The following is a 72,089-nucleotide window of genomic DNA, read 5'->3' as shown; positions in this document are numbered from 1 at the left end:
TTTATTTTTTAACAGTTATATAAAAATAGACAAATCTTCAATATACTAACAAATAAAATTCGTATATATTCTAATCATTAACAATTTCATGTATAATTTTTTTATATCTATGAGTTTTAACATTTGTTGTACATTTATAATTATTTATTAAACGCAGGTTCCAGAGTGATAGTTCTCGTAAAAGCATTCAAAACAATAAATTTTTTCACATTTCGCGCAATTAATAAAAAATGCCTTGTTACATGAACAACGATTTTTTAAAAGATCCGTTGGAAAACAAACCTGATGAACATTTAAAAATATTTCTCTTTCATTTGGTTTTAATAAGGCATGAACTTATTATTATATCAACATGAAATTGTTAATGATTAGAATATATACGAATGTTATTTGTTAGTGTATTGAAGATTTATCTATTTTTATATATCTGTTAAAAAATAAAATGTTAACTGTAATTCAAGTAATCAATTTTCCTTTATTATTTGCGCAAGATTTTAAAAAATTTATTATTTCTAATTTTTTTTGTAATAAATAATTTCCTCTTTCCTGTATATATATAAAAATTAATAAATATGAAAAAAAAATTAGAAAACAGAAAGAAAAAAAATTAATAAAAAAAACTTTCCCCACGAAGGATCGAACACTGACTAACAGCGCGAGAAGCGAGAACGCTATTACTAACGCTATCGCGTCACTTGATACACAGTCGAAATTAAAATAATTTAAACATATATACAACAAAAGTCAAAACTAAAACCTTTTTTCTCAAAAACGACTGCGCATTTTGAAAAAACCCTTTACCACGATAACACCCTAAAAGTATACTACTAATATACTGTGGGATGCGAGCACCTCCAAGCCAAACACTTAAATAGGCATTCGTGAGGAGATTGGACGGTGGGCCCTGGATAGCTCAATGGTTAAGAGCAGTCATCCGGAAAGCGGAAGATCCGGGTTCGAGTCCCGGTCCAGTCGGTCCAACGGCCCAATTTTTTCTCGAATCCTACAATACCAAAGCTCGTTAAGATCTGTGGGGGTCCCAGTGTAAGGTCCCCTTGTAAGTTTAATTGCAAAAATAGTAACTTAATTCAATGAGCAAAATTCGAATTTATTCTTTTGACTGGATTCGGAAGACTGAGTACTACTAACTAACTAATACAATACAATACTACATAATACAACATAATACTAAAAATGATCTCTTTATTCTGATGCTTTTCTTATATATATATATTTATATATCCGCTTATTCTTACGTTGCTAGTCACACGTATACACGCATTCTCGCATACTCTTACATACAAAAACATATCCTAGCGAACAGAGTAATACGTTTCTATTGGAAATACAAATTTACTAGCTTCTAAATATTTCTTTTATTTTTAGAAGAATGTTACGTCTCATTCGAAATCCTTATTTCGCAATATCGCTGCTAGCTACAGATCACGTGATCGACGTGTTCTCATTTATTTTCTTACATTATTTTTTTATTCTCACATGTAATGACAATAGTTAGATTGAAGATGAGAATGCGTACTTTTCGAATTAAGTCGTCGTTAAGACGTAACACCTCCCCTCTTTAAGAGAAGCACCTAGAAATTTATTTTCTAGTGCTTCGTTATAAATATATCTTATGATAGCTTATTATAAGAGAACGTGTACATTTACTTATTTATTTAACTATATTAAAAAGAATTTCTATAATTTCCATGTTAAGCAAATTTTAATTTTTCCCGATTGACGACCCTGCATCTATTTTTAGTACTAATAATTTGTTTCAAATATTCGATTAAGATAATATGCGAACGTTCGAGCGATCTATTGGATTGCGGATGAAATGTCGTGGTTTTTATTTGCTTACAACGGTATCCTTTTGAAATTGCCCTTAGTAAGGAGCCTGTGAAATTTGTTCTTTGATCAGTCAGAATAGAATGTGGCACACCAAATATGTTACAAAAATTATGATCCATGCCTTCTGCAATATCAACTTTTCCAGTTTTTTATTTATATAAACAATAAGAATTCTAAACGGCAATATCTAGTAAATGAAAAAAGTACTTCTTGTACCCTTTTATGGATTTTCTGATGGATTTAATGGAACTAATAACCATATTGCATTTGTCGATGGCGCCCATTGACGAATTATAATCGACTAAACATTTGGGCCTACATATAATTTCTTGCGTCCTATAATTTCTCTTTCCTGTAGATGTAAATTCGCTAGTATGGATAGTGGATAACATAAGTACGTCCCGTTTCTCAAGCAATTTAAGGGCCAGCAAATTACTTGATGTCCAAAATTAACCGTGCCGAACGCACGTGGGGCGACCAGCTTGGTTATACAAGCTAAGGTTTAACCTATTAGCCCATACGCAGAGCAACTCACCCCTAAGGTTGCTTCTGCCTTCCGGATCCCATCTAGAGGACCGGGCATTAAAATCGCCAGTCACCAGTGATGAGAGGGCAGGGAACATTCCTAAGAGCTCCTCAAGCTCATCAAAGAGTCTACAAAACATACTTATGTGTTCAAGTTTATTTGTAAACAAATATCTTCCATTATCACTATGTGTTCTATTCTTGTTCAGCCTCGGCCCCATCGCCCTGTATTATCCAGGACAATGAGACCGATGGCCCTGGTTCACCTAACTTGTCACTATTGACGACGATGGAGGAGCAGGACTCCAACTGTTCCACCTCCATGTTGTCAGCTACGCTAGGGTCTACATCCCGCACAACCCGAATATGTTCAAGAATTTTCTTTTCTACTATAGTATTGTAGGATGTTTAAATTATATATGGATATGGTAAAAAATAGTGAGGAGTGTGATTGTAATCAGAAGTAACAATTTATTAAGTCGACAAAAATATAACACTAACACTTGACTATACCGTAGCTGGACTTACACTGAACCCGGTCCGAACTGAAACGCTTCTCTTTTATACTCTCTTATCGTTCTAGAAACTTCTTGGTCCCTCTCGAATATTCATATTCAACAAAAACTAGAACTGCGTATATACTTAGCAACTGTCGTTCTTGAATATTCGAATCTTAAAGCTTCTTATTTATATTTTTTCAATCCCACAGTATCTTCAGATATTGTATTATCTGGGATTATTCCCGGAGCGTCCTGCGACGGAGCGGGGACCGAGCTGGATAATTTTCTAGGTGTCCGAAATGCCCCGTCCTTACCTCTGATAGGAGGCACGATTGGGCACTCCCATGACCCCACTCTATGTCCCGTTTGAGAGAGTCTTGCCTCTACGCACACCGGGCATGTGGGTCTGCCCTCGCAGGCCCTTACGATATGCCCCGGTTCACCGCAAATAAAGCACACTCCGGTCCTGGCGATCGACGCAGGGCAAGATGCAACGACGTGGCCTCTTGTCAAGCATCTGTGGCATCTAAGGGGCCTTAATCTTAAGCTAAAACCTTGACTGACGTCCAGCCGACCGTAATTCTGCCTCTCTCGATTGCGGCTTGACTCAAGGCCGTCGGGGCCACAACTGTGACCATTCCACCCCTGCCCGCCTTAATGTTCCCCATCTTTATTAGATTGGGGTCAGCCCCTGGTCTTATCTCCTGTAATGCACACCTAATAGCAGTGAGGCTCGCACTAGGCAATATTCAAACTACCCTGGTTGGATTTGTCCTCTGAGGCCTGGCTATTCTAGCCTCAGGAAGAGCACTTCTTAGTGCTTGAGCTACTTTGTCTGCTTTTTGGTCTGCATCCTTCCCCCGTACCTGCCAGATGAAGGAACCCGTCAGACCACGTCTGCACGGCAATCCCTTCAGGCCTATCTCCTCATGGTTCACGCAATTTTGAATCTTTTGAAGGGCCTCGCTGTAAGATCCTTCCTCTTTACACGTCAGGGAGATCGCTGCGGCATCTCTATTTCTCCCTTGCTGATTCTTCTGGTTCTTTCTTTTAGAACTGCGTGCAGGGTTCTGCCTGACCCTGTAAGGATGAATAATGGGATGATTAACCGTACCTACCTGGTTAGCCCATACTGGCACTGTTGTTCTTCCAGTGGGCGTAATATTTTTTCGTCTTTTGCGACTCGTTACCTCTACGAACCCATCATTTGGACGGTCCATGTCCGATGCGGCGGTTTCCAGCAAAGGAGTAACAACTTGCATCCTAGCTGTGACTTGGGCGTACGATTTTTGCCCATACATAATATTATTAAGATCCTGCTGCATCTTGTTATGGGATCTTGTCAACTCTCTGAGCATCATTACGATTGTCTTTAAATCTAGACCCTCTTCGTCTCTAGCTGCTGCTAACCTCTCTTCTCCCAGGGAACGCATCTGGCTAGCTCTAGTCTATTCCTGGAAGCGCGCAATGTTTCGCTGGCTTGAAGAGGTGGCTTTCTTGACTGTGACTATTCGCACCAACCCGTCCGGGGCAAGGTGCACCTCAGTGATCCTGCCCAAGGGCCATTTGATGGAGGGTACCGATCATCCCTTATCAACACAAGCTGACCTACTTTGAAATTCTCGCAACGATCCCTCCATTTTTTTCGACCTTGCAAATGCGACAAATACTCGAACGACCAACGCTTCCAGAAATTATTGCGGATGCGCTGAAGAAGCTGTAACATATTTAATCGTTTCTCTGGAAATTTTGATAAATCGGCGTCCTGAATCAAAGCAGAGACTCCCTCATTGAGGAAATGAGAAGAAGTAAGCGCCTTTACATCGTCTGGATCCGAACTCGGCGGGATCAACGGAAGAGAATTGAGGAAAGCTTAGATTTCCACGAGGACTGTGGATAGATCCTCAAAAGTAAGCGTATGCTCGCCTACATTTCTTTTCAAGTGATGCTTCACCGATATTACACCTGCTTCCCACAACCCACCATATTGTGGAGCAATGGGGAAAATGAAAGTTCAGTTTGTTCGATCATTGGCAAGAAGAGATGCCACCCTATGATACAACTTTGTAGCACGGTTGAACGTAGTCCTGAGCTCATTATTTTCTCCCTGAAAATTAGTACCATTGTTGCTGTAGAGGTTCTGGCAAATGTCCCGTCTTCCTACAAACCGACGAAACGCATAAATGAAGGATTCAAAGGTTAGGTTGCTAACGAGCTCGAGATGGGTAGCTTGAGTAGCAAAGGAAATGAACAAGAGAATGTAGCCCTTATCGGTGCGATTTCCGCGACCCTTTGACATACGCATCTTTACATCCGCATATTTGAGAACGGAATTCGTGAAAGCCCTACTCCCTACCATTCGATCCACAGGAAGGGAGCTCGCTCATAAGTTGGTGAGGCAATTGAGGCTTAGCCTTTTGGCAAGGCATACAAGCTTGAATAGTCGATTTGATTAACCGATTTCTGCCTAGTATTCATACTTGCGACATCAGATAACTCAAGGTCAGACTTGGACCTCCATGGAGACACTGGTAGTGTGCATGTCGCACAAACAATTGACTGAGATGTGAATGCTGGGGCAAAATTGGTGGGTGTTTCCGAACGAAGGATAGGTAAGAGCTAGCCAACCGACCTTCTACTTGTAGGAGGCACTACCCGAGTCTTTCTAAATCTCTCAACGATATCCGCCATGAAAGCGACACCAGTACCTGCGTCAATGGAGTAAAATTAGTGAGAGATCACTTTGCAACGGGGAACCTGTTAGTAGAAAAGAAATTAAGAAATGAACGTCTTTCGTTCGTCTAGAAGCGTCAAATACCACCTTTAGTTTTCACCTTGAATTATTCTGCTGCACCACTGCACGATGAAGTAAATACTAGACCTCCTGACGCGGGATCTCTGACCTCAAACCTCGCGACCTAAGATTCAACTCCTCGTACGACTCCATGAATTAACCATAAGCCTGAGCCAATTTCGAGTCCCGTGCAAACCTACAATGTTAATGCAAGAGAAACGAAGAGCAATTCGCTTCGTCACTGCTGCGACTGGACGAAGATCCTGCCTCAGCTATAGCTGTAGCACGCATCGACCTCTTTGATCCCTCTGATGCGTCTTTTGGAAGGTTCTCTCGCATCTCTCATCTTCTGACGTTAACCGCTTAGGTGCGGCTGATACGCCTTTTAGCTCCAAAAATCGCTGCAACGTTCGTTCACCTCCTTTTGAAGAGAGGCGGGCAGCACATGCAATGGAAAATTAGTCGCACTTCTCTCCGCCCGCCGTGCAGCTCCTTCATCTACTAATACGGAGATGAACCGTTCCAACGCCGTGTCCTGAGCGGCAAGCTGCGATGACGAGAAGTTCCTCAAACCTGGTTGAAGTAATTGGCCGTAGACATCGTCTCTAAATTAAATCGATCCGCTTCGAGATGGCGAATTCTGAATCGGCTACCACAAAGTACCTAAATAACTCTCCTGCTGAACTGAAAGCGAAACGTTGCTCGAATGACTCGTTTGTCCACCTGTAACGCACAAATCCGCGCCCTGCTTTCGAGGAATTCAACCAAATCTGCAACATGGGCATGAAACGAGATACAGGGACCCTTCTCGTTACTGAATCTAATTCCCAAGTTCTGTACAACCTCTCCCTCGAGGTGTGTTCAGCATTCTACACATTACCTGTGTCCATCTCTAGCCCAGTGCCCAGCGGGAATAACAGCACACTATCCTTTTTCTACCGGCCGGCCTGCATTCTTCAATGATCTAAAATACACTGCATCTTGTTAAGAAGTGACCGTAATTTGACAATGTACTTCTCCTTTAGACGCAGGAGATTTAACAACATTTGGAGTTTCTTAAACAGGAGAAGCCTCGGAATATAATACCGTGTCTGCAACACCTTAAGTACCGAAGCAAACGCGTCAGTTCCTGGCTGGATCATGTCAACATCAAGGGACGCAAGCATCCCTAAAGCATTCCGTGAAGTACTCCGCCAGACCGGTCCCACAGTGTGCATGCAGCTACAACCCTTGAATGGTTGTATGATATTTTTTAAAACATGGTGTTACACACAGGCCAACATTACAAATTTGGCACTGGAATCGCGATCTCTTTCTCTTGTCATTTCTTGAAAAGACTACGCATATTCGCAGCTGATTCTTCCGTTTTGGATTTTCATTTGTATATAGCGACGGGAAGTGTCTTTCAGTGAGGCGAAGTGGATTCGTTTGTCCTGATTTATTCGCAATAGTTTTCTTATTGTCATATTGATAATAACCTAAAAGTTGACGAATTAACTCTAGGTGAAAGCTTGCCATTGATATTTGTTTTCTCGTTTTTAACTTATATAAGCTATAAGAGTTCCAAACGTATATGTCAATTAAATGGAGAAAATATTTTTTGTACTATTTCAACGCTTTGCGTTGTGAGTGAATGGTGCTGATAACCATATATGTTTTTTCCATAGTCCCCATTAATTTATTATAATCAACAACACACTTTGGTCTCATAATCACTTCTCGAGACCGGTAATGACGTTTCGTTTCAACAAATTCTTCGCTATGGAAAGAAGATAGCATGTGTATTTCTCTTTTATTACACCATCCCATCGCATATAAATTCTTCGAGGAGTGAAAACTCACTTCACAAGTTTTCAATTTATTTTTGATAACTAGCATGCCTTTTCGTCTTTTATTTACCCTACCACAAGCGTTAGTTAGATTATTATGCAAAAGAATAAAAAGTGTGGGGCTTGTTTACCAATCGACTACGTATAACGTATGGCCTTTGCCTAAATAAGGTTTTAGTAATTCTGTTACTATGTTTCCTGACTTCCCAATATATTTATTTACACAGTTTTAGTAATTAATGAGCCATTATAAATAATGAAATCTTGCATAAATCCAGATTGGGTATCTCATAAAACAAATGATTACATTCCAAATCTGTTTCACTTAGAGGGTACGTATTGCTTAAACGATAACCTTCCTTTATGCAGGAGTAAGCTTTCGTCAATACATAGATTTCGAAAAGGATAAAATGCCTTCTGAAAACGTAGTCATAGCTTATCACAAATTTCTCTTATTTTATATAATTTATCAACATCTGCAGGCACAATGTTCGTATTAAAATGTAATATTTTTAATAAATATATAAGACAAATATTTTTAAAATTTATATTGACGGTTTTTGTTATGTTTTCCTTAGGAAAATAACTCAAACGGTTTCTCCTGTTAAATAAGAGTTTATTTTTTAATTACTAGTACTATTTACAATTCATAAAACTATATTTTACCTGTTAAATAAAAGAAACGACAATTGAAGTTATTTCTCAACCGCTATCCGGAGGTCACCCGTATGGTTACTAACTATTCTTAATGCTTCTCTTCGTATAACGAACTTTTATGAACTCAGTACGTTGATGATTTCCTTTGTCTTATATATTATATATTGTATATTATATATTGGCACGCGGATCATACTCACCGAGCCAAGTTTAAAGAGAATATATTCTCTTTACAAATATAAAAACTGATCCCTACTCATGACCTCTCCAAAAATGCTGCTCCTCAAAAGTTTATCGTTAGACTAGTATTCAGAATATGTTAGTTTTTATTTACGTCATTGTGTCAGAAGAGATGTAGGTACACCCGGAAGCATCCGTATCCTGAGAATACCTGCGTCAAGTATTATTTCACGTCTCCATTTTTGGCGGTTTATTTAAGCTTTTATGTGGGGAATGAGACGGTATGTCCATCAAAGACGACAAGACCGACGACGAAGGATTTTCTCCGTATTTTCTGATAATGTTCGAGTGGTATAATTCGCAAATTATTTTAAAGGATGCTCCTTGCGGCCAGCAGATGTTGTGCAGGAAGAATCTGCCATTAATAACAAAGGTCATGTTGCGGATCGAAGTTTTGTCTTGTAAAACATACAGCTTAAATATTTTGCATAATTCGGACTTTGATGTTTTCCTCATTAAACCAAACTCGTCAAATAGAGGTGACTGATAAAGTGTAAGTTCGTACTCGAATGCTTTTCGTTTTTGTGCCTCGTCACCATGAAACAGAATCGAAATGCGCTTAAAGAGTACAGAAGAGTCGACCATACACGTATCGTCATTAACGTGAGTCTGCACTTGGGCCGCTGTCAGAATTCTTACTTTGCTTGTTACTGCTGACAATGAAACATTGTCAGCACTTTTTCCCATAATAGATTTCATACTTTTGTTATTTTTCTCGAATGCTAGATGACCATACTGAAAATCCCCGTCGACAATGAATACAAGACAGATCGAGGTTCAAAATAACGTTGTTCGTCAAACCAAAATATGAATTTTTTTATGTTATCATAATTTCGTTCATTCGATGGTGTTTCCTTCTGGCAATTACCCCCAGCTCTCAGCAGACCCGTGGTACGGGTCCCTCCGAGTCCCTAATCGCCGCGTACGTCTCCGCTAGATTCGGTTCCAAATAATCAAGGGAAATAATCCCCGCGGTCATCATCACTGCATGGAATGAGGCCGTCTTATAGGCAAAACACATCCGGACGCAATAAGCACGTCCGCATCTTCTTCTGCATTTTTTACGTTGAGACATTTCATACTTAAATAGTCCGATAGCATCTGCACCAGTCCCATTTTGTTCTTTATATTGGAAAGAAACCTTCTTTGATTTAAAGGTATTATAGTGCTCTCTTTTAACTCGACTCGGATTTTCTCTGTATTTTCGGATAAGATTCGAGTGGTATAATTCACAAATTATTTTAAAGGATACTTTATATGCTTCCAGCAGATGTTGTGCAGGAAGAATCTGCCATTAATAGCAAAGGTCATGTTGCGGATCGAAGTTTTTTCTTGTAAAACATACATCTTAAATATTTTGTATAATTCTGATTTTGATGTTTTTCTCATTAAACCAAATGTTGAACGACCGACGCCTTGTATCGGTACTCCGGTGGTTTTCTTTTCGTTGAAAATGCATTTATAGATGGATGAGGAATGAGGGTAGGTGAAAATAAATTAAAGTATATTTTTTGAGCCCAGTCAGTACTAATAAGTACGATTTATTTGGCTCGTTGCAGGGAAAAGCCTTTCGGCATAAAAACCCTGGTTGAAAATACAGTTGTTGTTGATATGTCGCTGGCTTGCCTATCGGCAGCTATCGCTGATGATGTTAATCCAAAGCAGAATATAATTCTGACCACGTGGCCTTCTTCTCTTGTTCCTTTGTTCCGCTGATGTAATAGTAGCGATGGTGTTTCCTTCTGGCAATTACCCCTAGCTCTCAGCAGACCCGTGGTACGGGTCCCTCCGAGTCCCTAATCGCCGCGTACGTCTCCGCTAGATTCGGTTCCAAATAATCAAGGGAAATAATCCCCGCGGTCATCATCACTGCATGGAATGAGGCCGTCTTATAGGCAAAACACATCCGGACGCAATAAGCACGTCCGCATCTTCTTCTGCATTTTTTACGTTGAGACATTTCATACTTAAATAGTCCGATAGCATCTGCACCAGTCCCATTTTGTTCTTTATATTGGAAAGAAACCTTCTTTGATTTAAAGGTATTATAGTGCTCTCTTTTAACTCGACTCGGATTTTCTCTGTATTTTCGGATAAGATTCGAGTGGTATAATTCACAAATTATTTTAAAGGATACTTTATATGCTTCCAGCAGATGTTGTGCAGGAAGAATCTGCCATTAATAGCAAAGGTCATGTTGCGGATCGAAGTTTTTTCTTGTAAAACATACATCTTAAATATTTTGTATAATTCTGATTTTGATGTTTTTCTCATTAAACCAAATGTTGAACGACCGACGCCTTGTATCGGTACTCCGGTGGTTTTCTTTTCGTTGAAAATGCATTTATAGATGGATGAGGAATGAGGGTAGGTGAAAATAAATTAAAGTATATTTTTTGAGCCCAGTCAGTACTAATAAGTACGATTTATTTGGCTCGTTGCAGGGAAAAGCCTTTCGGCATAAAAACCCTGGTTGAAAATACAGTTGTTGTTGATATGTCGCTGGCTTGCCTATCGGCAGCTATCGCTGATGATGTTAATCCAAAGCAGAATATAATTCTGACCACGTGGCCTTCTTCTCTTGTTCCTTTGTTCCGCTGATGTAATAGTAGCGATGGTGTTTCCTTCTGGCAATTACCCCTAGCTCTCAGCAGACCCGTGGTACGGGTCCCTCCGAGTCCCTAATCGCCGCGTACGTCTCCATTAGATGGGGTGCCAAATAATCGAGGGAAATAATCCCCGCTGTCATCATCACTGCATGGAATGAGGCCGTCTTATAGGCAAAACACATCCGGACCGCCACCTTCCACGGACAGCCCGCTTGAACCACACAGTTGTGCGCCATCACACTGGGCCACAACCTGCAGGTTCCTCGCCACTGCGAAGGCTGCGTCCCATACCGGGGCGACGTACAGTAGTACCAAGTGCATTACTCTCATTAGCAGACGTCTCTTGTTGTATCCCGCTCCTCCCATGCTTGGTATCAACCGCGAAAGCGTCCTCGAGTCGCCAATGTCTTATCCGCCGTCTTTTGGATATGTTCCCCGAAGTTAAGCCTTTCGTCCACCATTATGCCATGGTAGCGTATACTTTTCCGGACCTCTATGTTCACGCAACGTGTTCGGTTGATCGGCGCCTGTAGCGTTCGCTGGCGGGTAAGGAGCACCGTCTCACTATTGGCGCCCGCGACTTCTAGACTCATGCCGTCCAACTGGTGCAACACGGTGATAACTCCCTCGGCCAGGGTTAGGTCGAGTAATTCCGCCGTCCTTACAATGGCTACAACCGCCGCATCGTCCGGAAAGACCACTAACGAGACTCCTTCGGGTACTTTCAGGCGCAGTAGACCTTTGTACATTACACTCCACAGAGTCGGTCATAGCACCGAGCCCAGTGGAACTCTGGCGGTTAAGCGCCGACTTTTCTGGTCCTCGTTGGTCTCGTGTAAGATGTGCCAGTTGCTGAGGTAGCTCTGCACCATATTAATAGGTCCTTATTATTCAGGACAGATCCTTATTATGGGGCTTAATAGTAAAAACTAAAGGACTGAAATCAGATAAGCCTATTAATAAGACCAGCAGGTCGGTGTCAGTACCAACAACTGCAATTTCGCGGCCCGTACTATGCTTCATCTCTGTCGCTGTCCTTACAATTAGCACTTTTGCATCTTCTTCTGCATTTTTTACGTTAAGACCTTTCATACTTAAATAGTCCGACAGCATTTGCACCAGTCCCATTTTGTTCTTTATATTGGAAAGAAACCTTCTTCGATTTAAAGTTATTATAGTGCTCTCTTTCAACTCGACATCCGGTGCCATGTTCCGTTGTCGTCGGCGGTATCTTTCGTATGATTTTATTCCTACATATTCCTCGGTGTATCCTTCAAAGGCGACCGAAGGATTTTCTCTGTATTTTCGGATAAGATTGGAGTGGTATAATTCACAAATTATTTTAAAGGATACTTTATATGCTTCCAGCAGATGTTGTGCAGGAAGAATCTGCCATTAATAACAAAGGTCATGTTGCGGATCGAAGTTTTGTCTTGTAAAAAATACAGCCTAAATATTTCGTATAATTCGAACTTTGTTGTTTTCCTCATTAAACCAAACTCGTTAAATAGAGATGAGGGATACAGTGTAAGTTCGTACTCGAACGCTTTTCTTGTCTGTGCCTCGTCACCATAAAATAGAATCGCAATACGTTTAAAGAGTACAGCAGAGTCGACCAAAAATGTATCGTCGTTAACTTGAGTCTGCACTTGGGCATAACTTTTTCCCATAACTTCCCCACCTTATCTAGTAAGCATATGGGCCTTTAAGATCGAGGAAGGTCCGGTTGTACATGATGTCTCCTTTTAATAAAAACTAGCTTAGCTTTTTTCCAAGTTGATAAAAAGATACTGGTTTTTAGTCACTTCTTATAACACTCAGCCAGTCCCTAACTGAAGTGTACAGCCGCTATCTGGTCAACCACACCTAGTACCCCGTCTAGTCCTGGAACCTTCCTGCGAGAGATCTTCTTAACTGCTCTCATCACCTTTTTCTCCCGAAGGGGCTCGAGGAATATCTGCGGATCGTTAGAGCAGGTTGGTCACTGAGGTAGTACTCGCCGAGAAGCTTCAGCGTCGTCCCGTAAATGAGCTCTGCTGCTGTTGCTCAAAGGTCTTCCTTGAAGCTGGTGCGTAGGCCTAGCATGACGACGGGAAGAACGTTGACCCAGTCTTGCATACTGTAGCACATGATTGCAGCTTTAAGTGTACGGTTCCATCGCTCTATCATCATATTGGAGACAGGATAATACGCGGATGTCCGAGTACGTTGGCAACCTAAAAGTTTTTTCAAAGCTTGAAAGAAAGTAGATTCGAATTGCGAACCTCGGTCTGTGGTCACGACGATAGGTGCTCCGAAGCGAGCGACCCAACCGCTGAAGAATGACTTCGTGACGCTATCAGCGGACATATCGGCGATGGGTATGGTTTCCGACCACCTGGTGAAACGATCGATCATCGTAAGGCAGTAGCGGTAACCTTTTGATAACAGCAGTGGTCAAACGATATTTATATAAACATGATGGAAACGTTTGTCTGGTATTAGAATTCGTTTCGGAGCGTTCTTCGTATGTCGTTGAATTTTGCTGCGTTGGCACGGCAGACAGGTGCGTACCCAACGGGTAAAATCGCTTTTCATGCCGGGCCAGTCGAATCGTTGCGCTATTAACCTCTTAGTGGAGCGTGCGCTGGGATGTGCCAGGTTGTTCGAAGTATCGAAGATGTGTTTGCGAAGCGTTTGCGGAATATACGGTCGTACTTCCGTTCCAGAGACGTCGCAGTAAATGACTGTCTCGGAGTTATCGACGTGTAACTTTCGTAGTTCGAGCGACGTTGTTGCTCCAGGATCGATCAGGGCAGCGAGTTCTTCGTCTCTCGCTTGATGTTCTGCCAGGTCCTGTGTGCTGACAACGACAGGCATGCTGATTTCCTATACCCTGGAGAGCGCGTCCGCGACTGTGTTCTCGTCGCCTGCGACATGAATTAAATTGGTAGTGAACTGCCTAATATAGTCCAGTTGTCGTGGTGACGCCTTGCTCGCCTTCTGTTAAAATGCGAAAGTTAATAGTTTGTGATCAGTTTTGACTATAAGATGTCGCCCTTCGACCAAGAATCGGAAGAATTTGAGGCTGCTATAAATTGCTTGTAGCTCTCTGTCATAAGTCGAGTATCTTGTCTACGTTTGCGAGAGCTTTTTTGAGAATAAGCCTAAAGGTTGAAATTGGTCCCCATTCCATTGCTGCAAGACTGCCCCTATATCGTTGTCGGAGGCGTCCGTCTGCAGGACCAGCGGTGCATCTGCAATTGGATGTGCAAGAAGCGATGCTTCAGCGAGTTGTCGTTATAGGCAACCTCGACGAAACCCTTTTTTTTTTTTTTTTTTTTTCGTCAGGGGGAAAAACCTTCAAAAGCCCCTTGGGCCCGGTACCCAAGGGAGTGTCGGATTTTTACCGACTAAAAAACCCCCTGGTGCAAACTCATTCATTCGTTGGATGGGAGAGGCGGAACCGTGATATGTACACATAACTCACCTACTCCCATCCTAATGAGCCTGGCCGGTGTTTTGCCAGGCTCTCTTCATTCACACAAGATCACACATACCTTATATCGAACTATTGCGCCTCACGGTGAGGCGCAACCTAAAACTACTATTTATATATGTAAGTTTGGGGATAAATCCAAACTGTAATGCGACCACCACTACCAAAACAAAGAAATTTACTTATATATATATATACAAACCCGGCCTTCCATCCCATGATGCAATTGTCGGGTTCACACAACCCATGCATCCGCATGCTCGTTCGTCTCAACAGGGGGAAGCGACGCACTAGACCGAGCCAGGCGCCGCCAAAGCTGCCCGGAGCCTCGCCCGGGGGGGCCGCCTAGGAGCTATTCTCCTATGCGGCCTAGCAATCATCCTTCTTCTTTCACGCAGTACTCTCTCTCTCTCGCTCTTTCGGCATCTTCCTTGGCCCTCATAACTAGTCCTGAAAAGGACTGGAATGCAGCCCACGCCCCCGGGGTATCCAGGGATCGCCCGACTATCCCGGGGAGAGTGAGCTGCACCCTCCCAACTCCCTGACCAAGGAAGCCCTTGCATCCGCCCACGCAGGGCACTCAATCAGGGTTTGTTCAGCATCATCATTTTCCGCGCCGCAGTGGAAACACTGCGGGGAATCTGCTCTTCTAATACCATATAGGTACGCTGGAAAGCAGCCATGGCCAGTCATCAGCTGAGTAGTGTGGAAGGTCGTTTCCAAGGAAAACGGCCTTCCAACCCACTCCTCTAACCTGGAAGCGATGGCTGCCCTCACGCGCACCCCCGTTGCTCCGACAGTACCAACGAGGTTGAGTTCTTCCTCCTTCCATGCAACAATTGCCCTCCTCTTGGCAATGGCACCCAGCACGGCCCTTGTGCTAGGGGAAACGGGATCCTCCGCTTCCCGGACCGCTGCGTAAGCATCCGCCAGCTGCGGTGCCAGATGGTCGAGGGGAATGATCCCCGCGACCATCATTGCCGCATGGAAGGATACCGTCCTATAGGCGCAACACACCCTGATTGCTACCCTTCTCTGCAAGGCCCGAACAGCCCGCCTGATCCTCTGGTCTTCCACAACAGCGCGCCACCACACCGGAGCACCATAAAGGAGCACGGAGTGGATCACGCTGCTATAGAGGCGTCGCTTCTTTTCCCTCGGCCCGTGGAGGTTCGGAAGGATCCTCCCAATGGACCGAAGGATCCCCTGCACTTTCGGAATTAAGGCCTCGAAGTGGGGCCTGAAAGTCAATCCTGAATCTAAAACTATGCTCAGGTATTTGACACTGGGCTTCACCGCAATACAAACCCCCCTGAGTCTGATCACAGGGGGGGAGCAATCCTGCGTCTGCGGAAGGCAGAGGTAGGGAAGGCCATCGCCTCCGTTTTGTGCGGCGCCACTTTAAGGCCCAAACTCTCGATCTCATTCACAAGGACCTCGAGGTCCTTTTCACACGCTAACATCGCACTAGCCGGGTCCCGCCCCGCTGAAAGGAGGGCCGTGTCGTCTGCGTAGCAAACCACACGAGACCCTTCCGGCAGCGGGACTCGGAGGACCCGATCGTAGGCGATGTTCCAAAGTGTGGGGCCCAGGACGGAGCCCTGTGGGACCCCACACGTCACTCTTATATTATAAACGTTGCCCTGACTTTCGATGAAGGACAGGAGTCGGTCTCTAAAATAGTCTTTGATTATATTTACCAGGTAGGTGGGGAAGCCGCTACCCTCCATTGCTGCTATCACTGTTCTCCAGGGGAGCGAGTTGAAAGCGTTCGCGACGTCTAACAACACAAGAACGCCCACCCGTCCATCACTCGCGCACTCCTGTATATATTGTTTTACCTCCCCTATAGCTCCAATGGTGGAATGACCCACTCTAAAGCCATATTGGCAAGGAGAGAGCATCCCTCTTTGGTCCAAGAACCCGCTCACCATGGAGACAATCACCCTTTCGAACAGCTTCCCCACCTCATCCAGTAGGCATATAGGCCTATAAGAGCTGGGCATGTCATCATCGTGGTCGCTTCCCTTTTTGATGAGGACGAGTTTCGCCCTCTTCCATGGTCGCGGGAAGACTCCTCTTCTTAGCAGCATAGTAAAACATCTGGCCAGGCCCCTACCACAATGGATGGCTGCTCTCTTGACCACCAGGCCAGGGATCCCATCGGGTCCCGGTGCTCTCCCAAGACCGATCCTTAGAGCGGCCCCACGCACTTCCTCTATAGTGACGATAATTTCGTCTAAGTCCGCCAAGTTGATATTAGGGGCTATTAATTGGTCACCACCCGGGAACAAGGTCGTCACTATTCTCATGAGGAAAGAAGGGTTCAGTGCCTCAGTAAGGGGGGGGGAGACCACGAGCCCTAAGCCTGTTCATGACAAGCTTATAGGGCCTCCCCCAGGGATCTTCCTCGATGGTAGTGAGGAAGTCCCTCCAGGCCGAAGCCTTGGCCCTTCTGATGGCACGGACCAGGCTCCTCCTTGTTTCTCTCCTGTTCTCTAAACAAGTTCTGATCCTGGCCTGATCTCCACTGCGCCTTGCCCTTAGATAATGTCTTCTTGCTGCCATAGCTGCCCTTCTCAACGCCGCAATCTCCGGCAACCACCACGGCACCGACCGACTCCAGTTCGCAGAAGTTTTTAATTTCGGCATTGAAATCCCACACGCACTCACAAGTGTGTCATTCAACCACTTGATAGAAACCTCCACACTGGCACCATTGTCTCGTGTCCATTCCCCAGATACGAGGGCTGCGGCGAGTCTATCCTCGTCCTCGCATCCCACCTAGGGAAGATTCTATCCCTGAAGCGAAGGCTTCGGACGCCTGCAGCCTCGTGCCTATACTTAAATATAATATACAAATGGTCCGAAAGGGACTCAGCCTCATCCACTCTCCAATCCGATAAGCGGACGCTAGCTGTCGGAGATCCCCACGTAAGGTCTACAACGCTCGACCCTTGCGGCCGAACGCACGTGGGGTGGCCAACCTGGTTACCCAGGCTTAGGTTCAACCTATTGGCCCATATACAGAGCAACTCACCCCTTAGGTTGCTTCTGCCTTCCGGATCCCATTTAGGGAACCGGGCGTTGAAGTCCCCGGCAACCAGAGCTGGAAGAGCGGGAAATGTGCCTAAGAGCTCTTCGAGCTCATCAAGGAGTCTACAAAATTTACTAATATCCTCGCTGGGGGGAAAGTAGACTGAGACTACCAGCGAGTCCCCCCATTTAGCGGCCACAAAAAACAAACCCCTGCGCACTAGGCTACAGGTTCCTCCACCTTTGCTCACGAGAATCGCAGCGAGGGGCGACCCCCCCAGGGATGAGAGCCATTTCTCATCCCCAGGGGGAACCCACCACGGCTCCGATACTATGGCGATGTCCGCCTTAACCTCCCTCATTCGCTGGCCCAGCAAATCCTGGGCCCTACGCGCATGGTTGAGGTTAATTTGGACCACCGCCATATTAGTTCAACACCATGTTGAGGTTGCATGGAGGGGGAGGAGCCGCCTGCTCCACCTCCATTGCGTTGTTCACTGGACCCATGTTAGGTCCCACACTCGGTCCCGCACTTTTGTCGGCCGGCAAATCACTAACACGCACTGGCGCGACGTTTTTGTTCGCAACCACCAGTATTTGCTCCCTACGTCTGATGGGAGGCACCAGCGGGCACTCCCAGGAACCCGCCCTGTGCGAGGTCTGGGAGCGACCCGCCTCCGCACAGACCGGACACCTGGGACCGTCCCCACACTCGCGAGCGACGTGCCCCGGCTCACCGCACCGGAAACACACATTTGTTCTCGCACAGGGTGCCGGGCAAGAGGCCGCAACATGGCCTCTTGCGAGACACCTGTGGCATCTCAGGGGCCTGGGTCGAACGGGGAAGACCCGCACTCTCCCCCACCCCACAAGCATATTGCCCCTATCTATGGCCGCCCGGGCAAGGGCCGTCGGTGCCACCACCGTGGCCTCGTATCGACCACCCCTGCCCGGCCGGATATCCCCCATCGTTATGAGGTTCGGGTCAATGCCCGACCTCCCCTCTAGCAACGCGCACCTAATCGCGGTGAGGGTGGTTGTTGGGTATAAACCCTCCAACCTGATGGGGGAGGTCCTCTGAGGCCTTAAAATTTTGGCCTCAGGGAGGACCCCCCTCATCGCCTCCGCGACCTTGTCCGCCTTCGCATTAGCGTCCTTACCCTGGACCTCCCATATGAAGGAGCCCGTCAGGCTTCTCCTATATGAGAGTCCCTTGACACCAATGGTGTCCAGGTTGACGTTACCTTCCAGTTTCTTAAGAGCCTCCAGGTAGGAGGCTCCTCCCTCGCAGGTCAGGGAGACTGCGGCGGTCTCCCTGATCCTTTTGGCTGGGTTTTTCTTCTTCTTCCTTTTCTTACTTGAAGGATTCACAGTGGGGGGGGCAACCCTCCCAACACCTGGTTGTGTTGGCAAGAGCCCCCCAGCAGGTATCACAGCCCTGCCTTTTCTTCTGACCACCGTGAACCCGTCCCTGTCCGGAGCAGGAACCGGTGGTGTCGCGATAGCCGTCGGAGGGGCAACCCGTTGCCGAGCTGCAACTTGGGCATATGTGCCGCCTCCCTCCTTCATTCCTCTTAGTTCTTCTTGGATGGCCACGACAGCCCTTGCCAGTTCGGTTAATATCCTGGCCGTTGCCCCGCCATCCAAATTCTTCTCTGCGTTCCTGGCCGCAGTCAGTCTCTCCTGGGTGTTGGAGCTTGGAGCAGCTGAATGGGTCCCGCCCACAGCATTGGGTCCAGATGGGACGTTTGCTCCACCTCCTGATTTTATCTTCTCCAGGAGCGCATCCTTGCGCTTTAGTTCGCGTCTTAGGCGCGAACACTCCTCTTCAAGCTGTTTCAGCCTGATATTGGTGGCCCTAGTCTCGGCCCGTAGTTGTTCCAGAGCCTCCCTTACATCGTTACATCGTTACATCACAGTTCGCAGTATTGCGAGCCTGTAGCTCCCTGGCAATACTCGCGATATCTATGTGGCAGCTCTTCATTTGGCCCGAAATCTCGCCCTTGATGTTGCCGCACAACTTGCGCCTAGTTTTGGCCTCTGCGGCATGATCCAACAATTGCTGGATCAAACTCCCTGTCTCCAACTCAGCCGTTGACGGTTTGGATGGAATTCCGTCTAGGTTTGTGAGGTCGATAACCTCCTCCTCGGACGACGAGGAGTAAGCCATCGGCCTCGCCCTTTTTCGTATGGATCCGACCGTTGGAGAGTCGAACTCCATATCCTCTCCTCCTGAAACATTCGTCAGTTCGCGGGCCAGGTCGCCTACCCGCGAACAACTTCCCGACGTATTATCCAGGATCGGGGCCGGGTCGCCTACCCTCGATCCATAGCAGCCGCATGATGACGACGGGGGGTGGCCCGCTACTACACCACCAATCACCGCCGTTGTGTGAGTATCCCTCTCACACTGGGTATTCGCTGATCCCGTACTCATTTTTCATAATTTTTAACAAATGGCACAAGCCAGCGGAAAGGAAAGGAAAAGAAGGAAGCAAGAGAGAAGAAAAGAGAAGAAAAGAGGGGATAGAAAGAGTTAAAGAAAGGAATAGCCACACAGAGAACATGCACACACCATTCATACCCTCCCTTTTAGTCGCCTCTTACGACAAGCAGGGAATACTGTGGGAGTATTCTACTACCCCCTACCCACGGGGGGGACCCTGACGCAACCCTGACGCAACCCTGACGGGATCCCGCGTCTTGAGGTGAACCGCTTGTATGTCGTCATGTATTCCTCGGCTGTGTATTCGGAGACCACTTCAAGGTGAGTAGCCGTTGTTGTGAGACAGACGAATACGCAGATCTAACCTTTATAGGTTTTTTACCAGCGGCCTTTCCAGGTTTTGAGCGTGAGTTGCCCAGCGTAGTCGATGCACATGTTTTAGAAGGGGCGTAATTGTGTGACTCGCGCCAGAGGTAGTTGGCCCATCATTTGCTGGGCACGGATCCCTCTATGGCGAGCACACATCACACTCCTGAGAACATGGGACTTGACTTGGGCTCTACCTCCAAAGATCCAATAGAGTTGCCTGATAAACGCCAGAGTTGACTGAGTTTCTCCATGCATCGCCTGCTTGTGAACGTGAGCGATGATGAGTTCTGAGAGTCTTGAGGTCCGAGGGAGGATTGCAGGATGTTTCGTTTCGTAAGAGAGTTCTGATTTCTTGAGACGACCGCTCACCCTGAGCACACCTTCATTGTCAATGAATGCGGTGAGTCGGCTGAGTGGGTGTGAGCTTGGCAAGTGAGATTGTCGATTGAGCAGAGCGAGTTCTTTTTGGAAGAATGCTTCTAGTGTTACCTTGACCCAAAAGAGTCGCGAGTCTTCCAGGCTGGCAGCTGAGACGAGGACTGCTAGGGTTGAGTCGATCCTCCTCGAGTGTCTCTTGATTGCTCTACTACAAAGAGAGCTGACCCTGAGCAGCTTGTGGAGAGTTGAGTACTTGTAGATGATGTCCCAATGATATTCTGGAGGGGATCGTACTGCGTGATGTGTAACGCTTGCACGAGCTTCTTAAGCACATATGTCATCCGGAGCATCGCCAGTTTGAGCAGGCCATGAGGCCGTTTGTTGAGTTATCCATGATGGTCCCGTCCACCATAGAGGGTGTTCTTCGAGCTGATTTGTGGTTATCCCATGCGACGCACGGTCAGCGGGGTTCGAAGTGTCTGGTACATGCCTCCAATGAGCACTCTCGGTGAGTTCTTGTATTTTGGTTACACGGTTGCGGACGTAATTCTTCCACCTTGAGGGATGAGCCTTGATCCATGTGAGTGTTACTTGAGAATCTGTCCACAAATGAATATTTGTTATGCTCATGTTTAGAGTAGCGTAAACATGCAGCGCTGCTGTGAGCTCTAACTGCGGGATGGTTATTCGTTTGAGTGGAGCAACTTTCGTTTTCGAGCAGATGAGTGAAATGTTGGCGCCAGTGGACCGTGAGTTGACGGTCAGATACACAACGGCTCCCATTGCGAATTGCGATGCATCAGCGAAACCGTGCAGTGCAACCGACGAGTCACGAACGTGTTGAACCACCGCGAAATGGAGAGTCTGGCCAGACTAGTGAGCTCCTGTCTGATGCTGAGCCATTGAGTTATGAGTGGTTCTGGGAGTGCGTCATCCCAGTTGAGAGAGTATAGCCAAAGTGATTGGAGGAACATCTTGGCTTTGATAACAACTGGTGCGGCAAATCCCAATAAATCAAAGATTTGTGCTACTTCTGATAAGATGAGGCGCTTCGAGAATCTGTTGGAGTAAGTTTCTGAAATGGTTGAGAAGTTGAACGTGTCTTGTTGAGATGACCATCGTGTCCCAAGAATTTTGGTGTCGCAATCGTCGAATGAGATGCCTGAGTCCTTGACACGTTCAGAAGGGAGCTCTGCTAATAGCTGTTTAGAGGTGGAATGCCACATAGCCAGTGGGAAGCCGCCCGCCTGGCACAGCCGTATGAATTGAAGAGCGGTTTGAGTCAGCTCTTCCAATGTGTCCGCTCCTCCGAAAATGTCGTTGACGTATCGCTCGTGAGTGATTGGTTCCACCGCGATCGAGTAATTTGAGCCTTCGTCTTCCGCAAGTTGAAGCAGCGTCCTTACTGCTAAGAACGGTGCTGCCTTGGTTCCATACGTAACTGTCGTAGTTGGAAGGGAGATTTCTTGAGCTGCTCGTCTACTCACAATATCCGTTGGAGAACCTAATCATCTGGGTGAATCTTAATTTGCCGATTCATCTTTGTGATGTCCATGGCGAACAGGTACTTGCGGCGGCGTATCCAGATGAGCAGATCGAATATGTTGAGCTTTAAATTCGGACCAGCGTGCATGAGGTCATTGAGAGAGTGGCCCGTGGAGCTTGCGCTTGAGCCGTTGAAGACCACTCAGAGCTTTGTGGTTGAACTGTCTGGCTTGAGAACGCCATAATGCGACAGATAGTAGTGTGGCCTTCTGCTCGCTGAGCTGTCGTCGAACTTGGTCATGTGACCAGCCTCCTCGTACTCTCGCATGAACTGAGTGTACTGTTGCTGATACTGACGGTCTCTGCCAAGCTGTGTTAGAGTTCTTTGAAGACATTTGTGAGCCGTATGCTGAGAGTCGCCCAAGAGTTTCGGGGACGAGTTGAGAGGTATTCTGACGACGTAACGCCCTGTCAGGTCCCTTGTGAGGGTAGTCTGGAAATTGTGTTCACGCTCCAGTTTTTCTGGCGTGAGTTGAGCGTCAGTTGTTCTCGGAGCCTCCTCTTGAACCCAAAACTTGGTTAATAGGTTTTGCAGGCAGGAGTTCGTTGCTTGTGAGATGCCTTGATGTGCCTTCATTGCCAGTGTGACCGGTGCATGAATTGGGTCGATGACTAGCCACCCGAAGATGGACAGTTGAGCAATGGGGGCCCTGGCTGAATGCCTGATGATGTTAGGCCTGATGAGCTGTCCGTAGAAGTCTGCTTCGATGATCACGTCTACTGCTCTAGGGGTGAGAAACTCTGGGTCAGAGAGGTTTAAGCTCTTCAGGTGAGGCCATTCAAGTTCGTGAGAGATCTCGCCAGATGGCAGGATGCGGTTGACCGTCTTCAGAATATGAGCCGAGATTTTTACTGAGAGTGGTCTATATCTGGAGTGAAGGTCGAAGGTGATCATTCCTCTGGTTTGAGACGTCCTTCTTCCTCCAACTCCGTAGACGTCAAGCGTTGAGTGTCGCCGTTAAAAATTTAATTGTCTGGTGAGACTTTCAGAGATGAACGAAATCTCTGACCCAGGATCAATGAGCACGCGTACCTGATGTGACGAGGTCGATGAGAAGACTGTGGCTGTTGCTGTTGCCAGCAACGTGAGATGACTGAAATGTGTGAGTGGGCACGTCGGTGTGCGATCGTGATTATCGACGATTCGTTCTGACCTTCATGCGGTTGAGGGCTTGGCAGCTGCTGTCGCCAGAGCGTAATGTGCCGTACTAAGCCCGAAAGGATAACACGTGAATTCATAAAGTTCACCAATAAATATAAATCTCAAATATTTTCTATACTCGACATCTATTGACACCAAGTAGTACGCATCTTTTAAATACAGTGTTGCCGTATAGCAGCCTTGTTTCATTAGGTCCCTAACTTTCCTTATATCCTCTAATTTAAAATGTTCCGTCAAAATAAACTCATTGAGATTTTTTAAATTTAAAATCAGACGGCAAGATCTAACCGGCTTGGGAATGAGGAAAATTTTCGATATGAACTGACCGGGATAATCTTGGCACTTCCTAATAGCACCTTTCTCTAAAAGCTTACTAATTTGCTTAGCGATTAACTGTAGTTCAAATGCCGACTAACATGGTTCCTTAGTTGGAACAGGTTGAGTAACCTTTCGATTAAATGGTATCTTGTACCCTTTGATCTACTCAGTTACTACTTGGTCATTGCATAGGCTTTCCCAAACCGATATGAATCTTCTTAAACGACCTGCTGGTAGACTGACCTCGTCAGTTACTTCTTGTATCGCCTCTGATCCTTAGCTGCTATTTATTTCCGGAAGTAAGACCTTTGCTCGACCCCTAACCGTAGCTCGCTAACTTCTTGTACCGGCTCGATCCCCCCCCATCCCCTTGCCCTCCCTTAATCCACGCACTCGAGAAACAAGCTGAGGGGGGACTTTCGTGTTTTTTGACTATACACCAACGTTTGCCTTACTAACCAGCTTCAATTCTTTTGAAGAACGTTCAATTAGCTTTTCTGCTTTCTGCGACTCTTCCAAATTCCTCTCAAGAAGAATACACTTTCTATCTTATTTTGTTTATCTCTATCTAAGTGTTCTATTCTTGCTTGGAACTCATCCGCTTCCACATATTCGTTGAAATTAATTGAATAATTTGTAATCTGACCTTTCGTTTCGATTAATATTATCTCTGGTTTTTCTATCTTTTTTTCTATTTTCTGTGAAATTCTTAAATTCTCGTCTAATCTCAATTTGAAGACGGGGATTATATCTATTCCTATTATAAAATCTTCAAAATCCTCTCTCTCAAATATGTACACATCTACTTCACTTTCTATATTAAGTATCTTTATTTTTACTTTTATTAATCCATTTGTAGGATTCACACCATTGACAGACTTTAAAAATATTTTGTTTACATCTCTACTATTGTCCCTTATCTTTATCCATTTCGAGTTTATTAAAGAGACCTGAAAACCTGGATCGTATGTTTTCCCATTATGTCTATCTTATTTTCAACTGTCATCCTAAATTTGATCAATGGTGTGATTATTCGTTTTTTTTCCATATTTAGATCCACCTCTATTACTGAATTATTTGGTATAGTTTTTGGTTTATCTCTTCTCTCTGGTTTAAACCAGCATCTCTCTTCTGGGTGGTATTCTATACCTTTGCCCATATCCTCACACGTCTTGCATGGTTTTGTATACCTCTCTATATATATATAAGGTATATTCTATATGGTTCTTATAGGGATAATGTCTTGGAAATATAACTGCCTTGAGTTTCTGCAAATAAGAGATTCTCTCGATTATTTTATTAATATTATTCACACTAACCTACATTATCTGCATTGCGTTACATTGTAAAAATACAAATTACACTTAAAACTACACTATGTACACTAGTTGCATTACCTGAAAATAAGAGAAACAACATTTACAGCTAATATTCACTCTTATTTTATTGTCTTATTTCTAGCTACGCAATTTGAATTCTAACCGTCTCTGCTTAGCGAACTCCTAACCGTTTCTATACTTTCGGTCTCTTTGTTAACGTTCCCGAATCTTCTAAGCCTAATACGCCTGCGCGTCTTAACTGTAGGACGACGGGAAATTTAAATAGTAAAGGTGACGAAATATAAATAGTAATATTTCGTTACATGTATATATATATAATATGTTTGTAATCCTTAATTTGTTGAGAGTAAGAACCACAATTAGATTCGTCTAAAAATAAGAGTAATTTATTTAAACATAATAAATTAGATTATTAATTTTACAATATTTACACGTGGTCAACTGACCTAAAAATAAGAGAATCAACAATTAAAAGTTCATGCTTCCGTTTCTCTATTAATCGATGCCAATCTTAATACGTTTTTAATTAAATTTAATTTACAAGATTTTCCTACTAAACTTCTAAAACGCTCTTGCCAGATTTGAAGACTGTCACTCCTGCAAGATTTAAACACCAACTGTCTCTCCTGCTAGATTTAAACACCAACTGTCTCTCCCTTCCTATCTCTCTAATGTTTTTGTTTATCGGATGTATAGCGCCACATCCAAACATCTAATCACTCAATACACAGGCACATGTATACAAAGCTTACATATATATATATAAAAGTAAAAGTACAAATATTAAATTACTAAAAAAAATAATATCTAATAATTATTATGAAATACTTTTAAACTGCATTATATAGAAAAGAAAAATTACAAATTTAATAAAATACGATTACAGTGAAAAATCTTAAAGATGAAACAAGAAAAGAGAAATTACTGTAATATTTACCGAACATTATTTAAGCTTGAAAATTTAATAATACGAAAATTTTAATATTTCTGACTCTAACTAAACACATATGCATCTTTTTGACGATTAGGACACGAATTTGGTATCCCAAGGAGATGGAATGGTCCATCATCTCCAATTACAACTACAAATTAATGACGAGCAAGAAAATATATATATAATAAAATATAAGACTAGAGAGAGCTATTTTCGAAGTGTTCGAACTTGCTGTTGAAACTTTGAAAATAACTCAACAGTCTCAATAGTAGTTGCCCTCTTCAGCCACATTTAAGTGGGGGCCTCTTCGGCATAATGCCTCTTCTTTCTTCATGCCCTAAACGCTGCTGTGAGGCTTTTTCTAAGCGCATTTTAATGCATTTTAATGCATTTCCGATGCATTCCGACGATATATTAAATAAGTAATAAATTTATTCTATTTTTCTATTAGATGTACACGTTCCTTGTTTATATTTAAAAAATAACAAAAAGAATAAAGACAATATGCACTATAAACCTTATTACACCGCACAGAAAAACATACATTATTTATTAAATAAATCAAAAATCTATTTTATTTTTCTATTAGGTGTATACGTTACTTGTTAATATTTAAAAAATTAGGGGTAGAATAAAGACAATAAACACTAAACACTTTATCACACCACACAAAAAACACATAATTTATTTATTAAATAAATCAAAAATCAATTTTATTTTTCTGTTAGGTATACACGTTCCTTTTTAATATTTAAAAATAAAAAATATAATAAAGTTTTTAGTGCATATTGTCTTCATTCTATTCGTTATTTTTTAAATATTAACAAGATACGTTTACCTTAAATAGAAGTTAAGATTATAACGTTATGATTTTCGAATATTTGAATTTTTATGTAATTGCTTAAACTAATATATATTTGTTTTAACGTTCCTGCGCAGTAATGACTTCGAGGATAAAATTTTCATCTAATAAAACATAACATCGAAATTATTTAATATTCAAAGTACGTTAATAGATATGTAATGCTTAAATCATATATGTGTGTTTAGGGAATCTTAAATATAAGTAGAGTACAGTAGAGTATTAAAATAATTGTTAATTAATCGAAAAAAATGTATATTACAATTTAGAAGCACTGAGTATATGTTCGGAGCACCGTCCTCCTCAAAATTCACCTTCAGACTGGCACATTGTCATCAATGAAAGTTCTTTTATTAAATATTGTAAAATAACGAGTAAATACAGAAAATATTGACTAAAAACTTAATCACATCATAACGTTCTGATTTAAACATTCTTTCAATTTTTATGTAATTGTTTAAACTAATGTACATTTGTTTTAACGTTCCTGTGGAGTGGTGACTTCGGGTAATAAAATTTTCGTTCAGAAAAATATCCCATTAAAATTATTTTCTATTCAAAGTATGTTAATAAGTATATAATGTTTAAACCAGTACATATGTGTTTAAACAATCTGAAATATAAGTAAAGTACAGTAAAGTATTAAAATAATTGTTAATTAATCAAAAAAAATTTATATTGCAATTTAGAAGCACTGAGTATATGTTCGGAGCACCGTCCTCCTCGAAATTCACCTGCAGACAGGCACGTTGTCATCAATGAAAGTTCTTTTATTAAATATTGTAAAATAATGAGTAAAATACAGAAAATATAGACTAAAAACTTAATCACATCATAACGCTCTGATTTAAACATTCTTCAATTTTTATATAATTGTTTAAACTAATGTACATTTTTTTAACGTTCCTGTGCAGTGGTGGCTTCAGGTAATAAAATTTTCGTTCAGAAAAATATCCCATTAAAATTATTTTCTATTCAAAGTATGTTAATAAGTATGTAATGTTTAAACCAGTACATATGTGTTTAAACAATCTGAAATATAAGTAAAGTACAGTAAAGTATTAAAATAATTGTTAATTAATCGAAAAAAATGTATATTGCAATTTAGAAGCACTGAGTATATGTTCGGAGCACCGTCCTCTTCGAAATTCACCTTCAGATTGGCACGTTGTCATCAATGAAAGTTCTTTTATTAAATATTGTTTATATGACTTTCCGAACGTTGCGCATGTGTATAAAGAGAATAATACTCCCATTTAATAAAATTTAAGATTATAACGTTCTGATTCCAGCATTTTTATCATTTTTATGTAATTATTTTAATGCTCATGCACAGTGATGACTTCGAGGGTAAAATTTAACTGTAACATAAGAAACGTGCATTAGTGCATTAAAATAAATGTTAATTAATCGATGCTAATGTCTATGCAATTTTTATGCAATTGTTTAAATAAAACTACACTATAAAGATGTAATTATTATATATAAATTATAGTTATATATAATTATAAATATTGAATGAATACTAACTAATAGAGTAACATGTAAGAATTGAATTTCTTTTTCTCACATTAATTAACGTATATGGAAATGAAAAAAGAAAGTTAATTTCTTAACACAAATATACAACCAATATATTAAAACAATTAATAAACAATATACTAATGGAAAATGTAAATTATTGAAGTTTACCATTATGATAGAAGAAAGCTGAAGTGTTTGCTCGTTTAAGTACCAAAAACTATTACCTGGATTCATTTTAAAATCTTGTAAGTTCTTCTTTTATGTATGTATTTGATACATAAAACGATAAGAAAGCCTAATTGATGCTGTGCTTTTCCAAATCTTTACATACATGCAAATCTGCAAATCGTAAGATTGTATTAGTAAAGTATCAAGTAAACTGAACGATTCTATATATGTATATGTATGATATTTGTATAAGATGTCACTCTCTCTCTCTCTCTGTTTCCGCTTCTCATACTTTTATATAACTCTTCTTTATGTTATAAAAGAACAGAGATAAACCTACCACGACAAATATCAAAATAGAAATAATATGAATGTGAAGAAGATAAAAATGTGAATATAATTATATAAGATTAGATATTTGTAGTTATGCTGTATTCTCCCAATATTTGGAAACCTAAAAACAGTAAAAAGTAATACTCAATTGATGTAATATAAACAAATCAAATATAAGTATGTTAACAAATAACGAAGAGAATAAAGACACAATATACAATAAAAACTTTGTCACATTGCACAGAAAAACACAATCGTCAACGCAATCAAAAACAAAAGAAAAAAAACCTCGTTGCAGATATTTTTAAAACAATCGACATGAAACACTGTAACCATCCTTAAAGAATGAAAATTAATTGAAACAAAACAATTGACATCTCTCATGCCAACTATGAAAGTATTAATTCCCATATTCTGTATCGATGTGGAAAAATTCTTGTTATTTTAACTCTTTAAGGATGGTTACAGTGCTTTACGTCGATTGTTTTAAAAATATCTACAACGAGTTTTTTTTTCTATACGATTGTGTATTTTAAAATGAATCCAGGTAATATTTTTTGGTATTTAAACGAGCAAACACTTCAGCTTTCTTCTATCATAATGGTAAACTTCAATAATTCACATTTTCCATTTGTATATTATTTATACATTGTTTTAATATATTGATTGTATAATTGTTTAGAGAAATGTACTTTCTTGTTTCATTTACATACACGTTAATAAATTCCAGAAAAAGTAATTTATTCTTACAATTGTAAATATTCATTCAATATTTACAATTGTTTAACTGTAATTTATATATAATAATAATATCTTTATAGTATAGTTTTATTTAAACAATTGCATAAAAATTGCATAGACATTAGCATCGATTAATTAACAATTATTTTAATGCACTAATGTACTTTTCTTATATTGCAGCTAAATTTTACCCTCGAAGTCATCACTGTGAATGAGCATTAAAATAATTACATAAAAATGATAAAAATGCTGGAATCAGAACGTTATAATCTTAAATTTTATTAAATGGGAGTATTATTTTCTTTATACACATGCGCAACGTTCGGAAAGTCATATAAACAATATTTAATAAAAGAACTTTCATTGATGACAACGTGCCAATCTGAAGGTGAATTTCGAAGAGGACGGTGCTCCGAACATATACTCAGTGCTTCTAAATTGCAGTATACATTTTTTTCGATTAATTAACAATTATTTTAATACTTTACTGTACTTTACTTATATTTCAGATTGTTTAAACACATATGTACTGGTTTAAACATTACATACTTATTAACATACTTTGAATAGAAAATAATTTTAATGGGATATTTTTCTGAACGAAAATTTTATTACCTGAAGCCACCACTGCACAGGAACGTTAAAAAAAATGTACATTAGTTTAAACAATTATATAAAAATTGAAAGAATGTTTAAATCAGAGCGTTATGATGTGATTAAGTTTTTAGTCTATATTTTCTGTATTTTACTCATTATTTTACAATATTTAATAAAAGAACTTTCATTGATGACAACGTGCCTGTCTGCAGGTGAATTTCGAGGAGGACGGTGCTCCGAACATATACTCAGTGCTTCTAAATTGCAATATAAATTTTTTTTGATTAATTAACAATTATTTTAATACTCTACTGTACTTTACTTATATTTCAGATTGTTTAAACACATATTTACTGGTTTAAACATTACATACTTATAACGTACTTTGAATATTAAATAATTTCGATATGTTTTTATTTTGTTTTTACATGACTGTTTTAAATTTGATTTCGTACTAGTTCAAATTGTAAACATAGAATACTCCAATTACTTGCATTGTTTTTTAATCATTTCTCTTTCAAACTTCGACGTATAAGCATCGATGCGTGTTATTGACGAATAAAATAAAATTATTTTTTATTAAAAAATTTGGGTCTTCGGAAGCGGTTACCTCCACGTGGTTAGACCTAGACAATCGTATTTTACTTTCAATTTAATATTTATCATATTTTATAGATTATACATTCCATTGCAAGTGAAATTCAGTCAAAGACCGCTTACCATGAACATTTTAATTGTAATTATTAATAATTTCTTTTAGCTTCTTAATTAATATCAAATATTTAATCCTTTCCTTTGTTCCTCATACCTAATTCACCTACAGAAACTAATTACTTTATAATGTTTTTTAATAACTTTTATATATTTACAGATATCACACGAAACAATAAAAAATGGTTGTAATTTAAATCCGACAGGATTTTAAGTGTTAAATTGTATAAAGTTAAAATAAATTAAAAATAAACTTATTTTCCAATCTATTAGATATCGTTTATTAACTTTTATAGTCTTGTACTGACACAGTACACTTCTATAATATATAATCATTATTTCCGTTTATTCCGTATAAGTATGAAAAAATCTTGATGGAACTTTTCAAAAATCATGACAGAAATTTGCACCCCTATCCATCGTAGGCTTTGAACTTTTCGACCCTCCTATACGTAAAAAAAAACTGTTCTTCTTATAAAAGGAGATATATAAATATATGTTACCAGTAATAATAATAAATTAATATATATAAAAAAACTTTATGGGGGTGAATAAACTGAATTGGGTTTCACTATAAATAGAGTTTTTTATTTATTAAACAATAATTAAAGTTTCTTTACATTATTTACATTATTTGTAGTTCTCTTACCTATAAATAGAGAAACAACATTTAAGTCTATTCTTCCTTCTCTTTTTTTTAATACTAACAATTAATTAAATAACTAACAATTACAATCAATTAATCTTTTCTTCTCGATTTTTACACTTATTTTTATACAAGTGTCTCTCTTCTTAATTACGACTCAATTACTTTTTATTTTTATGCGATCTCTATTACCGACAAATATATATTTATTTATTTATATTATAATATAAATATATAAATAATAAAAAATATATAAAAATACAAATGTTATTCTGAAAAATAACAAGAGACGTGATATTCGAAACGAATCGGAGATATATTTCATACTTTGCCGGTTTCTCATTTAGTATTCTATAGAATGCCTAGAAAATGTGTGAAATATGAATATATTTCATACATTGGCGGCTAGTTTTAGGCATTATCTGCAATGCTTAGCCATTCTGTAGAATAATATTGTTAGGTATTCCATGTATGAATGTTTTTTCGTAGATTGCCTAGCTCAAGGAAACCAAAAGTTTCGTTTTTGAATGAGTAAATTCATTTTTAACTAAAAATATTTATTGATTAAATTTATATATTATTATTATTATTATTATTATCATTAGAGAATCTTTAAAAATACAAGAGTGCTTATAGATAATACATAAATCTAGTAATAATAACATCATAATCTCTAATTACAAAAATCATTCTTCATCACATCTTGTCAATATATAAAAATACCATTTACAATAATAATTTCATATATACACATATGATTTTGCCAAAAGCAAAAAATAATTAGTATTATTTATAAAATACTTAAAATACTGATAAAATTTTACACTATATAACGATGATGATTTAGAAACATTTTTTGTTCTTTTAATTGAATTAATGTCTTAACATGTTGTAGGACACATCTTCAGGATCAACGTTCGTATTTACAGGTAAATCTTCTGTATTTTGAAATTGCATTAATTTCTTTTCCAGTTCTTTTATTCTCTTACACCGAGAGCGACACAATTGTTTCATGAAAGCTTTTTCTTTTTCTAATTTTTCTATTTGCATGTGTTTCTAAATAAAAGATAATTGAATGGATTAATTTTACTTATTGTTATAAAAAAATTATTATTAGAAAATATAATAGAACAAATATTCATCGCAATCATAAAAAATTAATGCTTACCTCAACAATACCGCTACTAGTTCCACAAAATTGTATCTTACTGCTTGATATTGTTTGAACATATTGATTTCTTGTATTGGTATGTTGATTTTTACACATGTAACATTCTTTCATATTAATGTCGGTCATAGCGCGTCTAAGTTTTTTTATTTCGCCTTCGAGTTGAATGTTCTGCGAAAGAAAAATCAAAAAACAAATATAAGTATTTCAAATCCACTACAGATTTATGAAAAAATATCATCCGTTGTTGATAAAAAGGATCACACACCTTATTTTTAAAGGCCAAGACATTTTCTTCCAAGTCTTTACATTTCTCCTGATATGGAAAACTTTCTCCTTGTATTTGTAATTGTAATGCAGCAATCCTACCATTTTTAGATACCAATTCAAGTTCTAGCTCTTTTATTTGTTTCTTCAAATTTTCAAATTTATCATTATTGTTATCTTCGTTTATACTAGATTCGACGTTAAGTTTTAACTGATCTTTTGCTTGAATTATTCCACATCTACTGCATTTTGTAAGTTTATCTCGTAAATTTTGCTTTTCTTCCTTTAAGGTATCTATTTCGGCTTTCAACTTTTTAGGATTATCATCACCAAAATATGAATATACCTTTTCCTTTAATACATCGTTTTCTTGTATTACTTGTTCTATTTCTTCGTTTAAGTCTTGATTATTCTGTTTCAATGTTTTGTTTTCTTCCTCTATTTTTTGAATTGTTCCTTTCAATTCTTCAAATTGATGATTTATATATTTGAAATCGTTTTCTTTACTCGAAAATAGTTCTATCATATTTTTATTTTCTTCCTTTAAGGTTTTTATTTCGGCTTTCAATATTTCAATATTATCATCACCAAAAGCATTTACCCTTTCCGACAATACATAATTTAGTTCATCTAATTGATTTATTTTTTGGTTTAAGTCTGGAATAGCCTTTTTCATCATTTCGTTTTCTTCGTTTAATTCTTCATTTTTTCTTCTCAATTCTTCACATTGATGATTTATATATTTGAAATCATTTTCTTTACTCGATAATAATTCTATCATTTTTTTATTTTCTTCCAGCAAAGATTCATATCGTTCCTTTGTACTTAAATATTCTTCCGATAAATGTTTTTTCTTATCCTTCAATTCTGCTATACAATTATAAGCCCCGTCTAAATTATTTTGTAAAGCTTTATTCTGTTCGAGTAACTCTTCCACGTCCGTTTCTAATTTAATTCTACTATTACTGTTTCTAAGTTTTTGTTCAACTCCGCCTGCATGATCGCAGATCAGCGATCATGTTGCCGGTCCTAAGCCCGGGAAAAGGAGGAAGGTTGTTGGATCAGGTTAGCTCCCTACCCAACGTAAAAAAAAGAAAATTGCTCATAGAAAAGAGTTTTGGCCTCGGAACAGGACGGAAATACAGATGACGACACACGCAAGAAAATGGACAAAGAAATGGAAGAAAGAACATATAATGCGACTGGCTACATGGAACATCAAGTCATTCAATAATAAAGATCAAGAAACCCTGAAAGAACTGAAGGATAATAACATCGATATTTGCGCCTTACAAGAGACCAAAAAGAAAGGCAAAGGGCAAATACAGTACGAAGACTACTTAGTGATCTATAGTGGTGTAGAACAACAAATCAGGGCAAAAGAAGGGGTAGCCATCGCAGTGTCTAAGAAGTATCAAAATAACATACAAGAATGTAGATACGTATCTTCACGAATCTTGGTTGTAAAAATGAAAGCGGATGACAAAAAGTTAAATATAGTGTCAATTTATGCACCCGAAGATAATAAATCGAAGGAAGAAAGAGAAGCCTTCTACGACCAACTACAAAATTTAGTCGGATCATTACCAAGTAACCAACAAATGATAATCCTTGGAGATTTTAACGCCCGCATCGGAAACGAAATAATACCTGGAATAAAACAAAGGTTCAACGAAAACGTGTTAAATGACAATGGAGAACTAATGACACAGCTATGCACATTTAACGAGCTAAGGATTAATAATACATTTTACAATCATAAGGAACACTATAAATTTACATACAGCAACACCAGAGGCTTCAGGTCTACAATTGATTACATTGTTACCAACAGATACGTCCAACCAAACCAAATATTAGATATCAGGACGTTAAATTCCGCGGATGTAGGAAGCGATCATAGCCTGCTATTAGCAAAGATAAGAATGAAGTTTAAACCCCAAAGAAATCTTGCACGAGCAACTCAAGAAGTGAAAATAAACATCGAGTCACTATGGAACTTATCAACCAAACAACTATACGAGAACAGGTTGAAAGAAAAAATCGAAAAAAGCCCAATAAAAGAAGAAGATAACATAAACATAGCCTGGAAGAAACTAAGAAGCAACATTTTAGAAGCTGCATATGAAGCCCTGGGAACACGAACTGTAAAAAACCGGGCTAGAATGATCAAAACTCCTTGGTTCCGCCCAGAGATTAAGGAAATATGCAAAAAAAAGAAAATAGCATACCTTAACTATAGGACACTAAGAACACCTGAGTCATACGAAACGTATAGACAAATCCGGAATCAAACAGCGACATTAGTAAGGCAAACAAAGCAAAATTATTGGGAGATTTTTTCGAAAAGAATGGAGAGTGACTTCTATGGACTCCAAAAACAAATCTGGCGATTTATTAGAAATCAAAGAAAGGAGGTCAATGAAATGATAGAAACAAACCAGATCACAAAAGAAAATTGGATTAAATATCTAACAGAGCTCTATAAATCAGAAGAACCTCAAACGGAACTAAATACGCCAGAAATAATAACCAGAAGCGACATACAAATTGAGTCCAGTGATGTAGAAACAGCTATTCGAAGACTAAAGAATAGGAAGAGCCCAGGGCAAGATGGCATCCAAAACGAGCTAATAAAATATGGTGGTCAACGTCTCACACAACAAATAACATTCCTAATCCAAAAAATATTATGCCAACACAAAATACCTGACGAATGGCGAACTAGTACAACTATAGTTATGTTTAAAAAAGGAGACAAAAAGCTGCCTACAAACTACAGGGGAATCAATCTTTTAAACACTTCATTAAAACTAACGACAAAGATTATAACGAATAAAATTAACAGCTTAACGAATCTGGAAGACGAACAGCAGGGATTCAGATCAGGCAGATCGTGCACAGACGCGGTTTTCATCATAAGACAGATAACAGAAAAATCAATTGAATACAACAGACCAGCATATATGTGTTTCATTGATTTGGAAAAGGCATTCGACCGACTGCAGCTAAAGGATGTTATACACCTCCTCTATAACCGGCAAATTCCGAACAATCTTATCAAGACCATAGAGGACATCTATAGAAACAATAAGATCCAAGCAAAGATAAATGGCGCCTTGATTGAACCGATTGATGCAGGTCGTGGTATCCGACAAGGGGATTCCCTAAGTCCCCTGCTTTTTAACATCATTATGGACGAAATAATAAGAAACGTAAGACTGCTAAAAGGATATAAAATGGGCAGCGAAGAAATAACCATCCTATGCTATGCTGATGACGCTGTATTAGTGGCCGAAAATGAGGATGATCTACAACGTCTACTACACCGATTTAACTGCATAGCCAAATCATTCAACATGAAAATATCGGCCCAGAAAACTAAATGCATGACAACATCAAAGACGCCGTTAAGATGCAAACTGGAAATTGAAGGGAAGGTTATTCAGCAGGAAATGAGATTTAAGTACCTAGGAATAGAAATCTCAGGATATGGTGATGTTGAAGCAGAGGTAAGAGAACAGACAATGAAGGCATCCAGAATAGCGGGTTGTTTGAATGACACAATATGGCGAAACAAAAACATTGACATAGAGACCAAAGCAAGAATCTACAAGGCAATGGTAAGACCTATTATGTCACATACCGCAGAAACTCGACCAGACACGGCGAAACGAAACAGTTACTAGAGACAACCGAAATGAGAATTCTGCGCAGAATAGCTGGGAAAACACTACTGGATCGAGAGAGAAGTGAAGATATAAGAAGAACATGCAAAGTGGAAAACATCAACGAATGGATACTAAAAAGAGAAAAAGAATGGAACGAACACATCAACAGAATGGACAACGGAAGAATTGTCAGAATTGCACGGGATAAGTCACCGGCAGGCCGCAGAAGCACGGGGCGCCCACGAAAACGATGGTGCGACAATTTAGCAGTGCAATAGGCAGAAAAACGTCGTTACGGAACAGGCAATTTGCCTAAACTAAAGAAAGAAGAAGAAGAAGAAGACAAACTTATTTTAAAATGTTTTAAAATGGCCATATTAAAGCTTTTTTAAAGCCTAATAACATAATGTTTTGCCAAAGTATTTAAAATACATAGGGTGTCTAAAAAAGAAGAAGTACTTTGTACACATAAACATTAATAACTCAAAAACTAACAAATTCTAAAATGTTATAACATTGTCATTTTAAAGCTCTTTTAATGCTCTACAAACTAACTGAAAACTTAAGTATCTAAAATATATAGGGTTTTTTAAAAAAAAGAAGGAATCTGTACACAAAAACTTTATTTACTCAAAAACCAGCATATTTTAAAATGTTTTAATATGTTTATTTTTAAGCTCTTTATATGCTCTAAAATCTTATGCTAAATTTTAGTGTTTGAAACTTATAAGTATTATAAGAAAAAAAGAAAGGATCTGTACACATAAATGAGAATTTCTTAAAGACTAACTTATTTACAAATTTTTTAAAATAGCCATTTTAAAGCTCTTTCTATGCCTAACAACATGATGTTAAGCACAAGAATTTAAAATACATAGGGTGTCTAAAAAAAAAGAAGTACTTTGTACACAAAAACTATAATAACTCGAAAACAAACGAATTCTAAAATGTTATAACATGGTCATTTTTAGGTTGGGGTCAATACCAGTCCTGCCCTCCAGCAACCCACACCTGATCGCCGTCAGGGTGGTAGTCGGGTAAACCCCCACTAACTTGATGGGGCTAGTAATCTGAGGCCTTGAAATTTTGGCCTCAGGGAGGACCCCCCTCATAACCTGCGCCACTTTGTCTGCCTTTATATTGGCATCTTTTCCACGGACTTCCCATATAAAAGAGCCTGTCAAACCCCTCCTGTACGATAAGCCCTTAACACCAATATCTTCTAGCTTAACGCAGTTTTCCACCTTCTGTAGGGCCTCTAGATAGGAAGCCCCTCCCTCACAGGTCAGGGAAACAGCCGCAGTTTCCCTGATTCTCCTGGAAGTCTTCTTCTTATTTTTCTCCTTCTTTTTCTTTTTATTTGCTTGTTCTCCCGCAGCAGAGGCCCCCCCCCCACGCGAGGACGAGCAGAAGGAACAACTCTTCCGACCCCCGCCCGCACGGGGAAGGATTCCCCAGCAGCCGCAGTAGACCTAGTTCTTCTTTTGACTTCAATAAACCCGTCCCCGTCCGGGACAGGGGCCAGTGGCATCGGCATCACCGGCGGGGGAGCAACCCTCGACCGGGCTGCGACCTGGGCATATGAGCCCCGTCCCTCCTCCATCTCCTTCAGTTCTTGCTGTATTGAGATTATGGATTTTGCAAGTTCCGTTAGAATTTTCGTTGTAGACCCTCCATCCACACTTTCGTCCTTCCTTGCGGCAATTAATCTCTCTTCCGCGAGAGACTGCTTGACTGCAGTTGTAGTTGTAGCAGCCCTGGTTGGAGGATTACCAGAGCATTCCTTATTTGAGATCTTTTCAAGGAGCGTATCCTTGCGTCGCAGTTCGCGTTTGAGGCGCACACACTCCTCCTCTACTTTCTTTAGTCGAATATTTGTGGCCCTAGCTTCAGAGCGTAATTGTTCTAACGTTTCGTGAAGATCAGAGCCGCAGTTCGCCCTATTGCGAGCCTGCAGCTCCCTAGCAATCTCAACGATTCCCAAATGGCAGCTTTTTAACTTTCCCGATATTTCACCCTTTATATTGCCGCAGACCTTACTCTTTACCTCGGCCTCGGCTGCGTTATCTATAATGAGGTCGATCAACCTCCCCGTTTCCAGGCTGGAAATTGATGGCCCCTCCATAACAGCTCCATTAGGTTCGTTAGATCGACGACCTCCTCCTCCGATGACGAGGAGTAGGCGATCAGTCTCGCCCTCTTCCTTAAAGACCCGACAGGTACCATGTCGGTGTCAGCTTCCTCAGTGCACTTAAACGTGCACCTCTGCCCCCCAACGGAGCACCTGTTCCTGACGCATTTGTCTATTCGCGGGCCAGGTCGCCTACCCGCGAACAGCTTCCCGAAGCTCTATCCAGGATCGGGGCCGGGTCGCCTACCCTCGATCCATAGCAGTCGCATGATGACGACGGAGGTTGGCCAGCTCTAGCACCACCTTACACCGCCGGTGTGTGGACATCCGTACCACACAGTGTATTCGCTGACCTTGTGCTCATCATTATTATTTATTATTTCTATGGCACAAGCCAGCGGAAAGGAAAGGAAAAGAAGGAAGTAAGAGAGAAGAAAAGAGAAGAAAAGAAGGGATAGAAAGAGTTAAAGAAAGGAATAGCCACACAGAGAACATGCACACACCATTCATACCCTCCCTTTTAGTCGCCTCTTACGACAAGCAGGGAATACTGTGGGAGTATTCTACTACCCCCTACCCACGGGGGGGACCTCGACGAAACCCTGACGCAACCCTGACGCAACCCTGACGGGATCTCGCGTCTTGAGGTGAACCGCTTGTATGTCGTCATGTATTCCTCGGCTGTGTATTCGGAGACCACTTCAAGGTGAGTAGCCGTTGTTGTGAGACAGACGAATACGCAGATCTAACCTTTATAGGTTTTTTACCAGCGGCCTTTCCAGGTTTTGAGCGTGAGTTGCCCAGCGTAGTCGATGCACATGTTTTAGAAGGGGCGTAATTGTGTGACTCGCGCCAGAGGTAGTTGGCCCATCATTTGCTGGGCACGGATCCCTCTATGGCGAGCACACATCACACTCCTGAGAAATGGGACTTGACTGGGCTCTACCTCCGATGATCCAATAGAGTTGCCTGATAAACGCCAGAGTTGACTGAGTTTCTCCATGCATCGCCTGCTTGTGAACGTGAGCGATGATGAGTTCTGAGAGTCTTGAGGTCCGAGGGAGGATTGCAGGATGTTTCGTTTCGTAAGAGAGTTCTGATTTTTGAGACGACCGCTCACCCTGAGCACACCTTCATTGTCAATGAATGCGGTGAGTCGGCTGAGTGGGTGTGAGCTTGGCAAGTGAGATTGTCGATTGAGCAGAGCGAGTTCTTTTTGGAAGAATGCTTCTAGTGTTACCTTGACCCAAAAGAGTCGCGAGTCTTCCAGGCTGGCAGCTGAGACGAGGACTGCTAGGGTTGAGTCGATCCTCCTCGAGTGTCTCTTGATTGCTCTACTACAAAGAGAGCTGACCCTGAGCAGCTTGTGGAGAGTTGAGTACTTGTAGATGATGTCCCAATGATATTCTGGAGGGGATCGTACTGCGTGATGTGTAACGCTTGCACGAGCTTCTTAAGCACATATGTCATCCGGAGCATCGCCAGTTTGAGCAGGCCATGAGGCCGTTTGTTGAGTTATCCATGATGGTCCCGTCCACCATAGAAGGTGTTCTTCGAGCTGATTTGTGGTTATCCCATGCGACGCACAGTCAGCGGGGTTCGAAGTGCCTGGTACATGCCTCCAATGAGCACTCTCGGTGAGTTCTTGTATTTTGGTTACACGGTTGCGGACGTAATTCTTCCACCTTGAGGGATGAGCCTTGATCCATGTGAGTGTTACTTGAGAATCTGTCCACAAATGAATATTTGTTATGCTCATGTTTAGAGTAGCGTAAACATGCAGCGCTGCTGTGAGCTCTAACTGCGGGATGGTTATTCGTTTGAGTGGAGCAACTTTCGTTTTCGAGCAGATGAGTGAAATGTTGGCGCCAGTGGACCGTGAGTTGACGGTCAGATACACAACGGCTCCCATTGCGAATTGCGATACATCAGCGAAACCGTGCAGTTTAAGCAGTCTGGCCAGACTATTGAGCTCCTGTCTGATGCTCAGCAATTGAGTTATGAGTGGTTCTGGGAGTGAGTCGTTCTAGTTGAGAGTGTGTAGCCAAAGTGATTGGAGGAACATCTTGGCTTTGATGACAACTGGTGCGGCGAATCCCAATGGATAAAAGATTTGTGCTACTTCTGATAAGATGAGGCGCTTTGAGAATCTGTTGGAGTGAGTTTCTGAGATGGTTGAGAAGTTGAACGTGTCTTGTTGAGATGACCATCGTGTCCCAAGAATTTTGGTGTCGCAATCGTCGAATGAGATGCCTGAGTCCTTGACACGTTCAGAAGGGAGCTCTGCTAATAGCTGTTTAGAGGTGGAATGCCACTTAGCCAGTGGGAAGCCGCCCGCCTGGCACAGCCGTATGAGTTGAAGAGCGGTTTGAGTCAGCTCTTCCAATGTGTCCGCTCCTCCGAAAATGTCGTTGACGTATCGCTCGTGAGTGATTGGTTCCACCGCGAGCGAGTAATTTGAGCCTTCGTCTTCCGCAAGTTGAAGCAGCGTCCTTACTGCTAAGAACGGTGCTGCCTTGGTTCCATACGTAACTGTCGTGAGTTGGAAGGGAGATTCCTTGAGCTGCTCGTCTACTCACAATATCCGTTGGAGAACCTAATCATCTGGGTGAATCTTAATTTGCCGATTCATCTTTGTGATGTCCATGGCGAACAGGTACTTGCGGCGGCGTATCCAGATGAGCAGATCGAATATGTTGAGCTTTAAATTCGGACCAGCGTGCATGAGGTCATTGAGAGAGTGGCCCGTAGAGCTTGCGCTTGAGCCGTTGAAGACCACTCAGAGCTTTGTGGTTGAACTGTCTGGCTTGAGAACGCCATAATGCGGCAGATAGTAGTGTGGCCTTCTGCTCGCTGAGCTGTCGTCGAACTTGGTCATGTGACCAGCCTCCTCGTACTCTCGCATGAACTGAGTGTACTGTTGCTGATACTGACGGTCTCTGCCAAGCCGTGTTAGAGTTCCTTGAAGACATTTGTGAGCCGTATGCTGAGAGTCGCCCAAGAGTTTCGGGGACGAGTTGAGAGGTATTCTGACGACGTAACGCCCTGTCAGGTCCCTTGTGAGGGTAGTCTGGAAATGGTGTTCACGCTCCAGTTTTTCTGGCGTGAGTTGAGCGTCAGTTGTTCTCGGAGCCTCTTCTTGAACCCAAAACTTGGTTAATAGGTTTTGCAGGCAGGAGTTCGTTGCTTGTGAGATGCTTTGATGTGCCTTCCTTGCCAGTGTGACCGGTGCATGAATTGGGCCGATGACTAGCCACCCGAAGATGGACAGTTGAGCAATGGGGGCCCTGGCTGAATGCCTGATGATGTTAGGCCTGATGAGCTGTCCGTAGAAGTCTGCTTCGATGATCACGTCTACTGCTCTAGGGGTGAGAAACTCTGGGTCAGAGAGGTTTAAGCTCTTCAGGTGAGGCCATTCAAGTTCGTGAGAGATCTCGCCAGATGGCAGGATGCGGTTGACCGTCTTCAGAATATGAGCCGAGATTTTTACTGAGAGTGGTCTATATCTGGAGTGAAGGTCGAAGGTGATCATTCCTCTGGTTTGAGACGTCCTTCTTCCTCCAACTCCGTAGACGTCAAGCGTTGAGTGTCGCCGTTAAAAATTTAATTGTCTGGTGAGACTTTCAGAGATGAACGAAATCTCTGACCCAGGATCAATGAGCACGCGTACCTGATGTGACGAGGTCGATGAGAAGACTGTGGCTGTTGCTGTTGCCAGCAACGTGAGATGACTGAAATGTGTGAGTGGGCACGTCGGTGTGCGATCGTGATTATCGACGATTCGTTCTGACCTTCATGCGGTTGAGGGCTTGGCAGCTGCTGTCGCCAGAGCGTAATGTGCCGTACTAAGCCCGAAAGGATAACACGTGAATTCATAAAGTTCACCAATAAATATAAATCTCAAATATTTTCTATACTCGACATCTATTGACACCAAGTAGTACGCATCTTTTAAATACAGTGTTGCCGTATAGCAGCCTTGTTTCATTAGGTCCCTAACTTCCTTATATCCTCTAATTTAAAATGTTCCGTCAAAATAAACTCATTGAGATTTTTTAAATTTAAAATCAGACGGCAAGATCTAACCGGCTTGGGAATGAGGAAAATTTTCGATATGAACTGACCGGGATAATCTTGGCACTTCCTAATAGCACCTTTCTCTAAAAGCTTACTAATTTGCTTAGCGATTAACTGTAGTTCAAATGCCGACTAACATGGTTCCTTAGTTGGAACAGGTTGAGTAACCTTTCGATTAAATGGTATCTTGTACCCTTTGATCTACTCAGTTACTACTTGGTCATTGCATAGGCTTCCCAAACCGATATGAATCTTCTTAAACGACCTGCTGGTAGACTGACCTCGTCAGTTACTTCTTGTATCGCCTCTGATCCTTAGCTGCTATTTATTTCCGGAAGTAAGACCTTTGCTCGACCCCTAACCGTAGCTCGCTAACTTCTTGTACCGGCTCGATCCCCCCCCATCCCCTTGCCCTCCCTTAATCCACGCACTCGAGAAACAGCTGAGGGGGGACTTTCGTGTTTTTTGACTATACACCAACGTTTGCCTTACTAACCAGCTTCAATTCTTTTGAAGAACGTTCAATTAGCTTTTCTGCTTTCTGCGACTCTTCCAAATTCCTCTCAAGAAGAATACACTTTCTATCTTATTTTGTTTATCTCTATCTAAGTGTTCTATTCTTGCTTGGAACTCATCCGCTTCCACATTCGTTGAAATTAATTGAATAATTTGTAATCTGACCTTTCGTTTCGATTAATATTATCTCTGGTTTTTCTATCTTTTTTTCTATTTTCTGTGAAATTCTTAAATTCTCGTCTAATCTCAATTTGAAGACGGGGATTATATCTATCCTATTATAAAATCTTCAAAATCCTCTCTCTCAAATATGTACACATCTACTTCACTTTCTATATTAAGTATCTTTATTTTTACTTTTATTAATCCATTTGTAGGATTCACACCATTGACAGACTTTAAAAATATTTTGTTTACATCTCTACTATTGTCCCTTATCTTTATCCATTTCGAGTTTATTAAAGAGACCTGAAAACCTGGATCGTATGTTTTCCCATTATGTCTATCTTATTTTCAACTGTCGTCTTAAATTTGATCAATGGTGTGATTATTCGTTTTTTTCCATATTTAGATCCACCTCTATTACTGAATTATTTGGTATAGTTTTTGGTTTATCTCTTCTCTCTGGTTTAAACCAGCATCTCTCTTCTGGGTGGTATTCTATACCTTTGCCCATATCCTCACACGTCTTGCATGGTTTTGTATACCTCTATATATATATAAGGTATATTCTATGTGGTTCTTATAGGGATAATGTCTTGGAAATATAACTGCCTTGAGTTTCTGCAAATAAGAGAAACAACATTTACAGCTAATATTCACTCTTATTTTATTGTCTTATTTCTACTACGCAATTTGAATTCTAACCGTCTCTGCTTAGCGAACTCCTAACCGTTTCTATACTTTCGGTCTCTTTGTTAACGTTCCCGAATCTTCTAAGCCTAATACGCCTGCGCGTCTTAACTGTAGGACGACGGGAAATTTAAATAGTAAAGGTGACGAAATATAAATAGTAATATTTCGTTACATCACCCCTCCCGGGGAAGGAAAAACGAAAGACAATATACTAGCTTTCTTGATCATCACACATAAATGGTACTAGTTTCGTGATGTGAAACAATGACTCTGATTTTTTTCGGTCCGTCTGTATTTTATAAATAGTATTTGAAATCTTTTCTATAATTTTGTACGGTCCTATTTTTAATTCATCTAATTTTTTCTGTTTAACCTATGATTATTTTCTACATATACTAAATCTCCTATATTAAATTCGTGATGTCTTCTGTTCTTATCAAATATCTTTTTATTATGTTCATGCGATTTTATCGTGTTTTTTAGGGCAATTTTCCTATCTCTGAGTAGATCCTCATGCGTTTTTGTGTATTTTAGTTCTTCAGGAATTATTGCTGTATTTGTGCCTTCTAGTAAGTATTGTGGGGAGAATCCTGTCACTGTGTGTTCGGTTTTATTATATTTTGCTACACATTCATGTGCTATTGTAGTCCAAGCAGTTTTTCCTCTTTTCTCATTTATCTTACATCTAATTTTGTTTATTATGGTTTGATTTAACCTCTCATTTAATCCATTCGAAAAGGGTGCGTTCACTGCCGTGAATGTTAATATAATGTTTTTCCTGTTTAAGAAGTTTTTAAATTCTTCCGAATTAATGCCCGGATATTGGTCTGACAAGATCATACCTATTTTGTTGTCTGCTGTTATATTTTGTATTAATCGTATGAAATCGTTTGCATTTTGAGTTTTTGATGTCAGAATATGAGCATATCTCGTGAAATGGTCTACCAGCAAATGTAAATATTTCTTTGTTGAACGGGAGCCCCCGAATCCTCCAATCGTGTCGATAGAAACTATCTCATACGGATAAGTAGCCGGACCCAAATGTGACATCAATCCAATTTTATATCCTCCTCTCGATTTGTTCTTTATGCAGATTTCACAATTTTCACAAATTCTTTTTATATTTTGATCCAGATTCTTTGCTACATAAAATGGTTTGATTTTTGCTCTCATTTGTTTTATTCCTATATGACAGTAGAGCGAGTGTATTTTATTTATAAATTCTTTACTGAAGCTTTCTGAAAGAATAATTTTTTCTTTTTTTCCTATTTTTTTATAATAAATTTTGTCTTTGAAAATCAGTGTATCTTTAGCATTTTGTATATCAGTGTTGTTCTTTTGATCGCATTCGATCTCTTCCATTTTTATAAAGTTAACAGTTTTCAAAATTTCATCTTCATTTTCATGAGATTCTAATACCGGGTTTCGGCTTAAACAATCTGCCTCTAAATTGTGTTTCCCTGGACTGTACTTAATTTTAAAATCATATTGCGATAATTCATACATCATATCTCCTAATTCTTCATCTGTCCTAGTTTTAATGTTCATATTCTCTAAGGGCTTATGGTCCGAGTATACCGTAAATTTTTTCCCGATGAGCCAATGTTGCCAATATTTTATTGCTTTTTTTATTGCCAAGCATTCTATATGAATTGCGTTTTTTCTTTTCTGAACTTCATTCAATTTTTTCGAAAAATATGCTACTGGTTTTTGTTCCCCATTTGATTGTGTTTGCTTCAAAACGGCTCCAACACCTTGCAAACTCGCGTCGGTGTAAATACATATTGGGAGACTTGGATCAAAAATCGTTAATACTGGCTGGGAGCATAGTAGTATTTTCATATCATCAAGTGCTTTTTGGCATTGTTCCGACCAAATGAACTTTTGTTCCTTCCTTAGCAAATTATGTAGTGGTTCCAATACAGTCGAAATATTCGGCACGTATTTTCCGTAGAAATTAATTTTTCCTAAAATTTGACGCACATTCTTTTTTGTTTTAGGTGTAGGAAAATTTTTTATGGATACCAAATTATCTTTCAGTGGACTGATTGAGTTGTTTTTTATTATATGGCCCAAATATTTGACGGAATCTGCTGCAAAAATACATTTGGAAAATTTTAATTTAAAGCCCTCATCCATAATTGCTTGTAATAATCGTGACAAATGATCTATGTGCTCTGTAAAATCTTTAGAGAAAACCAAGATGTCATCAATGTAATTTACACAAAAATCAGCAAGTTTGTGTTTTCTTATTATGTTACTTAAAATTCTTTGGAAAATTGCTAGTGCTGTTTTCAAACCAAATGGTAAGCACGTCCATTGGTAATGTCCCTCTTGGGTTACAAAAGCTGTTTTCTGCCTATCTGCAATCTTCAAAGGAATCGACCAGAAAGCCGAGTTAATGTCGAGTGTCGAAAATAGTGTGCAATTTCTGGTCTTAACTATAAGATCCTCAATTAGCGGAAACGGTTGCGGTTGAGGGATAACGATTTTGTTTAGTTCCCGAAAATCTATGCATAACCTTGCTCTTTTTTCCTCATCTTTTTTAAATGCCAAAGTCACTGGAGCCGCAAACGGACTATACGATTCCTCAATCAAGTTTTTCTCCAATAATTTTGCAATTTGTTGTTCTATCTCTTTTTTATCTTCTATGGAACATCTGCATGGTCTTTTGTAACAATATTTATTAATTATCAGGTCTATATGAGCTTCATAATCTCTAACCGTCCCTACATCATATTTATCTCTAGCAAAAACTGTTTTATGTTTATCAATCAACTTATTAATTTCAATTTGTTGTTTAATTTCTAAATGATTGGTTGATATCTGAAATTCACTTGTATCTATATGTTCATTGTAATTTATTTGATATTCATTAATATTTTCTTTTTCTCTTTTTGGATTGTCCTTTGAGCTTTGTGGATTTATTTTGTTTTTGATTTTATCCTTAGGGATAGACTGAATTTTTTTTTGAGTTATTTCCAATCTCTCATTCTGAGTTAGTAGGAATTTTTTTATACAGTCTAATCCAATTAAAAAATCATATTTAAAATTTTCTTTATCCACTACTAAAACATCCATTTCCTCTTCAATTTCAAAAATTTTTATTTTTAAGGTGACCATACCATCTATCTTTTTCACACCATTAATCGTTGTTAAACCTACATTTTTTGTATTACTAAATCTTTTCTTTGGTATGTTTAATAGTTTTGAATTTATCAAGGAGACATTCGAGCCGGAATCATAAATACCTATAACCTTGATAGTGTCGTTTAACAAAATATTTATCTTGATTAATGGTGGTAATATTAGTTTTTTTGATTGACATTATTCAATTCCAGTTCTAATTCGGAGTTATTTACGTGTTTGATTCGCTCTTTCTTACTCTGTTCGTTTTCTTTATCTTTGTACCAGCATAACGATTCTGGATGGAAGCGATTGCTTTTATTTCTCTGTTCGCAGATCGTACATGGTTTGCGATTATTAGGTCCATCTTTAGGTATTTTTTCATAATTAACAGTAGTCCTCCTCGCTACATTTTTTGTCATATATTCTAGGCCTCTAATCTCGTTAAGTAGGGTTTCGACCGTTGTTATTTTCTCTCTATCTATTCTATTCCTTATGGGATTCGGTAATCCTACCACAATAAGACTAATTAAAGTAGTTTCTGTCATTTTCTTATCAATTTGTAATAAAAGACCATGCTTTCGCACCGCATAATCCAACAGTGAACCGGATAAATATTTATATGACATCGCATTAGTGGCTGGAAGCCACCCTTTGTCCGCGTAAACTCCGCAAAATTTTTCCTTCCATTGCGACCACTTTGACTCTATCGTTAGCTTTATAAGCATTGAATTATACCAGTCCATACATCCGTCTTCTAGAAACAATCTAAACATCTCAATTTTATCTATATCGTTTTTAATACCTAATCGAGTACATTCGCATTCAAACGTATCCATCCATTCAGTTACATTAAAACTTTTACCTGAAAATTTTTCTAATACAAACTTTTCTGATAATTTTTTTATATTTTGTTTTTCCGAATCTTTGTTCCCTTGTTGTTTTACCAATTCCTCCCAGATCTTTGTAAACATTTCTCCCAGCAGGTTTAGTTGTGGCGTAGCCGGTGTTTCCGTCAATATCTCTTCCAATACGTAGTCTTTGAATACCATATTTCCCTCTTCGTCCATTTATAACCTATATATATCCGTTGGTAATTTGATATTCATATTTCGAGTTTGTCCTCTTTTATTTAACGAATTTTGTATTTGTTTATATGCTGTTGTTGATGCCAGCTTCTTATGGTGCTCCATCAGCTGATATTGCTCGGGCATAGCATAACCTTTATTGTCCTGTGTTGTTATTTTCGTCAGAGATATCACGTTTGACTTTGGATCGTTGGGATGTGCTTTCAGAACAAATGTAAATTTTAAACTGTCAATCTCAGCTAATTGTATCTTTTTTTCTTAATTAGCAATAAAAATGTTGTCTTATAAGGTATATTCTATATGGTTCTTATAGGGATAATGTCTTGGAAATATAACTGCCTTGAGTTTCTGCAAATAAGAGAAACAACATTTACAGCTAATATTCACTCTTATTTTATTGTCTTATTTCTAGCTACGCAATTTGAATTCTAACCGTCTCTGCTTAGCGAACTCCTAACCGTTTCTATACTTTCGGTCTCTTTGTTAACGTTCCCGAATCTTCTAAGCCTAATACGCCTGCGCGTCTTAACTGTAGGACGACGGGAAATTTAAATAGTAAAGGTGACGAAATATAAATAGTAATATTTCGTTACATGTATATATATATACACTCGACCATCCATCCCAAGATGCACTGGCCGAGTTCACACATCCCATGCATCCGCATGCACATTCGTCTTCTTAGGGGGAAGCGACGCACTAGACCAGGCCAGGCGCCGCCAAAGCTGCCCGGAGCCTCGCCCGGGGGGGCCGCCTAGGAGCTAATCTCCTTTGCGTCCTCGCATTCACTCTTCTCCTAGTGAGAAATTGCAATTCTCTCTCTCTATCCAGGGACAACCTGACTATCCCGGGGAGGGTGAGCTGCACCCCCCCCTCAACTCCCTGACCAAAGAAGCCCTAGCATCCGTCCACGCCGGGCACTCGATCAAGGTGTGTTCCGCGTCATCCCTATCCGCGCTGCAGTGGTAGCACCGCGGGGAGTCTGTCCTCCTAATACCATGTAGGTACGCGGGATAGCAGCCATGGCCAGTCATCAGCTGAGTGGTGTGGAAGGTCGTTTCCAAAGAAAACGGCCTTTCAACCCACTCCTCCAACCTGGAAGCGATGGCTGCCCTCACGCGCACCCCCGTCGCTCCGATTGTACCCACGAGACCCAATTCTTCTTCCTTCCATGCCTGAAATGTCTATCTCTTTGCAATGGCACCCAGCACGGCCCTCGTGATAGGGGAAACGGGATCCTCCGCTTCCCTGACCGCCGCGTAAATATCCGCCAGCTGCGGTGCCAGATGGTCGAGGGGAATGATCCCCGCGACCATCATTGCCGCATGGAAGGATACCGTCCTATAGGCGCAACACACCCTGATTGCTACCCTTCTCTGCAAGGCCCGAACAGCCCGCCTGACCCTTTGATCTTCCGCAACAGCGCGCCACCACACCGGAGCACCATAGAGGAGCACGGAGTGGATCACGCTGCTGTAGAGTCGTCGCTTCTTCTCCCTCGGCCCGTTGAGGTTCGGAAGTATCCTCCCAATAGACCGAAAGATCCCCTGCACTTTCGGGATTAAGGCCTCGAAGTGGGGCCTAAACGTCATGTTTGAGTCTAATACAATGCCCAGGTATTTAACACTGGGCTTCACTGCAATACAAACCCCCCTAAGTCTAATCACAGGGGGGGGGAGCAATCCTGCGTCTGCGGAAGGCAGAGGCAGGGAAGGTCATTGCCTCCGTCTTCTGCGGCGCCACTTTAAGGCCCAAACTCTCGATTTCATTCACAAGGACCTCGAGGTCCCTTTCACACGCTAACACCGCACTAGATAGGTCCCGCCCCGCTGAAAGGAGGGCCGTGTCGTCCGCGTAGCAAACCACACGAGACCCACCCCCCCGGCAGCGGGACCCGGAGGACCCGATCGTAGGCGATGTTCCAAAGTGTGGGACCCAGGACGGAGCCCTGTGGGACCCCACACGTCACTCTTATATTATAAACGTTGCCCTGCCTTCCGATGAAGGACAGGAGCCGGTCGCGAAAATAGTCTTTAACAATGTTTATCAAGTAGGTGGAGAAGCCACTTCCCTCCATTGCCTCTATCACAATCTCCCAGGGTAGCGAGTTGAACGCGTTAGCGACGTCCAAAGATACTAGGACGCCAACCCGTCCACCACTCGCGCACTACTGTATATAGTCCTTCACCTCTCCGATAGCTCCGAGGGTAGAGTAACCCACCCTGAAGCCATGTAGACGCGGAGAAAGAACACTTCTTAGTTCTAAGAACTCGCTTACCCTGGAGACAACAACTCTCACGAAGAGCTTCCCCACCTCGTCCAGCAGGCTTATTGGCCTGTACGAGCTGAGCGTGTCGTCGCAGTCATACCTTTTTTGGAGAAGTACCATCTTGGCCCTCTTCCACTCCCGTGGGAAGACTCCCCTTCTCAAAAGTATGGTGAAACACCTCGCCAGGCCTCGACCACAGTGGATGGCTGCCTTTTTGACTACCAGGCCAGGAATCCCATCAGGACCCGGTGCCCTCCCGAGACCAATCCTTAGGGCTGCCTTGCGCACTTCCTCGACTGTGACGACGATCCCGTCCGGGTCTCCCGCGTTGACATTTAAGGCAACTGGTCGCCCGCCCCCCGGAAACAACGCCGCCACAATCCTCACCAAGAGAGAAGGATCCAGTGCCTCAGCAAGTGGGGGGGGGGACACCGCGAGCTCTCAGCTTGTTCATTAGAAGCTTATAAGGTCTCTCCCAGGGATCTTCCTCGATGGTAGTGAGGAAGTCCCTCCAGGCCGAAGCCTTGGCCCTTCTGATGGCACGGACCAGACTCCTCCTCGTTTCTCTCCTGTCCTCTAAACTCGCCCTAATCCTGGCCGGATCACCACCACGCCTGGCCCTCAGGTAGCGCCTCCTTGCCGCCGTAGCCGCCCCCCGTAGGGCCGCAATTTCCCGCGACCACCACGGCACCGCACGTCTCCAGTTCACAGTAGTTCTCGCACTTGGCATGGATATGTCACACGCACTCAAGAGGGTATTATTCGTCCACTCAGCTAAATCCTCCCCACTGGCACCATTGTCCCGTGTCCAGTCCCCGGAGACGAGGGCTGCGGCGAGCCTATCCTCGTCTACAGCCCTCGTATCCCACTTAGGGAAGATTCTGTCCTTGGAGCGAAGGCTTAGGAAGCCTGTAGCCTCGTGCCTATACTTAAATATATTTTTTTTTTTTCTTTTTTTTTATTCATTACAGAACATACAATCAATTCTCGATGAGAATTATAAGTACTTTAGGCTGGCGTGATGTAATAACATGAAATGTAAATAAATAAGATATACAATGGTGAGTGTAGGTATAATACATTAGACTCAAATAATATTACGATGTGTTCGAGAAATTACTAGTTTAGAGAGAGATGCGCGAAGAGAAGTTCGGAGAGTACTAAGAAAAAGGATAAGAGACGGACGAGATAGGCAAGTGGACTGTATTATGTTAATTTCTGGTAGAGTTTGTATGTAACGAGATTTATTAAAAATTTGTGAACAAAAGAAATAGAGATAACAAAATTATAATATGATTTAATAAATAGTAATGTATAGACTAAGGTAGCGGGTAGGTACTCCTACACGATCCCGGTGGAGGATAGACCTACTTCAGGGATGCGATCCTGCCTACGCAAGCCTTGGATTATCTCCCAAGACCATACGGGGGAATCCATTGTCCCATCCAGTATCCTTGTCTAAACCTATAAATTTCCCTAACACACCATCCTTACACCATCTTCCAACACGTCTTTAGCCAGCGAGGAAGATTAAGGCTAAAAACTTCTCAATATGAGAGAGGCTTTTGTCCAGCAGTGGACAGTATAGGCTGATGATGATGATGATGATGAATGTATAGACTACGCCACGTGTACCGGATATCACGCCACGTGTGCCGGAAGTACGTAGTACGAGAAGTCGTTAGAAATGTAATAATAAATTTAATATGAGAATGGATAGAAATTAATGAAACGAGTAATACAAGAATGAGAGGTCAGAGGTTAATAGATTACCTGATATGTCGTTAATGAAAGATAGTGTAAAGAGATGATCAGTGAGAAAGACCCAACACAAGGCTGGCCTCGATGAGAAAAAAGAAAAAGAGTTAGATGAGATGGAACGATGAGAGATGGAACGGTGAGAGATGAGAAGAAAGCGAGATGTAGTCTAGGAGATGATGCACAATTCTTTTTGATTTCGAAATGTACGTCCGCACAGATTAACTTATTAAACGATTCTAACTGGACCACGCCACTTTTCGGTTCGAGTAGAGGAACAGAGCGGAAGAGAGAAAAAGACGATACACCAATTAGCGCGTTCCACGCTAGGAAGAGAACAACAAAACCAATAGGAGAATAACACGCAGAGGATGACGCCACAAGGGACCAATGATCTATTTACACGTTAAGTGGCGTGATCCCTTGATCAATAAGAACAATCGATATGTCTTCTTCTCGATGATAACAGACGGCGTCTTAATCATGCTATCCGAGAGGTGCTGTCATCTAATTTGAGAGGCGCAATTTTCGAACACGATGTTTTAAATCATTCAAATCTTGTTTTAAGGTCAGAAGGGTAGAACCTTTTTAGTCTTCGTATTAGTTCATTTGTTTCCAGTAAATTTTTTGCTAAAAGGTTGGGATGTTTGGCTAAACGGGAGTTGTAGCGTTCACTGAAGCTAACAATTTCTTCTTTTATTGTAGATATTCTTAAATCTTAATGAATTCTTTCGTTTGTAACGTACCATGGGGCATTGCAGATGTTTCGTAGAGTTTTTGATTGGAACCTCTGTAAAATCTCTATATTGGAGTTACTCGCAGTTCCCCATAGTTGGATTCCGTAAGTCCATATGGGTTTTAGAATAGCTTTATAGATAGCGAGCTTTTTTTCCAAATCTAACTTAGACGATCTACCAAACAGCCAATAAATTTTTCTTACTCGTTCTTTGAGGTGTTTTACTTTGGTTTGCATATGTTGCTTCCATGTCAGCCTTTTGTCTAGGATAATACCTAAATATTTGATCGAGTCTCTAACAGGAATATTTACCCCATTAATGACCACAGGGGGACACGTGCCTCTGCGCAATGTGAAGGTTATATGAGCTGATTTACTTTCGTTGATATTGATTCGCCATTTCTGACACCATTTTTCTAGTAAGTGCAGATGACGTTGGAGAATATCAGTCGCGTTTTGTGGATCACTCTCAGATGCTAGCAGAGCTGTATCGTCTGCAAATGCAGCAGTAGTTATCCCTTCTGAGGTAGGTAGATCTGCCGTGTAAATTGTGTACAGTATGGGCCCAAGTACGCTGCCTTGTGGAACACCGGACAAGATTGGATAAGCTGAAGTGAATTGGTTTTGATATTTAACCATGAATTTTCTATCTGTAAGGTAGGATTTAAGGATCAGGAAAAAAGGATATGGAAATATTTTCTTAAGTTTATAAAGTAGTCCGGTGTGCCAGACTTTGTCGAAAGCTTGCCTTATGTCCAGGAATACTGCGGAGCAGTATTTTTTCTTTTCAAGATCTTGCGATAGTTGACGAGTTATTCTATGGACCTGTTCAATTGTTGAATGGTATTTCCGAAACATGAACTGATGGTCAGGAAGAGTAGGGAAATCCAAGACATTTAGTAGGCGATTAGTGAACATTTTTTCAAATAGCTTAGACAAAGAGGATAAGAGACTGATTGGTATGTATGACGTAACGTCGTGAGATGGTTTACCTGGCTTGTGAATGAGTGTAATCACTGCTACTTTCCATGAAGTAGGATAGTAGCCTAGGCGTAAAATGGCGTTGAATAGTGAGGTAATATACGCTATTCCTTTTTTTGGTAATTCTTTGATCATCTTTCCGTTGATTAAGTCGAGGCCAGGTGCTTTTTTCGGATTAACGTGTGATGCAATTGTTGTTTTGACTTCCATTGAGGTAAACGGTTTTATTTATGGAGATAATTGGAAAGGTGAGTGCATAAATGTCCAGACGTCTTCATCTTCTGCAGGTACTGAAGGTGAAGATGGTTTGAATACATCTGCCAGGTAGGAGGCGAAGAGATTGGCTTTATCTATTGGTTTTCTTGCCCATTCACCCTGGGACTGACGGATAGGTGGAATGTCTTGAATTGGACGAGTAAAACGCCTTGTTGCTTTCCAGAGTGAATAGTTAGAGTCTGCAGTAGGAGTTAAGTTCTGAAGGTAACTTTGAAGACCTTCATTTTTAAAGTTCTGCAGTATTTTTTTTAACACTTTGGTAGCTTTATTAAGTTTACGTTTGTCCTCAGGAGATCTACTATTGTGCCAATTTCTACGCAACTTACGTTTTTTTACAATTTTATTTAAAATATACTTAAATATAACATACAAATGGTCCGAAAGGGACTCAGCCTCATCCACCCTCCAGTCCGATAAGCGGACACTAGCTGCCGGAGATCCCCACGTAAGGTCTACAACGCTCGACCCTTGCGGCCGAACGCACGTGGGGTGGCCAACCTGGTTACCCAGGCTTAGGTTCAACCTATTGGCCCACATACAGAGCAACTCACCCCTTGCTTCTGCCTTACAGATCCCATCTAGGGAATCAGGCATTAAAGTCCCCGGCAACCAGCGCTGGAAGAGCGGGAAATCCCCACTTAGTCCCATCCGACCATATATCCACACGTATGCAGTACCCACAATCGGACCGGGTGCCGACAAAAGTCAGCCTAAGGCCGAACCATTGGGACAACTCCCGACAACAACACTACAACCTCTGTTTAATGCATATTTACTATGCATCCGGAGCGCCTACGGAGCAGTAGGGTTTCCGTCTCGTTCGAAAGTCAACCAAGTCACTGTTACGGATTATGACCTGGGTAATAATGCGCCCAGATCGTTACTTAACATCCGCTTTCGATTTGCTACTATTCCTCACTCAATTTCTCAGCCTAAATATATCAACATTATTCTGATCCAGCATTGACGCTTTGCTCGTTCCCTCAGTCGAACACACTGAGGGAACATAACTACTTCCTCCTTAAGAGAGCCACAGTTAACCCATTAATGCGCGTCACTAATTAGATGACGAGGCATTTGGCTATTTCCTGCGCGGCTTTTAGTCCGCGGACTTTCCACTCTATAGGCCTTGTGGTTGGCCTTAACAATAGGCAGTTGGCTTTGTAGCTGTTCGGCGAGTTTACTTTGTTCGAGCGCTCCCTTTGCACAGCTGCCTCAACAATTTCAGCTTCTTTAACCTTGCTTCTTCATACTTTCTAGACTCTTGGCCGAGCTCCATCTCTTTGGAGGAAACCCGTCTGACTGACCTGCCAATGAATTATCGCGGGGGCTCAGAAAAATTAGTGTTTAACAGAGTCTTCATTTTGGAGTAACGGGATTTAGCCGGTTTATTACCGTTTCTAGGGAAACCTCGTAGAGGTACCCGCCCAGTGCTACCCACTAAGCACTGGCTCTGCCGCCGTGTCCGATTTTGCTTCCTTGTATGAGGACCTTACGACTTGCACCGAACCAGGTTGACCACATCTTATAGCTATAATAATTTAGCGAACGATCTTTTGTTCTTAGTCTTCTTTTTGAGGGAAGTCTTACTTTCGTTCTTTTTGTAAAATAAAATTTTAGCGTATGTATATATATATATGCCGTGTTGTTTGGCTGTGTTTAGTCTTGTAGTGCCAGCAGAGGATTTGCCTTTGTCCATAGTTAAAAGATCCAATTTTCGTTTAAATATATATATGCAGCTGTGTCCGTGTTTGATAAAATTTTCCTCTTCTCTCTTTGTTATTATTAAAAGTTGTATTTGCTTGTCCCATAGTTATATATATATATATATATATGTCCAATTTTTAAAATAAATAAATTAAAATAAATAAATAAATTAATAATAAGTAAATAAATATTTCCTGATTCGGGCTATTGGCCAAGAGATTTTGTCGACCAGGCTTAACTGTTCCTGGTCGAACGGGGCCCATCGTAGTCCATGAATCTGTGGTAAATTTCTATGGAACTACGTAACGCTATTAAAGATACAGTCGTAAGCGTTTTTCGATCATGGATTCCTATCTTTCTTAGATCCATGATCGTCTCCTTGGGCATGGCACCCCGTGTTCCTACCACAAGTGGTAGGACTTCTGCAGCGGTCGCTCCATATTCTCGCTGCAGGAGAGGCAACAACGGGCTATATTTTCTTAATTTATCATTTCGTCCCTGTGCAAGGTAATCGTTGTCCTCGTGGCGGACCGTTATATCGACCACGAAGACCCCTTTCTGATTTCTGAGTATCAGATCGGGTTTGAGATTCCCGCCTGAAGGAGATTGTATTGTAGCCTCCTTCGTTACTGTTGCCTCTGGGTCTCTTTTCATTGTTTCATTCATGATCAGATCTTTTATCTCGTCATGTCGACGGATACGTTCGGCTTTATTTATTAGGCATTGGCCGAGTATATGTGCCAGTGTCTCCGGCTGGCTTTTGCATTTCCTGCAAGTCGTATCCGCCGTCGCCTTCGCTCTATGTAATACTACTTTGTTTGCTGTAGTATTCGTACGCATCTTGAGGGCCGTTATGAATCTGCATGGTTTGAGGAGCGTTGGCTTAAATAACCATGCGTTGGCAATTTTGTCGTCAGAAAGAGACTTAACTGACTTGCCTTGCGTACTGAGCGAGGCTCATGACGCAAGCTCTTTTTTCTTTTCTCTCATTTTGTACTTATCAATTTCTTTCGCATCAACCACAGGCCAGTTGATGCGAACAGCCTTGGCCAGGTTCTTAAGACGGTTCACCATACCTGTACCAAGTGCTAGAGCTTGCATCACCGGGTCTGAACTGTTTATGAATTTCAGCCCGGCTTTTAAGCTAGCAGATACAACTACTATCTCTAGCTTAGGAAAACCCAGTCCCCCGTCTTTCTTGCCACTGTATATCAGTCCATTTGTTGTGCTCTGTGGCAAGTGGTAGATGTCTTTTATCACTACCCGTAGCTCCTGATCAAGTGCTCTGATCTGACTAATGTTCGGTACTGCTGTTGTAATAATCAACCCAGCATCAACCAATCAGAACTCTATTAAGAGCCGATTGGCTAATTATCGACCAATCAGCGCTCTTCTAGGCCATCTATTGAGAGCTGATTGGCTATTTATCAACCAATCAGCGCTCTCGTTTCCTACTCTCTTCGAAGAGCTCTTGTATCATCCTGTGATCCTATTACCAAAATTTCATTTTTGTGACGTCACGAGAAATTTAAAGTACCGGATTTAAAATACCGGAACATATGGATTCCTATTGGAAATCAGAAAAACGTCAAAATTTTGATTCGAGGGTGGCATTTAAATGCCTTTCACAGTATATATATAGATATATTAAATATATTGATAAATACATTCATTAATATTTTTCCAAGCTATTAAATATTATTTATAGTCTTTTATAATATTACTTCTATGAATATAGAAAAAAAGGAAGAGAATATAAATAATCATTTTTTCACAAAAAATTAGAATATTAATATTTCTCAATAGTGACCTAAATAAGATATTTTACTGTGACGAAAATTAGAATAATGTGATATCTTTTATCATTTTTTTTTTTTTAATTATCTCTTATTACATTATTCCAAGGAGTCTATAAAATTCGCCAAACATTAAAATTTTTTTTAATTCATTATTGATAGTTAAATTAATTATATTCTACTTTACGTATATGTAAATAAAATATGCTAATGCAGAAATATTTTTAGAAGATATGTATTTATAAGAAATATTAAATGTACAATCGTGGTATGACATCGTCTTAAAAATTACAATGAATTTGTTACATTATTGAGCTATTAAAACACTACTCTGCGCTTTAAATTATAGATATATGTAGTAAATAATTCATTTCGTATCTTCACTTATAAAATCACACCCGGTATCAATATATAAGCATATTATTTAAAAGAAGATTTATCTAGCAATCGTTAAACGAAACAACAAATACATTTTATATTATGTAATGCCACCACAATGGGGCATAAAAGTGTGATATGTTTCTTCATGATAATACAGTTTTCTTCTTTTCTACCCAAATTTTGTGCTACTAGAATAATCCTTTAATCTCTTTTTCATTTAAGAAATTGCACAAAAAACCCTACAAAAGAAATGAAACTATTAGTTTGTTACACTATCTCATGTAAAAATGAAAAATCTACAGTACATTCTCTGTTGTATATATTAGAAAAGATACTAGTATTATATTAGTATGTATTTAGTATTTCTTTTCTATCAACGTACCTTTAAATAATGAACGATCGTTATTGAAAATTATATAGCAAAAGTACAGTTAGATCTTAAAAAGCATGTAAAAGACTTTGATGACCAGTAGAATTTAATTTTCTGACAGCATTATTTTCTTCTCCTTTAGCTTTGTGAAATTAAGACAATTTTTAAATATTTCTTATTTATGGGCTTTCTGCTTTAACAATCTATTATTTAAAAAGAATAGTTTCCTTTAAATAATTTATTGCCAGTCGATGTATAATAGTGTTTTCAATTAACCGGTACAATGCTAAGTAATATACTTTATATATGTTAGGAATATCCCAATGTAATGTATTTCCTATTTGTCTTTTAAATTTATAATAACCAAGATGCATTCCTTCTTCAATTCTTTTGATAGAATATTATAATAAATGGTTTCCTTCCAGGGTGATAACAGAACCCTTTCACCACTGTCTTCCTAAATCTTTCATGATTACAGTGTTATTGGATTCTTCTTATCGTAGTGAAAAATCATACGCTTTCTTTTAAAGTACATTGATTGAACACCTATGCAAAAAGAATAAGATCTTTAATACTTTGAGTAAATATATTTTAACAAATTATTATAATATTGGTTTAATCCCAATACAAGATAATTACGTTTGCCTTTTACAAGATCCTTTACACTGCTGCTGTATTATATTTTCAAATTGATTCACATAGCGTCTCTACGAAAAAGAAATTCGATGATACAAGTCTTTAATATTTTCCAGCAAGTCGATTAACAATAATATCTTTCCTTAGTTGGTATGAGGCTTTGCAATACAATTTGTGCAAGAAAAGAATTCTTAATATAATATGATTCCTATTTGTCTTTTTAATTTATAATAATAACAATGCATTCCTTCTTCAATCCTTTTGATAGAATATTATAATACATGGTTTCCTTCCAGGGTGAGAACAGAACCCTTTCACTACTGTCTCTCTAAATCTTTCATGATTAAGTGTTGTTGGATTCTTCCTATCGTACTGATAAATCATACGCTCTCTTTTCCAGTACATATATTGCACACCTATGCAGAAAGAATAAGATCTTTAATACTTTGAATAAGTAATAATTAAGAAATTATTATAATATTAATTTATTTCCAATACAGGATAATTATGTTTGCCTTTTAAAAGATCCTTTACACAGCTGCTGCATTCTATTTGCAAAATGATTCCCATGATATTTCTACGAAAAAGAAATTCGTTGATACAAGTGTCCAATATTTTCTAGTATTTCGATTAACAATAATATCTTTCCTTAGTTGGTATGAGGCTTTGCAATACAATTTGTGCAAGAAGAGAATTCCTAATATAACTTGATTCTTATTTGTCTTTATATTTGTAATAATCAGGATGCATTTCTTCTTCAATTCTTTCGATAGAATTTTATTGTACATGGTTTCCTTCCAGTGTGAGAACGGAACAATTTCACCGGTGTCTTCCTAAATCTTTCATGATTACAGTGTTATTGGATTCTTCTTATCGTAGTGAAAAATCATACGCTTTCTTTTAAAGTACATTGATTGAACACCTATGCAAAAAGAATAAGATCTTTAATACTTTGAGTAAATATATTTTAACAAATTATTATAATATTGGTTTAATCCCAATACAAGATAATTACGTTTGCCTTTTAAAAGATCCTTTACACTGCTGCTGTATTATATTTTCAAATTGATTCACATAGCGTCTCTACGAAAAAGAAATTCGATGATACAAGTCTTTAATATTTTCTAGCAAGTCGATTAACAATAATATCTTTCCTTAGTTGGTATGAGGCTTTGCAATACAATTTGTGCAAGAAAAGAATTCTTAATATAATATGATTCCTATTTGTCTTTTTAATTTATAATAATAACAATGCATTCCTTCTTCAATCCTTTTGATAGAATATTATAATACATGGTTTCCTTCCAGGGTGAGAACAGAACCCTTTCACTACTGTCTCTCTAAATCTTTCATGATTAAGTGTTGTTGGATTCTTCCTATCGTACTGAAAAATCATACGCTCTCTTTTCCAGTACATTTATTGCACACCTATGCAGAAAGAATAAGATCTTTAATACTTTGAAAAAGTATTAATTAGGAAATTATTATAATATTAATTTATTTCCAATACAGGATAATTATGTTTGCCTTTTAAAAGATCCTTTACACAGCTACTGCATTCTATTTGCAAAATGATTCCCATGATATTTCTACGAAAAAGAAATTCGTTGATACAAGTGTCCAATATTTTCTAGTATTTCGATTAACAATAATATCTTTCCTTAGTTGGTATGATGCTTTGCAATACAATTTGTGCAAGAAGAGAATTCTTAATATAACTTGATTCTTATTTGTCTTTATATTTGTAATAATCAGGATGCATTTCTTCTTCAATTCTTTCGATAGAATTTTATTGTACATGGTTTCCTTCCAGTGTGAGAACGGAACAATTTCACCGGTGTCTTCCTAAATCTTTCATGATTACAGTGTTATTGGATTCTTCTTATCGTAGTGAAAAATCATACGCTTTCTTTTAAAGTACATTGATTGAACACCTATGCAAAAAGAATAAGATCTTTAATACTTTGAGTAATATATTTTAACAAATTATTATAATATTGGTTTAATCCCAATACAAGATAATTACGTTTGCCTTTTAAAAGATCCTTTACACTGCTGCTGTATTATATTTTCAAATTGATTCACATAGCGTCTCTACGAAAAAGAAATTCGATGATACAAGTCTTTAATATTTTCTAGCAAGTCGATTAACAATAATATCTTTCCTTAGTTGGTATGAGGCTTTGCAATACAATTTGTGCAAGAAAAGAATTCCTAATATAATATGATTCCTATTTGTCTTTTTAATTTATAATAATAACAATCATTCCTTCTTCAATCCTTTTGATAGAATATTATAATACATGGTTTCCTTCCAGGGTGAGAACAGAACCCTTTCACTACTGTCTCTCTAAATCTTTCATGATTAAGTGTTGTTGGATTCTTCCTATCGTACTGATAAATCATACGCTCTCTTTTCCAGTACATTTATTGCACACCTATGCAGAAAGAATAAGATCTTTAATACTTTGAATAAGTAATAATTAAGAAATTATTATAATATTAATTTATTTCCAATACAGGATAATTATGTTTGCCTTTTAAAAGATCCTTTACACAGCTGCTGCATTCTATTTGCAAAATGATTCTCATGATATTTCTACGAAAAAGAAATTCGTTGATACAAGTGTCCAATATTTTCTAGTATTTCGATTAACAATAATATCTTTCCTTAGTTGGTATGAGGCTTTGCAATACAATTTGTGCAAGAAGAGAATTCCTAATATAACTTGATTCTTATTTGTCTTTATATTTGTAATAATCAGGATGCATTTCTTCTTCAATTCTTTCGATAGAATTTTATTGTACATGGTTTCCTTCCAGTGTGAGAACGGAACAATTTCACCGGTGTCTTCCTAAATCTTTCATGATTACAGTGTTATTGGATTCTTCTTATCGTAGTGAAAAATCATACGCTTTCTTTTAAAGTACATTGATTGAACACCTATGCAAAAAGAATAAGATCTTTAATACTTTGAGTAAATATATTTTAACAAATTATTATAATATTGGTTTAATCCCAATACAAGATAATTACGTTTGCCTTTTAAAAGATCCTTTACACTGCTGCTGTATTATATTTTCAAATTGATTCACATAGCGTCTCTACGAAAAAGAAATTCGATGATACAAGTCTTTAATATTTTCTAGCAAGTCGATTAACAATAATATCTTTCCTTAGTTGGTATGAGGCTTTGCAATACAATTTGTGCAAGAAAAGAATTCTTAATATAATATGATTCCTATTTGTCTTTTAATTTATAATAATAACAATGCATTCCTTCTTCAATCCTTTTGATAGAATATTATAATACATGGTTTCCTTCCAGGGTGAGAACAGAACCCTTTCACTACTGTCTCTCTAAATCTTTCATGATTAAGTGTTGTTGGATTCTTCCTATCGTACTGAAAATCATACGCTCTCTTTTCCAGTACATTTATTGCACACCTATGCAGAAAGAATAAGATCTTTAATACTTTGAAAAAGTATTAATTAGGAAATTATTATAATATTAATTTATTTCCAATACAGGATAATTATGTTTGCCTTTTAAAAGATCCTTTACACAGCTACTGCATTCTATTTGCAAAATGATTCCCATGATATTTTACGAAAAGAAATTCGTTGATACAAGTGTCCAATATTTTCTAGTATTTCGATTAACAATAATATCTTTCCTTAGTTGGTATGATGCTTTGCAATACAATTTGTGCAAGAAGAGAATTCTTAATATAACTTGATTCTTATTTGTCTTTATATTTGTAATAATCAGGATGCATTTCTTCTTCAATTCTTTCGATAGAATTTTATTGTACATGGTTTCCTTCCAGTGTGAGAACGGAACAATTTCACCGGTGTCTTCCTAAATCTTTCATGATTACAGTGTTATTGGATTCTTCTTATCGTAGTGAAAAATCATACGCTTTCTTTTAAAGTACATTGATTGAACACCTATGCAAAAAGAATAAGATCTTTAATACTTTGAGTAAATATATTTTAACAAATTATTATAATATTGGTTTAATCCCAATACAAGATAATTACGTTTGCCTTTTAAAAGATCCTTTACACTGCTGCTGTATTATATTTTCAAATTGATTCACATAGCGTCTCTACGAAAAAGAAATTCGATGATACAAGTCTTTAATTTTTCTAGCAAGTCGATTAACAATAATATCTTTCCTTAGTTGGTATGAGGCTTTGCAATACAATTTGTGCAAGAAAAGAATTCTAATATAATATGATTCCTATTTGTCTTTTTAATTTATAATAATAACAATGCATTCCTTCTTCAATCCTTTTGATAGAATATTATAATACATGGTTTCCTTCCAGGGTGAGAACAGAACCCTTTCACTACTGTCTCTCTAAATCTTTCATGATTAAGTGTTGTTGGATTCTTCCTATCGTACTGAAAAATCATACGCTCTCTTTTCCAGTACATTTATTGCACACCTATGCAGAAAGAATAAGATCTTTAATACTTTGAATAAGTATTAATTAAGAAATTATTATAATATTAATTTATTTCCAATACAGGATAATTATGTTTGCCTTTTAAAAGATCCTTTACACAGCTGCTGCATTCTATTTGCAAAATGATTCCCATGATATTTCTACGAAAAGAATTCGTTGATACAAGTGTCCAATATTTTCTAGTATTTCGATTAACATAATATCTTTCCTTAGTTGGTATGATGCTTTGCAATACAATTTGTGCAAGAAGAGAATTCTTAATATAACTTGATTCTTATTTGTCTTTATATTGTAATAATCAGGATGCATTTCTTCTTCAATTCTTTCGATAGAATTTATTGTACATGGTTTCCTTCCAGTGTGAGAACGGAACAATTTCACCGGTGTCTTCCTAAATCTTTCATGATTACAGTGTTATTGGATTCTTCTTATCGTAGTGAAAAATCATACGCTTTCTTTTAAAGTACATTGATTGAACACCTATGCAAAAGAATAAGATCTTTAATACTTTGAGTAAATATATTTTAACAAATTATTATATTGGTTTAATCCCATACAAGATAATTACGTTTGCCTTTTAAAAGATCCTTTACACTGCTGCTGTATTATATTTTCAAATTGATTCACTAGCGTCTCTACGAAAAGAAATTCGATGATACAAGTCTTTAATATTTTCTAGCAAGTCGATTAACTAATATCTTTCCTTAGTTGGTATGAGGCTTTGCAATACAATTTGTGCAGAAAAGAATTCTTAATATATATGATTCCTATTTGTCTTTTAATTTATAATAATAACAATGATTCCTTCTTCAATCTTTTGATAGAATTTATAATACATGGTTTCCTTCCAGGGTGAGAACAGAACCCTTTCACTACTGTCTCTCTAAATCTTTCATGATTAAGTTGTTGGATTCTTCCTATCGTACTGAAATCATACGCTCTCTTTTCCAGTAATTTATTGCACACCTATGCAGAAAGAATAAGCTCTTTAATACTTTGAAAAGTAATATTACGAAATTATTATATAATTTTTTTCCAATACAGGATAATTATGTTTGCCTTTTAAAAGATCCTTTACACAGCTGCTGCATTCTATTTGCAAAATGATTCCCATGATATTTCTACGAAAAAGAAATTCGTTGCTACAAGTGTCCAATATTTTCTAGTATTTCGATTAACATTATCTTTCCTTAGTTGGATGCTGCTTGCAATACAATTGTTGCAAGAAGAGAATTCTTAATATAACTTGATTCTTATTGTCTTTATATTTGTAATCAGGATGCATTTCTTCTTCAATTCTTCGATAGAATTTTATTGTACATGGTTTCCTTCCAGTGTGAGAACGGAACAATTTCACCGGTGTCTTCCTAAATCTTTCATGATTACAGTGTTATTGGATTCTTCTTATCGTAGTGAAAAATCATACGCTTTCTTTTAAAGTACATTGATTGAACACCTATGCCAAAAAGAATCTAAGATCTTTAATACTTTGAGTAAATATATTTTAACAAATTATTTAATATTGGTTTAATCCCAATACAAGATAATTACGTTGCCTTTTAAAGATCTTTACATGCTGCTGTATTATATTTTCAAATTGATTCACATGCGTCTCTACGAAAAGAAATTCGATGATACAAGTCTTTAATATTTCTAGCAAGTCGATTAACAATATCTTTCCTTAGTTGGTATGAGGCTTTGCAATACAATTGTTTGCAAGAAAGAATTCCTAATATCTATGATTCCTATTTGTCTTTTTAATTTATAATAATAACAATGCATTCCTTCTTCAATCCTTTTGATAGAATATTATAATACATGGTTTCCTTCCAGGGTGAGAACAGAACCCTTTCACTACTGTCTCTCAATCTTTCATGATTAAGTGTGTTGGATTCTTCCTATCGTACTGAAAAATCATACGCTCTCTTTTCCAGTACATTATTGCACACCTATGCAGAAAGAATAAGATCTTTATACTTTGAAAGTATAATTAAGAAATTATTATAATATTAATTTATTTCCAATACAGGATTATGTTTGCCTTTTAAAAGATCCTTTACACAGCTGCTGCATTCTATTTGCAAAATGATTCCCATGATATTTCTACGAAAAGAATTCGTTGTACAAGTGTCCAATATTTTCTAGTATTTCGATTAACAATAATATCTTTCCTTAGTTGGTATGATGCTTTGCACAATACAATTTGTGCAAGAAGAGAATTCTAATATAACTTGATTCTTATTTGTCTTTATATTTGTAATAATCAGGATGCATTTTCTTCAATTCTTTCGATAGAATTTTTGTACATGGTTTCCTTCCAGTGTGAGAACGGAACAATTTCACCGGTGTCTTCCTAAATCTTTCATGATTACAGTGTTATGGATTCTTCTTATCGTAGTGAAAAATCATACGCTTTCTTTTAAAGTACATTGATTGAACACCTATGCAAAAAGAATAAGATTTTAATACTTTGAGTAAATATATTTTAACAAATTTTATAATATTGGTTTAATCCCAATACAAGATAATTACGTTGCCTTTTAAAAGATCCTTTACATGCTGCTGTTATATTTTCAAATGATTCACATAGCGTCTCTACGAAAAGAAATTCGATGATACAAGTCTTTAATATTTTCTAGCAAGTCGATTAACATAATATCTTCCTTAGTTGGTATGAGGCTTTGCAATACAATTTGTGCAAGAAAAGAATTCCTAATTAATATGATTCCTATTTGTCTTTTTAATTTATAATTAACAATGCATTCCTTCTTCAATCCTTTTGATAGAATATATTAAATACATGGTTTCCTTCCAGGGTGAAACAGAACCCTTTCACTACTGTCTCTCTAAATCTTTCATGATTAAGTGTTGTTGGATTCTTCCTATCGTACTGAAAATCATACGCTCTCTTTTCCAGTACATTTATTGCACACCTATGCAGAAAGAATAAGATCTTTAATACTTTGAAAAGTATAATTAAGAAATTATTATAATATTAATTTATTTCCAATACAGGATAATTATGTTTGCCTTTTAAAAGATCCTTTACACAGCTGCTGCATTCTATTTGAAAAATGATTCCCATGATATTTCTACGAAAAAGAAATTCGTTGATACAAGTGTCCAATATTTTCTAGTATTTCGATTAACAATAATATCTTTCCTTAGTTGGTATGAGGCTTTGCAATACAATTTGTGCAAGAAAAGAATTCTTAATATAATATGATTCCTATTTGTCTTTTTAATTTATAATAATAACAATGCATTCCTTCTTCAATCCTTTTGATAGAATATTATAATACATGGTTTCCTTCCAGGGTGAGAACAGAACCCTTTCACTACTGTCTCCCTAAATCTTTCATGATTAAGTGTTGTTGGATTCTTCCTATCGTACTGAAAAATCATATGCTCTCTTTTCCAGTACATTTATTGCACACCTATGCAGAAAGAATAAAATCTTTAATACTTTGAAAAGTATTATTTAAGAAATTATTATAATATTAATTTATTTCCAATACAGGATAATTATGTTTGCCTTTTAAAAGATCCTTTACACAGCTGCTGCATTCTATTTGCAAAATGATTCCCATGATTTCTACGAAAAAGAAATTCGTTGATACAAGTGTCCAATATTTTCTAGTTTCGATTAACAATAATATCTTTCCTTAGTTGGTATGATGCTTTGCAATACAATTTGTGCAAGAAGAGAATTCTTAACTTGATTCTTATTTGTCTTTATATTTGTAATAATCAGGATGCATTTCTTCTTCAATTCTTTCGATAGAATTTTATTGTACATGGTTTCCTTCCAGTGTGAGAACGGAACAATTTCACCGGTGTCTTCCTAAATCTTTCATGATTACAGTGTTATTGGATTCTTCTTATCGTAGTGAAAATCATACGCTTTCTTTTAAAGTACATTGATTGAACACCTATGCAAAAAGAATAAGATCTTTAATACTTTGAGTAAATATTTTAACAAATTTTATAATATTGGTTTAATCCCAATACAAGATAATTACGTTTGCCTTTTAAAAGATCCTTTACACTGCTGCTGTATTATATTTTCAAATTGATTCACATAGCGTCTCTACGAAAAAGAAATTCGATGATACAAGTCTTTAATATTTTCTAGCAAGTCGATTAACAATAATATCTTTCCTTAGTTGGTATGAGGCTTTGCAATACAATTTGTGCAAGAAAAGAATTCCTAATATAATATGATTCCTATTTGTCTTTTTAATTTATAATAATAACAATGCATTCCTTCTTCAATCCTTTTGATAGAAATTATATACATGGTTTCCTTCCAGGGTGAGAACAGAACCCTTTCACTACTGTCTCTCTAAATCTTTCATGATTAAGTGTTGTTGGATTCTTCCTATCGTACTGAAAAAATTACGCTCTCTTTTCCAGTACATTTATTGCACACCTATGCAGAAAGAATAAGATCTTTAATACTTTGAAAAGTATTAATTAAGAAATTATTATAATATTAATTTATTTCCAATACAGGATAATTATGTTTGCCTTTTAAAAGATCCTTTACACAGCTGCTGCATTCTATTGCAAAATGATTCCCATGATATTTCTACGAAAAAGAAATTCGTTGATACAAGTGTCCAATATTTTCTAGTTTCGATTAACAATAATATTTCCTTAGTTGGTATGATGCTTTGCAATACAATTTGTGCAAGAAGAGAATTCTTAATATAACTTGATTCTTATTTGTCTTTATATTGTAATAATCAGGATGCATTTCTTCTTCAATTCTTTCGATAGAATTTTATTGTACATGGTTTCCTTCCAGTGTGAGAACGGAACAATTTCACCGGTGTCTTCCTAAATCTTTCATGATTACAGTGTTATTGGATTCTTCTTATCGTAGTGAAAAATCATACGCTTTCTTTTAAAGTACATTGATTGAACACCTATGCAAAAAGAATAAGATCTTTAATACTTTGAGTTAAATATTTTAACAAATTATAATATTGGTTTAATCCCAATACAAGATAATTACGTTTGCCTTTTAAAAGATCCTTTACACTGCTGCTGTATTATATTTTCAAATTGATTCACATAGCGTCTCTACGAAAAAGAAATTCGATGATACAAGTCTTTAATATTTTCTAGCAAGTCGATTAACAATATATCTTTCCTTAGTTGGTATGAGGCTTTGCAATACAATTTGTGCAAGAAAAGAATTCCTAATATAATATGATTCCTATTTGTCTTTTTTTTAATTATAATAAACATTCCTTCTTCAATCCTTTTGATAGAATATTATAATACATGGTTTCCTTCCAGGGTGAGAACAGAACCCTTTCACTACTGTCTCTCTAAATCTTTCATGATTAAGTGTTGTTGGATTCTTCCTATCGTACTGAAAATCATACGCTCTCTTTTCCAGTACATTTATTGCACACCTATGCAGAAAGAATAAGATCTTTAATACTTTGAAAAGTATAATTAAGAAATATTATAATATTAATTTATTTCCAATACAGGATAATATGTTTGCCTTTTAAAAGATCCTTTACACAGCTGCTGCATTCTATTTGCAAAATGATTCTCATGATATTTCTACGAAAAGAAATTCGTTGATACAAGTGTCCAATATTTTCTAGTATTTCGATTAACAATAATATCTTTCCTTAGTTGGTATGATGCTTTGCAATACAATTTGTGCAAGAAGAGAATTCCTAATATAACTTGATTCTTATTTGTCTTTATATTTGTAATAATCAGGATGCATTTCTTCTTCAATTCTTTCGATAGAATTTTATTGTACATGGTTTCCTTCCAGTGTGAGAACGGAACAATTTCACCGGTGTCTTCCTAAATCTTTCATGATTACAGTGTTATTGGATTCTTCTTATCGTAGTGAAAAATCATACGCTTTCTTTTAAAGTACATTGATTGAACACCTATGCAAAAAGAATAAGATCTTTAATACTTTGAGTAAAATATTTTAACAATTATTATAATATTGGTTTAATCCCAATACAAGATAATTACGTTTGCCTTTTAAAAGATCCTTTACACTGCTGCTGTATTATTTTCAAATTGATTCACATAGCGTCTCTACGAAAAAGAAATTCGATGATACAAGTCTTTAATATTTTCTAGCAAGTCGATTAACAATAATATCTTTCCTTAGTTGGTATGAGGCTTTGCAATACAATTTGTGCAAGAAAAGAATTCTTATATAATATGATTCCTATTTGTCTTTTTAATTTATAATAATAACAATGCATTCCTTCTTCAATCCTTTTGATAGAATATTATAATACATGGTTTCCTTCCAGGGTGAGAACAGAACCCTTTCACTACTGTCTCTCTAAATCTTTCATGATAAGTGTTGTTGGATTCTTCCTATCGTACTGAAAAATCATACGCTCTCTTTTCCAGTACATTATTGCACACCTATGCAGAAAGAATAAGATCTTTAATACTTTGAAAAAGTATTAATTAAGAAATTATTATATATTAATTTATTTCCAATACAGGATAATTATGTTTGCCTTTTAAAAGATCCTTTACACAGCTGCTGCATTCTATTTGCAAAATGATTCCCATGATATTTCTACGAAAAAGAAATTCGTTGATACAAGTGTCCAATATTTTCTAGTATTTCGATTAACAATAATATCTTTCCTTAGTTGGTATGATGCTTTGCAATACAATTTGTGCAAGAAGAGAATTCTTAATATAACTTGATTCTTATTTGTCTTTATATTTGTAATAATCAGGATGCATTTCTTCTTCAATTCTTTCGATAGAATTTTATTGTACATGGTTTCCTTCCAGTGTGAGAACGGAACAATTTCACCGGTGTCTTCCTAAATCTTTCATGATTACAGTGTTATTGGATTCTTCTTATCGTAGTGAAAAATCATACGCTTTCTTTTAAAGTACATTGATTGAACACCTATGCAAAAAGAATAAGATCTTTAATACTTTGAGTAAATATATTTTAACAAATTATTATAATATTGGTTTAATCCCAATACAAGATAATTACGTTTGCCTTTTAAAAGATCCTTTACACTGCTGCTGTATTATATTTTCAAATTGATTCACCATAGCGTCTCTACGAAAAAGAAATTCGATGATACAAGTCTTTAATATTTTCTAGCAAGTCGATTAACAATTATCTTTCCTTTTTGGTATGAGCTTTGCAATACAATTTGTGCAAAAAAGAATTCTTAATCTAATATGATTCCTATTGTCTTTTTAATTTATAATAATAACAATGCATTCCTTCTCAATCCTTTTGATATATTATAATACATGGTTTCCTCCAGGTGAGAACAGAACCCTTCACTACTGTCTCTCTAATCTTTCATGATTAATGTTTTTCTTCCTATCTCGACTGAAAATCATACGCTCTCTTTTCCAGTACATTTATTGCACACCTATGCAGAAAGAATAAGATCTTTAATACTTTGAAAAGTATAATTAAGAAATTATTATAATATTAATTTATTTCCAATACAGGATAATTATGTTTGCCTTTTAAAAGATCCTTTACACAGCTGCTGCATTCTATTTGCAAAATGATTCCTCATGATATTTCTACGAAAAAGAAATCTTTTGATACAAGTGTCCAATATTTTCTAGTATTCGATTAACAATAATATCTTTCCTTAGTTGGTATGATGCTTTGCAATACATTTGTGCAAGAAGAGAATTCCTTAATATAACTTGATTCTTATTTGTCTTTATATTTGTAATAATCAGGATGCATTTCTTCTTCTCTTTCGATAGAATTTTATTGTACATGGTTTCCTTCCAGTGTGAGACGGAACAATTTCACCGGTGTCTTCCTAAATCTTTCATGATTACAGTGTTATTGGATTCTTCTTATCGTAGTGAAAAATCATACGCTTTCTTTTAAAGTACATTGATTGAACACCTATGCAAAAGAATAAGATCTTTAATCTTTGAGTAAATATATTTTAACAAATTATTATAATATTGGTTTAATCCCAATACAAGATAATTACGTTTGCCTTTTTAAAAGATCCTCTTTCACTGCTGCTGTATTATATTTTCAAATTGATTCACATAGCGTCTCTACGAAAAAGAAATTCGATGATACAGTCTTTAATTTTTCTAGCAAGTCGATTAACAATCATATCTTTCCTTAGTTGGTATGAGGCTTTGCAATACAATTTGTGCAAGAAAAGAATTCCTAATATAATTGA

At 38.5% G+C, this 72,089-nt stretch overlaps 3 protein-coding genes and 1 long non-coding RNA gene across 4 annotated transcripts; all 4 read right to left on the bottom strand.

Annotated features, from left to right (window-relative positions):
* Positions 1 to 15,615: 15,615 nt before the first annotated feature.
* LOC122520393 lies at positions 15,616 to 17,944 on the bottom strand. Its single transcript, XM_043640482.1, has 5 exons — positions 17,471 to 17,944; positions 16,838 to 17,267; positions 16,325 to 16,722; positions 15,898 to 16,084; positions 15,616 to 15,830 (listed from the first exon to the last, which is right to left on the bottom strand). The coding sequence occupies exons 1-5, from the start codon at positions 17,942 to 17,944 to the stop codon at positions 15,616 to 15,618; spliced, it is 1,704 nt and encodes a 567-aa protein (XP_043496417.1).
* A 4,455-nt stretch (positions 17,945 to 22,399) lies between these two features.
* Positions 22,400 to 23,152, bottom strand: LOC122520392. The gene has a single exon (XM_043640481.1). The coding sequence runs from the start codon at positions 23,150 to 23,152 to the stop codon at positions 22,400 to 22,402; it is 753 nt and encodes a 250-aa protein (XP_043496416.1).
* Positions 23,153 to 32,466: 9,314 nt separating this feature from the next.
* LOC122520391 (restin homolog) lies at positions 32,467 to 38,824 on the bottom strand. Its single transcript, XM_043640480.1, has 5 exons — positions 38,383 to 38,824; positions 33,854 to 34,021; positions 33,030 to 33,748; positions 32,762 to 32,932; positions 32,467 to 32,649 (listed from the first exon to the last, which is right to left on the bottom strand). Exons 1-5 carry the CDS (start codon positions 38,822 to 38,824, stop codon positions 32,467 to 32,469), a joined length of 1,683 nt encoding a protein of 560 aa, XP_043496415.1.
* A 19,523-nt stretch (positions 38,825 to 58,347) lies between these two features.
* On the bottom strand, positions 58,348 to 58,812 carry LOC122520407. Its single transcript, XR_006304524.1, has 2 exons — positions 58,779 to 58,812; positions 58,348 to 58,635 (listed from the first exon to the last, which is right to left on the bottom strand). It is a non-coding gene; the product is annotated as an uncharacterized LOC122520407 (long non-coding RNA).
* Positions 58,813 to 72,089: the final 13,277 nt, after the last annotated feature.

The sequence above is a fragment of the Polistes fuscatus genome, unplaced genomic scaffold, assembly GCF_010416935.1.
Source record: "Polistes fuscatus isolate 324 unplaced genomic scaffold, CU_Pfus_HIC Scaffold33, whole genome shotgun sequence".
Classification (NCBI taxonomy): Eukaryota; Metazoa; Arthropoda; class Insecta; order Hymenoptera; family Vespidae; genus Polistes; species Polistes fuscatus.
The sequence above is the reverse complement of the archived record's forward strand: the minus strand, read 5'-3'. Positions and strand labels throughout refer to the sequence as shown.

Excerpts from the sequence above, each read along its gene's own strand:
- LOC122520393 (XM_043640482.1), bottom strand. The coding sequence starts at position 17,944 with ATGGCGGTGGTCCAAATTAACCTCAACCATGCGCGTAGGGCCCAGGAT. Across the intron at positions 17,268-17,470 it reads ACCTAAGCCTGGGTAACCAG|GTGGGATGCGAGGACGAGGA; the intron begins GTTGGCCACCCC and ends AATCTTCCCTAG. Across the intron at positions 16,085-16,324 it reads CCATTGGAGCTATAGGGGAG|GGCTCCGTCCTGGGCCCCAC; the intron begins GTAAAACAATAT and ends GGGGTCCCACAG.
- LOC122520392 (XM_043640481.1), bottom strand. The coding sequence starts at position 23,152 with ATGATCACCTTCGACCTTCACTCCAGATATAGACCACTCTCAGTAAAA.
- LOC122520391 (XM_043640480.1), bottom strand. The coding sequence starts at position 38,824 with ATGGAGGGGCCATCAATTTCCAGCCTGGAAACGGGGAGGTTGATCGAC. Across the intron at positions 32,933-33,029 it reads TCTTGGCCTTTAAAAATAAG|AACATTCAACTCGAAGGCGA; the intron begins GTGTGTGATCCT and ends TTTCTTTCGCAG. Across the intron at positions 32,650-32,761 it reads CTAGTAGCGGTATTGTTGAG|AAACACATGCAAATAGAAAA; the intron begins GTAAGCATTAAT and ends TCTTTTATTTAG.